This window comes from Magnolia sinica, chromosome 12 (genome assembly GCF_029962835.1).
Source record: "Magnolia sinica isolate HGM2019 chromosome 12, MsV1, whole genome shotgun sequence".
NCBI lineage: Eukaryota > Viridiplantae > Streptophyta > Magnoliopsida > Magnoliales > Magnoliaceae > Magnolia > Magnolia sinica.
Genome location: NC_080584.1, coordinates 76,934,745 through 77,006,833, shown reverse-complemented (window position 1 = coordinate 77,006,833; position 72,089 = coordinate 76,934,745). Strand labels below are relative to the sequence as shown.

General features: G+C 40.2%; 1 protein-coding gene across 2 annotated transcripts; it reads left to right on the top strand.

Moving 5' to 3' along the window:
* Window positions 1–12,989: 12,989 nt before the first annotated feature.
* Window positions 12,990–41,827, top strand: LOC131221793 (cysteine-rich receptor-like protein kinase 10). Of its 2 annotated transcripts, XM_058217094.1 has the most exons (7): window positions 12,990–14,475; window positions 17,784–17,918; window positions 21,871–22,070; window positions 40,220–40,427; window positions 40,578–40,815; window positions 40,931–41,081; window positions 41,307–41,827. In XM_058217094.1, the coding sequence occupies exons 1-7, from the start codon at window positions 13,212–13,214 to the stop codon at window positions 41,604–41,606; spliced, it is 2,496 nt and encodes an 831-aa protein (XP_058073077.1). In that variant the 5' UTR covers window positions 12,990–13,211; the 3' UTR covers window positions 41,607–41,827. The 2 variants fall into 2 exon arrangements, with proteins under 2 accessions (XP_058073077.1, XP_058073078.1); XM_058217095.1 differs by lacking the exons at window positions 12,990–14,475; window positions 21,871–22,070 and having other exon boundaries at window positions 17,803–17,918.
* The last annotated feature ends 30,262 nt before the right edge of the window (window positions 41,828–72,089 follow it).

Here is a 72,089-nt window from a genome sequence, read left to right as displayed (position 1 = left end):
GATATTTTCATGCCGATACATGATTATTACAAACAACATACCAAATTAGAACATATATCATATAATTAAATAACAAAATAACCATGATCCAATTCATACAGTTACCAGAAAAAATGTAGGATAGAACTTGCAATCATTTATATATAAAGTAGGAAATGATCGATGCCTTCTCTCTAAGAAATCGACGTACTTGTTGATAGCCTAATCAATAAAGATAGAAAATTAAGTTCTACTCTAATATAAGTGTTCTGAATAAAATCATGTATGTATGTGTGTGATTTACTTACCACATAATCAACCCATGCATTTTTCTCCCAAATGGTCTTGAACCAGAGAAATTTTGGTGATTCTTTGTTTGGGTTGGCCCAACTTTTCAATTCATGAAGTTCGTCCTCCGATATTACCCTAAATGGATTGATCTTGGCCTCAAAGGGTATCGGAGAATTAGGAAATTCTCTTTGTTTCTCATTGTTGGCGGTGTTCCTTGGAGTGGTTTGCACAACAGAGATGGAAGTAAATGGAGAACACTTGTAGACAGACGGCTTCAACACCCTCTTAGGTCTCCTCTTATATACTGGAATGGAATGCAGTGATTTCTCGCATATATCAACGCTTAACGCATCCTTATCCTCCTTCTAAAACTCTTCCTTCTAATTCTCTAACTCCTCCTTCCAAAACTGAATCTTCTCTATACGAAATGCCTCCATCTGCTTCTTCAACTCCGCTTTACCCTCCTCCAACTCTTTCCCCTCTTTCGTCAGTTCTTCCTTCTCCCTCATCAGCATTTCCCTCTCCTTCTTTAAAAACTCTCTCTCATTCAACTCCTCCTTCTCTAACCTTGAGACTTCTTTCAGTTTTAGCATTAATTCAACCTCCTTGAGTACTACTTCTCTCTCCCTCTCAATAGATTCTTCTCTCACTTTTAGCATGCATTTGAGAAGCTTCAACTCTTCCCTGTCTCTCTCCAACTGAAGCCTCTACACCTCCACTCCTTCCTACCCTCCCTCGACTCCCCAGTCAATTACAATCCCGCTCCCTCTCCCTCTCCTTCATTAGTACTCTCTTCCTCTCCCCCTTCTTCTCCCTCTCCACCCTCTTCTCCCTCTCCTTGTCCCTATCTCTCTTTCATATCTTCATCATCTTCATCTTTAGTGCCTTACAAAATGAAGCAATGTATGTATCAATTATATTAGATATCAAATTAATTATAAAATATCAACATAAAAGAAGACGTTTCTGACATCTTACGACAAATCTATCACAGAGCAAACAAACGGTCTCCGTCTCCAGCTCCTCGGTGGTAGGCTCTAAGATAAGAGCGATCTCAGTCTGCAAGAGAACATCTTCGTTTTCATGCTAAAGAAACACATACACACACATATAGTTGAATGAGTGACCATTTAGCTTCATAGAAATTGACTTACATCTTTACTCTCTATAATTTAATGAATCTTCTTATACCTCCAACCATTCCATCCCCGATATTGTATGAATCGTGGAATTTGAAAGGGAACGTATGAAATTATACATTATCGGAGAGCCGGTACTCTCTCAAGGGCCCATATCTATTATAATGAAATGACAAGATGATGTTAAATAAATATAGTTTGTAATAAACTATGAATTAAAATAGACAAAGAAAGAATCCTTACTTGTAGGGGAAATATGCAACTAGTGACATTGTAATGAGGCCCCTAGGATGCCATGAAGGCACTCTCGATCCCTTCCGTCATCTTTTAGAAGGCCAAACTACCCTAAGGGTAGATATTAAAGTCTTCCAACAAGTCGACAAGGTCAATAAAGTCTGTACAGCATGTAATATTCGTGTCGGTACTCCTAATAAGCCAGTCTACACATAATATTAGGGCTACCTTCACGACATCTTCGTGCTTAGTGCTATCAACTATCCTATTGAACATGTCCTGTACATGTTTCGTTAGGATAGGATATTCATTGAAGTATTTTTCTCTTATTGACTTCTTTGAACGATGAATATTGGGTATAGAGAGGTCACCAGTCTTCAGCTCTGTTATTAGGATGAAGTCCATCTCGGTAAATTTTACATGGTTCTCCTGTATCTTGATTACAAGATTGCCTAGATATCTCTTAATAAGTGAGTGAAAAATGACTCCTATAAACCTAAATGATGGAATATGTAATAAAAATGATAATGGGGTCTGCCTAAATATAATATTTAATCTAGTGTTATTCTTCTCCAACCCACTCTTCACACTATCAAACCACCATGTCAAAGATCATCTGCATGAGATGGTGGGGGCCGACTCGCCAAATCCCTTATGCAAGGGTTTATCATCTACAAGGATGAATTGAAAATTAAATCAACGATAACATTCAGTATTTAACAAGACATAATGTGAAAGTTGACTTGTTGTGGTGAAAATTCATAAAGTATGGTATGAGTCTGCCGAGTCGGCGGTCAGTTTTTGGCAAATTCCAAATGAAAGTACAAGACTTATTAGTTAATTTTCACAAGTTTTGGGCTTGTATCACTCACTTTGGGCCTGTTTCGCTCATTTATCAGTCAATTTCATGTACTTGTTGGTAAATTTATATCAAGGTTGTCAGTAAAAAAATGTCAATATCAAGTAGTCATCGGCCATTTTAAAGAATTCTATGTCAAATGGTCGACTCATAGGTCACATTCAACAAGTTCACGGCTAGTTATTGTTCACTCCTCAAGTATAGGGTTGTGATGTAGTAATAAACTCGGTGTGACAGAGGTCGAATCCCAAGGGACTGATACCTGTACGTATCTGAAACTAAGTAGAACTAGAACTAGACTAAGATGAAATCTAAATTAAATGAAATTTAGGGAATAATGGTGAAATAATTATCTAAAATTTATAGAAATCAGAGGTACGAAACTAGGGATTCAGAGGATCCACTTATAGAGATCATGGAGATCTTATGCCTGCTTCAAGAACTCAGCTGGACTTAGAGTCCCATCTTCATCCAGTTGAAAAGTGTAACCATGGAAATCAAGACTGAACTTCTTTTGATATAGCTTTTAAGGGATGAAAGGTATATGAATTAGAATGGATTCCATCACCAAACCATTCCCATGAGACAAAGTAAACAAAAGAATTAAACTAATTACCAACCAATCAACAATGTATGAAGGTTAGGAAGGGTACCGTCATCCGACCATGCCTAGGAGACGATGGTGAACAATAGGGCTTCCTGACATCATAAACATAAAAAGGAAAGGAACATGCTCAAAACTATCGCAGACCTATTGTAATTTTAGTCACAACAGACCATTAAAAACTAAAAATATTCCCTTAATTAAACTAAAATCAACATCAGTTCAGTCTAAACAAAAGGCACAAGCAAAAAGTTTTCCATCACACTACAAGCTTTACCTCTTAGCCCTAGCTAAGAGGTTTAGCCTAGAATAGACATGATTAGGCTAAACATAAAAAGAAACAGTAGAAATAAACAAATAAAATAAATATTACTCTCTCTATCTCTCTGCTCCACGTCCCGGCTGCAAATTGAATGCTTTTGTCTTTCTTCTCCTCTCTCTTTTATAGCTGATGGAAGTCGGCTGGGAGTGCGTAAGGTCGGTGGGTTTCTTACACAGCAGCGTGCGTAAGCAGGGCCTGTGGACTGAGCTACGATGTTGGTGGGGCCCATGATCAGTGTTGTGTGAAGAATTAACACCATCCATCAGCTTCATGGTGAGATTTCAGTCTGAGATCGACCGTTTTGGCTGGCAGCTGATGTAGCCCACCAAGTGGATTGTGCGGAGATTGTCCCAACGTCCAGTAAGGTGGAGTGCGATCCTTGTTGTGTCACGAACTGATCTCACCTATATCTTGGTCTTGATCATCGTCCAGATATGTTGAACGGTTTGGATCATGATTCTAGATCGAAGTGATGGCCCACCGACGTTGGTTCGCAGCTCCCAGTTCAAGATTTCATAGCAAAAACCGAAACGAAAGGCTCTGTTTTTGAATGGGAGTCGGTGGGGTCCTCATACTTAGTATCTTAAAAATCCACTACATCCATTAGTTTCTTCTCAGAAAAACCGTTTTGAGATGGTCGGTTTTGGATTGGGTTGAGTGTGGCCCATTGAATTTTAAACCGGCCGTCCGTTAGATGTAGTGGCGTTGTTTCCATGCGTACACGTGCTTGGGTCTAAAAAACCACCATGTGTACGGTCGGTTTGACCTCTTGGGATGAATGGACGGTCCAGATGAACCACATGATCAACGATGGTAGCCCACTCATCACTTTAGCGCAACACCTGCGAACGGAGGAGAGATTCCCTCTCGCTTTGGACAATCAGGTCAAACCAACTTTGACTGGGCTTCCAGTCTAGTGGACGTCCAGTCATATGTACTTCATATACATGTAGTGTAGTTTGGGGTCCATAATGATGATCTTGCGAAATCTGTTCTGTCCATCTCTTTCCTTATATCTTTTTAACAGTTGGGACCAAATTTGAGGCATATCCAGTTTGCATGTGGGCCCAGAATTCAGATTTTAGGGGCTGATCTGTTCGTTGGGCCACTTCTTTAGAGATCCAATTGCTGAAATTTGATATGTACGGTTAATTTATGGTCCTCAGGCCATGTATGTAGTTTTGAGACAAAAAGGTGGTAGGAACCTTGTGATCTAGCATTCTGGATGATTTTCAGGCCACTTAAGCTTCAGTTTATCGATTTTCTCGGATCTTTGGCGTGTAAATCCATCGATCTTGGTCCCCTGGGGACTGTCCCTTGCCTTAGTGTGTCTTGAGCATTAAATCCACGCTTTTAGTACCTTTTTTCAGTCCACGCTCGTAAATTCACCTTGCAACAAAAACACGATTAAAATAGGACATTAAACGGTACCATGTTTGTAAAATCAGGTAATTACTGGGGTCTAATATGCAATATTTGACCCTCAATAGTTATGGGTCAATTTTCAGAGTTATATGTTGCATTTGGCAAAGAACGTTGTGAAATTGACCATGAGTGGATTTGTCTAAGGACTGTAAATAATTGTTAAGTGAAGGGGATTAACCGTGAAATGCATGGAATTGTCTGTGAAGTGAAGGAAATTGTCCGTGAAGTGAGTGGAATTGAACGTGATGTGAAGGGGATTGTGCATGAAATGCATGGAATTGACCGTGAAGTGAAGGGGAATCGCTAGAATTGACCATGAAATACATGGAATTGACCGTGAAGTGAAGGGGAATGACCGGAAATGACCGTGAAATGATTGGAAATGACTGTGAAGTGAAGGAAAATGACCGCGAAATGCATGGAAATGACCGTGAAGTGAAGGGAATTGACCGTGAAATGAAACAGAATCGCCAAAAATGACTGAGAAATGCATTGAAATGACCGTGAAGTGAAGGGAATTGACCATGAAATGCATGAAAATGACCATGAAGTGAAGAGAATTGACTGTGAAATGCATGGAAATGACCATGAAATGAAAGGGAATCGCCGGGATTGACCGTGAAATTCATGGAAATGACCGTGAAATGAAACGGAATTGCCGAAAATGACTGTGAAATGCATGGAAATGACCGTGAAGTAAAGTGAATTGATCGTGAAATGCATGGAATTGACAGTGAGGTGATGCAAATTGACCGTGAATTGCATGGAATTAACTGTGAAGTGAAGGGGATGACTGGCAATGACCGTGAAATGATTGGAAATGACCATGAAATGCATGGAAATGACCGTGAAGTGAAGGGAAATGACCATGAAATGCATGGAAATGACTGTGAAGTGAAGGGAATTGACCGTGAAATGCATGGAAATGACCGTGAAGTGAAGTGAATTGATCATGAAGTGAAGGGGAATGATTGACAATGACCGTGAAATGATTGGAAATGGCCGTGAAGTGAAGGGAATTGACCATGAAATGCATGGAAATAACCGTGAAGTGAAGCAAATTGACCGTGAAATGCATGGAATTGACAGCGAAGTGAAGGGGGATGACTGGAAATGAACATGAAATGATTGGAAACGATCATGAGGTGAAGGGAATTAACCGTGAAATCACAGAGAATGGTCAGAATTAAGTCAGTTCACGGTCAATTTAACTCAGTTCACGGTGATTTTAGCTTAGTTCACAGTCAATTTAACTTAGTTCATGGTGAATTTAGCTCACTTTACGGTCATTTTAGCTTAGTTCACGATCATTTTAGCTCAGTTCATGATTGTTTTAGCTCAGTTTATGGTCATTTAACCTCAGTTTATAGTCATTTTAGCTCAATTCATGGTCCTCATCATTAACTCAGTGGGTCCTCAGTTTGTTAACTTAGTCGGTGCTCAGTATCTTTCATGGTCTTCATTTAGTTTCACATCTTATTTCATTCTTTGTTTAAAAAACCCTCAATGTGGGCCATTTGAGTCCTAATTTTGCTCATTTATCAGGACATGCCATACCATTAAGTATTTTTTTAAAAATGAAAATGGATTGTGGACCGTGCACATATATAGTATAAAAAGAAAGCAGGGATTTGAATATACTTGCCATTCAAAGCTTCTTAGATGGGGGGATCATTTTTCATCTTATCTTGGGCTCAAAAAAGTCGAAAAGGACATGTGTGGGGTGTGTATTCTCTACCATATAAAAGGGAAAGAAGAAAGCGGTAAAAGGAGGGTTTCACTGCTAGGGTGAACAGTCACAGAGGGAGAGAAGTAATCAGAAAATGATAATCTACGGGTAGGATTAAGGATCAGGAAGAGGAAAGAAGAAAAAACCAAGTTTTTTGGTGGAGACACGGTTGACAGCGTGAATAGGGTTGGTCGGCTATAGCAGGGGCATTTTCAACCTTTGGGACGGCATCCGTATGCAAAGGGAGTATTTTGGCGAGGTAAAATGAGGTGGGCTTCAACAGCTAAATGGGCCATAAACGGGTCGTACAGTGGGAAATTTCTCAAAAAATCTGAGCATGGAGCCCACTTGAGGCGGATTAGGTGAGACCTTGGTTCCAACGAGGTGGGTGGGACCGCTGACTGTGGGGCTCACAGTGCTGTATGTGCCTTAAATCTATACCATCAAACTATATTGATAGCTCATTTTAGGGCATGATCCCAAAAACAAAGCTGACTCAAATCTTCGGGGGACCACACTAAGGAAACAGTTGTGATTAAATCCTCCCAATTAAAAACTTCATAGATTCTACTGAAATGTTTATTTTCCATCTAACATATTGCTAAGGTCACGAACACCTAAATCAAGAGACCACATAGATATCATCTTTATCCAGAGCTTTTGGGACCCACAAAAAGTTTTCAATGGTCAATCACCACTGTTTCCTGTACTATGGTTCATGTTGGATTTGGAAATGCTTCATTTTTTTATTTTTTATTTTACAATCATGCCCTAAGGTAAGCTTTCAATACCGACGGATGGCATGGATTTAGTCACATACATCACAGTCGGCCCCAAGTGATCTCACCCACCTTAGTGGATCCTAGGTCTCACTTGATCCACATCGTCCATCCATTTTTTTCAGCTCATTTTAGTCATGAACCCAAAATTGAAGTACATTGATAGTGAATATCACCACACTATTGAAAGAGTGGAAATTGAACACCTACTACTGAAAACTTCCGATAGGACACAAAAGTTTTGGATCAAGCTGATATTTGTATTTTCTCTTCCTTACGTGGATGTGTTCTTCAATAACAAATAAAAATTAGTGTGGGCCTTGAGAAGGTTTTAACAGTGGATGTCATTATCCCCATTAATTTCTGTGGTGTCATCCACTTGAGCCTTGAATATACTTCAATTTTAGGTTCGTGTCTTAAAATGAGCTGAAAAAAAAAAAAGAAAAAAAGAAAAAAAAAGAAGATGAACGGCGTGGATAATGTTAGATACATCATGGTGGGCCTACGGAGCTGACTCACGTGGTGAGTTCCTCAGCACTCAATCCGCGTACAGAAGACAAAACAACGAACTCGCCTGCCAAGACAAAAAGAACAACGCATACGAATGAGAAGATGCTGAGTAGATTCGCTAGAGAGCACTTTGTAAATGCACTCGCCTCATATGTGGAAACGCAGGACGTGTGCGTGCTGTGGGAGCTGCTCATCATGCAATCCCATCTGTGTGTATGCATTTCCCCGTATATTAGGCTGATCTGATCGTAATATGGACCACATATGCACGTCGAATTTTTACGCCTGCCATCAATAAAATGGGGATCTCCTGACCGACGGCTGTGATATTACCTCAACGAGCATTGTTTGCATGTGTGAGAAACGGATTGGCTACTCCCCTTCCACCAGCCGGTGCTCTGTGGGCCCACCATGATGTATGTGTTTCATCCATGCCATCCATCTTTTTTGTCAGATCATTTTATAGATGAGCGTTCACCATTAAAAACCTTTTAGGGGCCATAAAAGTTTTGGATCAAGCTGATCTTTATTTTTTCCCTTCATCTGGGCCTGTATGACTTAATCAACAGATTGGATGTCAAATAAACAATACAGTGGGCCTTAGGAGAATTTTAATGGTGGATATCCAATCACTATTGTTTTCCTGGGATGCGGTCCACATTGATTCAAGCCCTAAAATGATCTGTAAAAATGGATGAACGGAATGGATGAAACGCACACATCATGGTGGGACCCACATAGCACCGACAACCACCAGCCGGGCAGGGCGCAGGGTGAGTATCCAATCCGTTTCCCATGAGTGCTCGTAGAATTTCTCCATTCAAACACCTCAACGCAGCCACCTTTGACTAGTCGTATCCGTAGCTGCAATTTGCTTTCGAGAAGGGCTTTTTAAGGGACGCGGATTGCGTCCTACCCCCGCCAGTCCGGGCGGGCAGGGCTCTGTGGGGCCCCGTGATGTAAGTTTTTTATCCACGCCGTTCATTGTTTTTCTCGTATCATTTTAAGGTTTGATCCTAAAAATTAGACAGTTTCAAAGATCCAGTGGACCATACCAAAGAAAGCTACAGTTATAATGACACTCATTGTTGAAACCTTTCTAAGGGCCACGTGATGTTTATTTACCATCCAACCTATTCATAAGGTCATGTAGACGTTGATTAAGTGAAAACACAAATATTAGCTTGATCGAAACTTCTCCAGCTCCCAAGAAATTTTTAATGGTGGACGTTCAATCCCCACCTTGTGGTTCACTCCAGCACTGGACCTGCCTCTTTTTTTGTATGATGTCTTTGAATGATATGAGGAAAATGATGAACGGCATGGATAGAAAACTTACATCACCTTGGGCCCCACAGAGCCCTGCCCGGACGGATGCGCAATCCGCGTCCTTTTTAAGTGATACAACACGCGATACGTTTTTCAACTGATTGAGGAGAAAACTACGGATGCAGACTGCAGGATGCCACAGGCGACCCGACTTTGTCAGTTATCCACGCCGTCCATCCGTTTTGCCAGGAAATTTCAGTGCATGACCTACGAATGAGGCAGATCCATGGTACATGTATCTATGTGTTTTATCTGCATAATCTGATTATTTTATTCATCTATACAATTTTCCACCTTGTCTTAGCCATATGTATACATTAGAGCTGAAAGTCGGGCAGTTTCAACCCGACGGACTGGTGAGACTTTAACATGTTGGATTACAATGGAATAGTGATGTAATTTATTATATCACCATGCATTATCCAAAAAAAAAAAAAGAATTATTTCCAAAGATCATCTGGACCACACCACAAATAGCAGCATAAAACGATTTTCAACGCAAATCCACTCCTGGCTCTCTTTTATGATACTAAGTAAACTCTATTGGGGCCCACTTTAAAAATGCATATGGTTTATCCACTTCGGATCGAATCAGATCGAATTTCAGATCGGATCGGTCTGAATAAGTATGGAACCGAACCCGACCTGAAAGGTTTTCGGATCTGGGCTGCCCTACTTGATTCGTACCGAATCAGGCCGTCAGATCGGTTCAGATAGGGTTGGATCTGGTCAGATCGGGTCGGATCCACCGAATCGAATCAAGATTGTAGCTCTACTTGTTAGTACACACCTATGCATGTGAGTACACACACTCCATGTCACTAGGGATCGATATGAAGACCTCAAGTGTTGAAAAGAGTTATCTCCACTCAGTCTACCAGTTGAGCTATGGATCTGGGTGTTAGGTTGGGTTAAGATTGAGGTATACGAACCTTGAGTTGGGCTAGGGTTGTGCACCCACCCGACCCAACCCAATGGACTTTCAGCCCTATCATCCATCCATCCATTTTGGGAAGAGGATTGGCTGTTATTCATGCACCAGCCATATAGCTAGTGTAGATATGTGTTGCGCGAAGACGAGCTCCGAGCTCCTGGTCGTACTTCAAAGGATATCAAAGTTACATGGGTCTCACAATGATGTATTTATTATATCCACACCGTTCATCCATTTTTTGAGATCATTTTAGAGCATTATATAGAAAAATGAATCATATCCAAATCTCAAGTAGACCACACCAGAAATTGCAGCAAGGATAATGATTTTCACAGTTAAAAATTCATAGGGCCCACCATAACGTTTATTTTCCGTCCAATCTGTTAATAAGGTCACAAATACATGGTTGAAGAGGATGAACAAATTTCATATTGATCCGAAACTTCTGTGACCCCCCAAAAGGGTTTCAATGGTAGACGTTCAATCTCCCACTGCTTTTTGCATTGTGGTCCATTTGATCTTCATATCTGCCTTATTTTTCGGTTCAAGTTGTAAGAAGATATCGTCAAATGGATGGACGGTTTGGATATGACACATACCTCATGATGGGACCCACGGGACTTGCTGACGTCAATATTCTAGCATTATAGCTTGTGTGTGGTACACCAGCCAATCCGCTTCCTCCATTTTGCCACCTCGATTTAGAATAAAGCAAAAGTATAAGGTAGATCCAAAGTTCAAGTTAACCGAAACAGTGGGGATTGGACACCCCATTAAAAACTTACTGGGGTAATGGAAGTTTTCGTTCAAGCTGATATTCATGTTTTGAGTTGCTCTGCTATCATGTCAAATAACCACTTTCTCTACAAGCTTGAGCTGTCAAATAATGATGTATTAATGTATATTAAAGACTTTAACATGTTGAAATAATGGTGTATTAATGTATATTAGGAGACTTTAACATGTTGGATTACAATGGAATAAGTCTGGACTTTCACTTGGATTCAGATCCTTTTCAATGACTCGAACCATCTAAGCTATGGTGTCCATTTGAATGAGGCCAGGCAGCTGGGTGAACAGAAATATCTGATAATTTTATATTACATTCTTGATGCTTGGGGAGATGATCCACTGTCACCATCTTTGTGTCGAGTGGCCTGCTGCATGACGCAGCAGCAGCAGCAGCAGACCACCCAGCAGTAAGGTATCTCATCTGGGGTTGCCTAAAAACAAAAATCTCTAATTGTATTTCTTAAAATTTTTTTTAATTATAAAAGTGTTATATTAGCCGCCCTTAAATAAACCTAAAGAGCCAAATTATCAATGGGTTGAAATGATCCAATTTGGAACATTTATTTATTAGTATCCACTATACAAAATAAGACCCATCATATAAATGGTCCAGATGATTGGCAGCGACCCATATTGAAAGGTTGAAGTAATAAACCGGACTTTATTTTAGTAAACCTGTTGATTAAATGTAAAAGCCTAGGCAGGGACATGAATAACTCCATGGAATAGACTCCATCGTAAATTACCATGGGGTTGGCTGTCCACCATGTTGTATGTTATCCATTCTGCCCATGAGCCATTCCACTCATCAGGTGCATCCATTTGTTTTGCTCATGGAGCCCAAATTACCGCTCCCAAACTTAGATGGACAGCGCCATGTGAAACAGCATAAAATCACACCTAAAACCTCCAATTTCGATCCTGCAGAAAATCTGATAGCTTTCAATGGTAGGTCCCTCTTTGCATCATTCCAAGGAGTGTGGCCTATCTAACTTTGAGATGGCATGAATTTTGTGCAAAAGGCCAAACATGAGGGCCTGCACTTGATAGACAGGGTAAATATCATATGGTGTGTCCCAGACAGCTCCACGATATGGTAACCTACAGTGGAGTCGATTCTATATCGTCATTTCCTCTAAAGGAAGCAATACTTGAGAGGAAGTCTGTCTTAAATAGGTAAAATAAGAATCAGATCCGTCCCTTATCAGACTAACTGCACTTTCATTGGACCCAAACCTGGAATTGGTAGGGTCTATAATCACTTAGGGTCTATTTCTTAACTCTGAAAATTATTACTTAATGCAGTATAGAGAAAATGTTCCGTGTTAAGTGTTCTTTGTTAACGCTGAATTTGAAAAGCACTATGTGATTTTTCATTGATTTTTTTTTTTTTTTTTTTCCAGCGACATGGTCTGATTTAATGGTTCATATGGAATACACTTCGTAAATTCTTTTATAAAAAAATTGCTTTCAAAATTACCCCTTCTCAAGTTGCTAGGGTTCTAGTCATAGTTCTAAAACTCACTAACTCTACTTGAAACTCGGCCAGGTTGACTCACTGAGGCTTTGAGCTGTCTTTAGGAATCTCTGTTCTTGCACCGACTTGGGGAGAGTTGTTGAGTCGACTCGAAATGACTTGTGGAGACCTTGCCGAGTCAGTCGTGGTATGAAGCTGGAATGAAATTCATGACCTCTATTTATCACACACACACACACACACACACACTCTCTCTCTCTCTCTCTCTCTCTCTCTCTCTCTCTCTCTCTCTCTCTCTCTCTCTCTCTCTCTCTCTCTCTCTCTCTCTCTCTCTCTCTCTCTCTCTCTCCACCAATAAGCTAAGCATAACTAATCTCTATTATTTTGATTTTTTTATTTTATTTTAAATTCTCATATAATATGCCATAATTTTAGATATTTCTTACTATCACTAGAAGTTTTAATTATATTTATTAACTATCAGGTCGAGTCTTTGGGTAGATTTGGCCCGCATGAATATTGAGTTAAGTTTTTGGTTTTTAAACAACGAGTCTAGAGCTGAAATCTAGACCTGATATTTAAATGGTCGGGTCTTGAACTCCTCTACACCCAACCCGAGTAGACCAGTTTATACCCGTGCCCGGATCCTATACTTTTCCTGAATTTAGTTTCAGTGGTTGGTGATGTTCAAAGAAAGGGGTATTAATTCCAATAGCGAATATCATTTTGTCCAAAAGTCTTCATACCATTTCATTCAAAGGGAAGAGAGCTTAGCAAAGAATCTGTACCAGGCACAAGAAGTTCTTCCATGGAGTGGTCTTTTTTCTCAATTTTAGGTCTCATCTTATCATCTCTTCATCTGCTAACTTGCACCGGGGAGGACAGGATCACCATGGGCCAATCTGTCGGTGCAAACCAGACGATAACCTCTTCCAACGATGTCTTCGCATTAGGCTTCTTCAGTCCCAGTAATTCTACCAAACGCTATGTTGGGATTTGGTACAACAAGATTCCTGATCAGACAGTTATATGGGTGGCCAACAAAGATTACCCACTTACCAATTCCACTGCTGGAGTTCTTACAATTGCCAATGATGGAAATCTCATCGTCTTGGATGGAGATAGAAACATTCTCTGGTCATCCAATGTTTCAGTCAGCCTCAAAAACAATACCGTTGCGGTACTCAGGGATAATGGAAATCTTGTTTTGAGTCAAACTAATCAGATGATCGTGTGGCAAAGCTTCAACAACCCATCCAGCTCGTTTATCCCTGGCATGAGATTGTCATTGAATATACAAACTGGAAAAAGCATACATCTCAGGTCGTGGAAAGATGTAAATGACCCAGCCAACGGCTCTTATTCTATAGGTATTGATCCTCACACACCTCGGCAGCTTATCATAAGGAATGGGCTAGGTGTGTACGTGAGGGGCAACGTATGGCAACAGGTAGCAGGTGCTGATATGCCTGAGGTGGACCGAAACTATGTAGGTTACAGTACCATTGCGGAAACCCACGATGAAATTTCTATCATGGTCGCTCTCTCAGATAATTCTTTCATGGTAAGGTATGTGTTAACTCCAACAGGGCAGCTACAGCTGCAGTCGTGGCGGGCGGATTCGAAAGCGTGGGCTGTTTTGTATTCCTCACCGACAGATGAATGTGATTTGTATAGTCGATGCGGTCCATATGCTAGCTGTGACAACAGTACCTCACCGTTTACCTGCAAGTGTTTGCAAGGATTCGAGCCCAGGATATGGAAAGACTGGGATTCAGGGAATTGGTCTGGCGGTTGTGTGAGGCGAAAGCCATTTGAATGTGGGAATGAAGATGGGTTCCTGAAGTTGGCAGGGATGAAATTGCCTGATTTTTCTATATCATTGGGAAATGTTAGTTTAAGAGATTGTGAAATGGGATGCTTTAGAAATTGTTCTTGTACAGCTTATGCTTATAGGAATGTCGGCCGGTTATCCTGGAAATGTTTGATTTGGGTTCGGGATTTGATTGATCTTGTGGAGAATACAAAAAATACCGTCGATCTCTACCTGCGTCTTGCCAGTTCTGAGCTAGGTATGTTTGTTTCTCTCTAATTTTATTTTCTTGGTTGGATAATCGGATATGATTTGGCTTAGAAGCATAAACAGTAGACCATAGAATGGAACAGTGCATCTGGTGCGTGCTATTTTGGATGGGCCATGATGCCAAAATCATTCTTTGATCCTGACCCTTGTGTGCAAATTTATTATTATTAAGTTTTATTTTTATTTATTATTATTATTATTATTATTATTTTTGGCACCATGTCAGCGTTGGATTTGAAATATAGGCCTGTTACCTCATCTTGATCAGGCAAGTCAAATTTGTACAATAATAATAGGTAGTAAAGAAAAGTTTTAAGGGTCCAAATTCAAAGTATGCATGTCTCACTTGACGATGATACATGTTATTCTGTATGGCATGATAATGATGTCCGCTGCCTAGTGAATGGTCCGCTCTTTGACACGTTTGCCATCGTGTGTGAGAACTAGGTCCTAATATGGAAGCTGTAAAATGAAACCACCTATGACGTTGATTTGAGGTATGAGGTTATGCGCAGTGCATTATTAAACAACGGGGCTTTACCTTTGGCATTGAAATATTTTAATTTACAAGTTCGTTTTTACGTTTTTTTTTTTTTCTCTTTCTAATCTTCATTCATGATGAAGTCATCATGTACAGTCCGCTTCATTGAAAAGGACTTCAATCAATTGCCAAAGGTCCCATTGTATCGAATTCTGGGGACGTGGACTCGGTGGTCCGTGACTGGGGGGCCCACTGTGATCGTGTTCCAATGTGTTTTATATCCACGCTGTCCATCTGTTTTACCACCTCATTTTAGGGCATGAGCCAAAAATGAAGAAGATCCAAATCTCACGTGGATTAGTACATTGAACACCCACCATTAAAATTTTAGCGGTCCCCAAGAAGTTTAACAATTTGATCCTAAACTTTTGTGGCCACTAGAAGTTTTTAATGATGGGTATTTAGTCACTAGTGTTTCTTGTGTTGTGGTCCACCTTAGATTTGGATTTGCTTCATGATGCAAGGATGAACATGCTGGGTCGAGCTACTCCGAATCCACCGAGCTCCTCACAAAGATAATCAAATCCACGAGGAAAAGAAGAAAATAGAAATAATTTTTAGAAATTCATAAATAAATTGGTAATCGAAATAAATGAATTTATAACCCTTTAAATAGGGATAATAAACCTTGAAAGAAGTTTTGGAATTAAACTACTAAAACTCCTAGAAATCGCGACTTACTATAAATAGAAAACTTACTATTTATAAATAGTTGTAATTCCTACTAGTCATCAGGGTGTTTGGCCAAAAATAGTATGTGCCCTCTCTGCCTCAACCATGTGATTCCTCTAATTATTCTGAGCACTTTTCATGTGGAAAGCAACTTCTAAAGCCCAACGGATGAAGAGTTATAATTAAACTAAAACTTACTAAAGATAGAAGGAAAATGAAATAGAAATTCAATCATCAATATGATGGAATCTCAAATCTACGAGGAAAAAATGAAAATAGAATTAATTTTTAGAAATTCATAAATTGATTGGTAATCGAAATAAATGAATTTACAACCCTTTAAATAGGGATACTAAACCTTAAAAGAAGTTTTGGAATTAAATTACAACTAAAACTCCTAGAAATCGTGACTTACTATTAATAGTAAACTTACTATTTATAAATGGTTGTGATTCCTACTGGTCATCATTGTTTTCAGCCAAAAATAGTATCATACCTATCTGGCTCAACCATGTGATTCCCCTAATTATTCTAAGCACATTTCATGTGGAACGCAACTTCTAAAGCCCAAGGGATGAAGAGTTATAATTAAACTAAAACTTACTATAAATAGCAAAAACGAAAATGAAATGGAAATTCGACCATCGATATGATGGAATCTCGTAAATTCGGCTTGCGCAATATGGTATAGTGGGGCTGGGTCGCTAAAGTAGCTTGTCCTATCCAAAGTCATATATGGCACGTCGGATAATTCATTTTGGTTTGCGAGATATATTCGTTTTAAAGTTCTAACGGTCTAGATCACTTTTGCCTCTGATAGGGCCTTTTTTGGTCCATCTTGGCCATGAAATCATTTGCGACCCACTCTACATCACTTCATTTTAAAAACCCATATACCATGGAGAGCCCTATAGTGACAGATCTATGGACGTTGGTGGTTCCATTATTTGCAAAATCGGAATCCGCATCCGTTGGGTACCATACCTTTATCAGGTGTTGCATGCTCTATTGTAGCATTCCCTTCTCTTAGCCAGGTATGCAAACCTCATGCTTACATGTGAGAAAAGATTGGGCCCACAACTGCATTATTGCATCTCGCGAGGGATTAAATTATATATCATTTTTTGTTTGGAAGGATTACGCCACACTTGCCCATGGCATACACGTGTTTTCAATTCTGACAATTTGGGTCCATGGTTAGTCAATCCAGGCCATTAGTTAGATCCTTTGTAGCGTGGATGGAGTACGTTTTGAGGATCTCTTTAACCTACGTTTCATGCCCTGATAAGAAGCAAACTCTAATAAAACACCAAATACTAAAATTCTAGGAATAAAAAGTTAAGTCCGACCTAAACTTGCTAAAAATGGTAAGTTTTTCCAAAACGAAAAACTTGAGTAGGAATGAATCATTTTCTTGTAAAGCAGAACAATGACACTTAGCCCCAAAATAAAATTTCAATTAAGTTCATAGGTCGTGCATCCCGTAACTCATTACAATAAAAAAGTTATGATTAATTTAATTTACGATTTACGCTTTGAAGGACAATTTTCTGATTCCAGAATGATTTTATTATTATTATTATTATTATTATTATTATTTTTATTTTTTAGTAATCTTATAATGCCTAGGCCCAGTTACATCATGGCCCACGTAAGACTGGAAGCAGATATGATGAATTATATCTGCTTTTGTTAAAGCTTTTTCGTTCCATCTGGGCGAAGAATAAGTTTGCAGCCTGCTCTACATTGGCTGCCAATAAATTTATACCTAAAAACTTCTAAATTTATGTATTACTGCCCATCTAAGTTCTTAAATACTGTGATTTTCTACATAATTCTTTAGTATTGGTGAAGCACATCACATGAATGGATTTGATGTCATATAAACATCCTAGTGGGCTCTACACAGAAGTATTGGTGAGTATCAAATCATAACTTCTTCCTAGGGTGTGCTCTATTTGAATTCTAGATTGTCATGATTTTTGAGCTCCAAAAGTGAACATGAGGCAGCGTACCTGAACAAGATAACCCAGCGTGGCTCATTTATAAAGGGAGTAGATTTATTTTTACTCTTTTATATGCAGGTGTGAATGGCCAGGGAACCGGCTCATCTAACAGGAGGGGACGTGTTCTTGCAATTCTACTATCATGTGCTGCTGGGGGGATGCTTCTTATAGGCACTTGTGGCTATTTTTGGTGGAGTAGACTCAAGAAACATGGTAGCTTTAGCATGCCTTTTAACTTATATCTGTTGTTAAATGATCATATTGGTGTTAGAAGTTATGGCATAAGTTTGATGTTGGCTGAGTTCCTGATGCACAATGTGCACATCTGATCTAAATTGATTACCATCATGCACAAATTATAGTTCAAAAACCTAAAATCTTGACTGGATGTCCAATTAGGTTGGCTAGCTTGAAGGTTGATTACTCTCAATGCACCATGTGCACATCTGATCTAATGTTTTCCTACATTGTTAGATTGGAAATGTTTTTTCTTGTGCGTGCCTTCTGACCGAACCTATTTCTATCATGATGGATTTTATGACTAGTTTTGTAGTTTGGGTCTTTCCTGCCAGACCCTTCATCGGTCGTCTTGAGCCTTTCTTTTTGGACCGCTGATGTAGAGTGGGTCGCGGACAGTTACATGGCCAAGATGGATCAGAAAAGGCCCAGTCGACGACGAAGTGATCCAGACCATCAGACCTTAGATCGGGCATATCTCGCAATCCGGAATGAGTTATTTGACGTAAAATATATGAATTTGGGGTAGAACGAGCTACTTTAGGCAACCAACCAACCCGGAATTGCAAAACACCCCTAGATCGACGGTCGTTTCCCTGTTTTAATTTTGTTTTTACTATAAATAGTAAGTTTTAGTTTGATTATAACTCTTCATCCGTCGGGCTTTAGGAGTTGCGCCCAATGCGAAAAGAGCTTAGAATAATTAGGAGAATGGTTTGGTGAAGCCAAATAGGACCCTTACTATTTTTGGCCGAAAACCTAGCACACTAGTAGACATCACGACCGACTATAAATAGTAAGTTTACTATTTATAGTAAGTCATGAATTCTAGGAGTTTTAGTTGTAGTTTGATTCTGATTTTTTTTCTATTGCTTGGTATCCCTATTTAAAGGGTTGTGAACTTGTTTTTATTGATTCATTAATCAATTTCGAATTTCTTAGAAATTATTTATATTTCCTGCTTTCTTTCCTTGGGGATTCGAGAAGTCTCTGTGAGGAGTCCAGAGAAGTTCCGTGGATTCGGAATAGTCATCCTCTTGAGGAAGATAGTGCTCGACCTCACATCCTCCCCTGCGTCAACCGCTCTCCATTGTGTTGGGCCTTTCCGAGTATACTTATTTTCTGATGTCCTGTCTTTCAAACTGCACATGGCTTTTGTTGCTGGGACTCATCATTTACCTGGACCTGTTGCTGAGCTGTTTTTTGTCCAGACCTGTTTCTTTTTTGTTATACAATTCTAATTAGGTCTGATATCTGGTTGTCATTAGAGCAACGGATCTAAGATTCAAACCATTGTCCTTTCATACCTGAATCCTGTGCACTCATACCTTATGCACATGAAGTAGTTGGTAATTACTATTTTTAATGCTGTTTCTGTTTTGGCATGTTGTCAATTCAATTGCTAGTTATTGCATCTGAATTCAGATCTCATCGCATGCCCCTCCACATTGGATAAGATAAACCTTCGCCCAGGTTTAACATCCATTGCCGGTGCTCGCCACTCATGTTACCTGTTGTTACTTCTCATTGCTCAAATCTTGTTGCCGATGATATTTTTATTAATAATTATTGTATTTCTTTTCAAACTCAAATCTTGGATACAACTATAGAAAGATATAAATAGGGATACAATTGTGCATATATAAAATAGATACATCCAAGTTTCTATAGTTTAGCCCTGAATAGATACAACTATGTTGTGGATTTTGGATCCGACGGTGGCGACGAAAAATCCTTGTGGGCCATGGTTTTTGGTTCTTTTGGATGATGTTTTGAAAATCACTTGAATGGATGAATGAAATCTGCTTTTTGATGGAAAAAAAGAAAGATAGAACTATGTTGTTCCTAAGCAGATGGTGACCACTCAACTCGACTATGTTATGGTCTACAAATTGGTTTGGTCTCGGCATTCTCATGAACAGAACTCTCACCACTGTGCCGTCCTCCCTTTCAAATCTCAGGGTGAGGGATTTTCTGGGATTGATGGGCCCGTTGCCTCCTTCTGCGGTTTTCAATTACCTCTCCCAGCAGGACGTTAATGCCATTTTCCATGCGGGTCATTGCCTCACTGGGCAGTAAGATTCTCCTTTCTGGCCTCTCACTTGAAATGGAGCTTTCTTTGTCTCCACGGCCTGGGAAATTAGCAGAGCTCGTTTCCCTCGCCCCACCTGGGGTGGGAAAATCTGGAATATAAATCTCCCTCCCAAGATATTGCTCCTCATGTGGTGTATCCTCAGGGGCACGGTGCCACCGGACGAGGCCATTTCCACTCGTGGAATCCAATTAGCTTCAAGGTGTTGCTGCTGTTACGAGGAGTTTCACTGTAGGCCTTCAGTTGAAACAACGGACCACACCTTGCATAATGCCTGTGCGGCTGCAGTCTGGAGCCATTTCGCCGGAATCTATGATATTCTTTTGTCCAGTAAAGACTCTTTGTTGGAGCACATCAATAGATGGAGGGAATCCTCACCTCAGATGCCATCAGCGGCATCAGCTCCCTTCCGCACGCTTGTACCCTATTTTATTATTTGGGAACTATGGCGAGCGAGAAACGCCTTCAAGTTCGAAAACTCCAAGCTCAGGTCAGTCACTATTATTGCTCTCACCACTGCTTGGATTAGCTGGTTTGTTAGGACGTCGAATGCCACTTCTATCGATGGTAGCCATAGCCGAGCTTTGTCTTCTATGGGAATCAGGCCCCATCCTCGCGTCCTTGCTGCTTCTCAGGTGGTGTATTGGTCCAAACCACTACCCGGCTGGGTGAAGTTAAACGTAGATGGTTGGTCCTGGGGAAATCCGGGGTTGGCGGGAAGCGGAGAGGTTTGCAGAGGGGACAATGGAGATTTCCGTTTTGGTTTTTACGCAGGATACGGTGTTGCCTCCAACACCAAGGCTGAATTGCGGGTAGTCCATGATGGTTTGTCATTTTGTCTTTAGCTTGGGATGTCGAATATCCTGGTTGAAACGGATTCTTTGATGGTGGTCAACTTTTTGATGGGTCAATCCCAACCGGGTTGGAAGTGGAAATACTGGATTACCCGAATTCGGAACCTTTCTATGAGCGGACAGATTATTTTCCGTCACGTCTTCAGGGAAGGCAACGGGCCAGCTGATGGTATGGCAAAGTTGGGCTCGACCAAGCAAGATTCTGCCTTCTTGTCCTCCAAGTCTGACCTCCCTCAGGTGGTTAGGGGCCTCATTTGTGTCGATAGAGCAGGGCTTGGGGCGATTCAGAATCGGGGGTCTAGGTAGCTTTCGGGCCTCTGGGCTAGTCTTTTGGGTTTTTTTTTTTTTGTTTTTTTTTTTTTGGAGTTTTCTCCTTGTATATCTTGTTTACGATAGGTGGCCGAGCCTTTGTTTTTTGTGGCTTGCTGGTCACCTGAAGTTCAGTGCTTGTAATTTCTCCGGCTTCTAGTTAATGAAAAATAGTGATCTTTCTTGAAAAAAAAAAAAAAAACTCGATAATCCCGCGTAATGTACCTTTTGTATGTAATCATTGATTGTTTTGCATCTTTGCATGCATTTCTTGCATACATGTGATTCATTATAGACACGATTATAGGAGGGTTTGCTGCAATGCGGCCCAATTTGTTAGTGACTACTTGGATCCATGGTCATGTTTCAACAATCCAAACTGCTTATATGATAGATCTCACTTCAAATAGACGAAGCCAAAAGAATCTACCAATGGCCTGCAAAACAACAGCTAAAGAAGATGATACATATTCAAAGGAAAAGAGTTGAATGATCAAGAGGTTGACATACTTATATAAAAGAAAATTTTGGGTATTCACTATCCATGGTGAGGCCCATCACATAAACAGTTTGGATCACCGTATCATGACCCTAAAATCCAAGGTCAAACTCAGCAAATCTCCATGACTATCTCCAATATAAAATAATAACATTTCACACTGTTTAAAACAAGGGAGGAGAGAAGCAGAGAGGGTGCTTCATGCAGACAAGCCCATCGATGTTAAAACACATTACAGAGATTTTAATATGCTTGAAAGCAAGGTGAATACTTCAGAGCTACCACTTCTCGATTTTGATTGTGTCGCTGCAGCCACTGATAACTTCTCAATAGCAAATAAGCTTGGAGCGGGTGGGTTTGGCCCTGTTTACAAGGTAATTTTCCATTTGCATTATGTGATCATGCTACCATAGATTTGTACTTTTGATAGTAAAACAAAATATATATATATTGCGGCAGAAATATTTAGGCTTGTTTAATGAGCAGGAAAAAGAGTAAAAAAAGAAAGATTCTTTGATTGATAACTCGATTTCACCTGTTTGATATGTCAATAAGCCATGGATTCCACAAAGTAATCATTACCTTTTCTATACATGCAATTCATTGCCATAAGAAACAAGGTGACTTTTGTCTACTTAATATGATGTTTATAGTTGGAAAAAGATTACTTGCCTTGTTTATTAAATTGATTTGTTTTTGAAAGGTGTGAAGACACCGCTTGTAACTGATAGTGAATTAATATTTTCATTCCATATATTTTAGTTCCTTTTTATAAATATAAAAGCAACTTTCTTTCATGCATAGTGTAATTCATTTCCATTTATGGGATACATCTCTATAAAAAATTCCATTGGGGCTAAATTAATATACTAGAAATTCCAGAAAATCCTTCACATCTTTTTGAGTTATCATGGTATCAGAGAGGTTGTTTTGGGGCATTCTTCTTTGATTTTTTTTTTTTTTTTTCTTTTCTTTTCCTTGTTATCCTGATCATCATTGTTCATAGATTACTTGTGCTCACAGTCCACACCATCCTTTCCCAAATCTGACAGGACGCACTATCCATTTACGTTGTTGCCCTTTCATGGAAATCCCCAGTCTTGACACCAACAACTCCAGCAACGATCCCATATCAGATCTATCTTTGCCTTAGCCCACCATCAACAGGCATGAATAGCACAGAGGATGTTAGGAATAATGGCGATGAGGAATAACTTGATCTTGACATCTCAGTTACCCAATCATCTTTTTTATTTTCTCATTCTTCTATTGATATTAATAATGCAAATACAATGTGGAAACTCTGGCAATGTCGTCTTACCCATACACATTCAGATAAATTATCACACGTATTTACTTATGGTATTAAAAAAATAAATTCAATAAAACTTCTCTTAATCTCTCTTACTCTTCATGTTGTTCATCTAAGAGTAAATATTTGCCGTCTTCTCTTTGTACTTGTTGATCCACCGCTCATTTTAAGCTTGTGCATTCTGATGTTTGGGGACCATCTTCAAATTTATATATGTGATATTTATAGATGATTTCTCATGATATACCTGGATATATTTCTTACACTGCAAGTCATTAGTATTCACAATCTTTAGAATGTCCTCCATTATGGTGGTTACACAATATTTCAAGAAGATTAAAGTTCTACGTTCAAATTCATTGGGGGGGGGGGGGGGGATTGTATGTATGGCATATTTACGTGATTATAATATAATTCATTAGAAGGCATATCTAAAAACACCTAAGCGAAATGGTGTTACTAAACGAAAATATTGAAATATTATTGAGACAACCAATACTTTGACTGTAGAAACCTTCGTTCCACATACATTCTAAGGTGAGGACATGTTACACTCTATTTATCTCATAAACCATATGTCGATGAAAATTCTTATTAATATTTGTATGTACTTTGTTCTCTTCGGTTCACCTCCTACTCACTCTCTGTTCCATATATTTGATTGTGTTTGTTATGCTTATTTTCCTCCAGAAGAACATAATACTTTCTCTAAAATTTGTTCGCTACATTTTTCCTTGGATTCAGAGAGACTCAAAAGGTTACCATTGTTATGATCCTTATGCTTGTCAAGTTCATGTGTCAAGAAATGTTATCTTCGTAGAAAATATTCCATTTCATACCTCAATCTTGCCCACTTGGACTATTTTTAATGACTTTAAATGATAAACCCAGTTTCCCAATATCTCACCTGTTTGAAATTTCTCCTACTACTTTGTAGGACGGTCAATGAGAAGAAGCCATGCTTCTTCCATCCCCTCTTGTTACTCTACTTGTGGTCGATTAATCCCTTTTAGAGGTATGTCGATCAACCCATATGTCAAATCCACCTGATCGATTCATTTGAATTATGTTTTTTGGTCTCAAGTCTATATCTTTTCCTATTGCTTATTCTCAACCTTTTGCACATCAATGTTGGAAGGATGCCATGACCACATAATTATAATTTATTACAAATAATCACACATGGGATCTTATTCCTTGCCCCTCTGGTAAGCAGGAAGTAAATGGGTATATTTTTTCAATGTAAAATCATATGGATCACTTGATCAATACAAAGCTTGTAGTGCACGTAGGGCTGAAAGTCGGGTGGGTTGGGTCGGGTTGATGCTCAACCTTAGCCCAACCCAAGGTTCCTATACCTTAACCCTAACCCAACCCAACCCAACCTCGGGTTGGGAATTCTCAACCCAAGCCCAACCCAAGCGAGCTCGGTCGGGTCGATCGGGTTGGTCGGGTGGATATATGCTAATATTTTCGTTATTACATTAGTCTATTATATTTCAATACATGTTTTATTTTTTGTACCTATAATTTTATTTTTATATATATATATATATATATATATATATAATTATTTATAGGAAAGAACTTTATTTTTTTCCCAAACAAACAAGCTAAAATATGGGACTAGTCATTTAAAAGTCATGTTGTGTAGTACACAATCTATTTGAGAGAGAAATCTGGCATATCTTGTTAGCTTGAGTCATCGAAAATGGGACGGACCAATAAGACCTGACGACATTGGAATTTCCTATTGCCTTCAACATAGATGATCCATGCTCAATTATCATTTATAACTTATACAACGATCTGGCGAAAGAAGGGAGCCTCTCTCAGCAGTCCTCGATTTTCCTTCACTTGACATCCCTCCCTCCTATCGTCCGAGGGATGATCTTCTTGGAAAGGACCGGCCTTGGCTCGCTAAGATTTGTTACCTAGCTTGGCCTCCGCTTTCCTTTTGCCTTTTTTGGTGTTTGGTGGTCGCCTGTGCCCTCTCTTTTCGGTTCGGCCCTGTCTATTTTTTTGATGCGAGGGGCCTCATTGCTTTCCTTTTGTGCAGTGCTCTGTATAGCCTATACCGGTTCAAATGAATAGAAAGTCTTAAAAAAAAAAAAAAAAAACTCATACAAGGATCGGGATCGGGTTGGGTCGGGCAACCCGAGACCTCAAACCAAGCCCAACCCAATCTTTATCTGGTTGGTGTTTAGATAGCCCAAGCTCGAGACCAAACCCAACACATCCTACTCGAGCCCAACCTAATGTTGGGTCAGTCACGGGTCGGTCAGGTTGAACCCGCTCGACTTTCAGCCCTAAGTGCACAGCTACAAACAAGAGTATGGCATTAACAATGAGTAGACATTTTCCCCGGTGAAAAAAAAGAAAGAAAGAAAGATTGTTTGAACAGTACTTGTCGTTGCTCTACTCATGATTGGCCTAGTTGCCAAATGAATGTTAAAAATGTATTTCTTCATGGGAACATGCAGAAGATTGTATACATGGCCCAACCTCTTTGTTCTACGGGTAAGAAAATATCAGTTTGAAGGCTTCACAAAGCATTATATGGATTGAAGCATTCTTCTCGTACTTGATTTTTGTGGTTCCGTGAAGTTTTGATTGGGGCAAGGTTTCAACAAAACAACCATGGTCCCTCCTTATTTATAAGATCTTCCTCCCTATAGCATGTTATCCTATTTGTTTATGTTGATGATTTACCTATCACCTGTAACGATACAGTTGGAATCGAGGAAATATAGCATGTTCTTTTATCATCATTTTATATAAAAAAATTGTGCCATCTTACATAATTCCTTGGATTTGAAGTTTCTTATACCAATTGGGGTATCGTCATCAGTCAGTGAAAATACACTAAGGCTCTCATCAACCTCATCAATCTTTCTGATCAAGGGATAGATGAGATACCAATGGAATTGAATGTTCAATATGACAAACAAGTTGGTGAGCTATTAGAGTCGCCTACTCTATTCCATCACCTAGTTGCCAGTCTTGTTTACTTAATGATGACCATACAAAACATTGCCTAATATGTGGGCCGAGGTTTGACTAATATAGCCATGAAGAGTGATTCTAGAGTAACTGTGGATATGATTAACAAGGAACGTCAATTGGAGTGGATCATATGGTACTGAAGGGCCCGAGTTGAGGCCCTTAAGTGGGGTATTCAAATCACTATAACTCATTTCAAGGGAAGTGAACTGTGCGGTGGATGGTTTAGTGAGATTGGGTAGTGATTCGCAAGCCAAGAGGTCGATCAAGCGTTGATGGACCTCCCTCTCTCCATCAAGTGAGTTCTCTTGGACCAAGCGGGCTTGGGTTACATTAGAGATGGTAGGGGTCTAAATTAGTGTTTATAGTGGGGCAGACTTGGGGCATGTGATATGTAGGTCTGGACAATTGTTTAGAGTAGTGAGCCTACCCGAATGTAATTTCTAATGAATAACCCTTGGATGTGTTAATAAAGCCTTTCTTTCATGAGAAAAGTTAGAATATGGAGGAATATCAAACAAAATTTCTTGATTAAAAAAAGGCCCTTAAGGCTAGGTGTGATCATTTTCCCCTACATTTGATCGTAAGAATAAAATTTATTTAAGGATTTTAGTACGAAGATTTGATTGCTAATTACGTGTTTGCATTAAATATTATATCCATAGTATATTTGGTGAGACTAGTTCCTGAAGGAAGTGCAAACCAAAGCCTTGCATTTACTGTGGCTGTTCATCTTCCAATGCACAACAAGAGTTCCCATCTAGCTGATTTGGAAGATGAAATTCTCTGTTTATTTTATAGGAACATTAAGTGTCAGAAGCTCCTAGTAGGGGCAGTTTTGTCTTTTCACATTACATTCAAATGCCTATATATTGGCATCCTGTGTATCCGGTTAAAGCAAGCAAAGCAAGCACAAGCAAGTCAGTAAGCTTGTAAGCCATCAAACAGAAAATAGCATAGTTTCTCTTCTCATTTCTTACGTGTCTAGTGAGTTCAAATCTAAGGCTTTGCAAAGTGAAGAAATGCTCTGGCTTATATAGCCATCAAACTGGTATCAGAGCCAAGATCTTCTTCTACAAAAGTTTCCAGCATTTTTTTCAGTCAAGTACAGTTTTTTTTTTTTTTTTTTTTAAGAAAGAAAAATCTGTTTGAACAAAATTCAAATTGCAGAGCCAAGTTTTTTTTTCAGTTCACTGGTTGAAGTTGCCAACAATTTTTTTTTCTAGCTAAGAAAAGAAAATTTCTGTTAAAAAAAAATCAGATTTCAGCACTTTTTCCAGCCAAGAAAAATCAGATTTCAAGAAAAAAAAATTTTCCAAAAAAAAAAAAATCAGATTTCAAAAGTTTTTTTTAGCTAAGAAAAAAATATGTTTTTCATTTCATCTCTCTTTCCCTTTATTTAAAAAAAAAAAAATCAGTCATTCCTTCTTTAAAAAGTAAAAAGGATGGCCAGCTCTATCCAACCACAAGTTCCTAAGTTGTCTAAGGACAACTATGAAAAGTGGTGCATCCAAATGAAGGCATTGTTCAGGTTGGAAGAACTATGGGAGATCGTCACCGATGGGTATGTAGAACCCACTATGGAGGAAGAAGCCACCTTCACCAATGAAGAAAAGACTGCTCTCAAAAATCAAAGGAAGAAAGATAACAAGGCTTTGTTCCTCCTCTATCAAGGGTTGGATAAATCAACCTTTGAAAAGATTGCCGAAGCGACATCAAGCAAGCAAGCTTGGGATACCCTTGACACCATCTTCAAGGATGTTGATCGAGTGAAGAAAGCGGCGTACATAAAGGAAGGTGAAAGTATCTTTGACTACTTCTCACTTCTAATTGTTATTATTAACAATTTAAAAAGAAATGGTGAAAAAGTTGAAGACATACCTGTCAGTGAAAAGGCACTGCGATCTCTCACAACCAAGTTTGAGCATGTGGTTGTGGCGATCGAAGAATCAAAGGACTTGGAAAAACTGTCCATTGAAGAACTGATGGGATCGTTGCACGTGCATGAGCAACAAATGCAAAAGAATGCTGGTTCAACACTTGAACATACCTTAGAGTCTAAGTTGACTCTAAATGAACAAAAGAATGACCATACACATCGAGGGAGTCGTGGCACTAGCAATCGTGCAAGAGGCAGAGGGCGTGGATATCATCCAAGCCATCAACAAAATCAGTAAAAGTTTACCAGTTTTCGTGGAAGAGGAAATGGTAGAGGCCAGTTCATACGTGGTCGTGGAAACACAAAGAACGTTCAATGCCACAATTGCAGAAAATTCAGCCATTATGCCTCTGAGTGTTGGAGCAAAGTGGATCAAGATAAATGATCCAACTATGCTGAAGTATCACACCATGAACAAGAAGACTCCATACTCCTCCTCACATAAGAAAAGGCATGTGAACGACTAGATGTGTGGTCTCTTGACACTGGTGCAAGCAACCACATGAGTGGTAAGAAAGAACTGTTCGTGGAACTCACAGAAGGATTTCGTGGCGACGTGAGTTTTGGCGACTCATCAAAGGCACCTATGATAGGTAAAGGAAAAATTAAAATCTATCAGAAGAATGGTGGGCCAAATTACATCTCTAATGTATATTACGTACCAAACATGAAAAATAACATCTTCAGTATCGGCTAACTCCTTGAGAAGGGGTATGTTATACACATGGAGAAATATTCTCTCTCTATAAGAGATGCTCACAGATGACTTGTGCCTCAAGTCCAAATGGCGAAGAATCGCATGTTTCCGCTCCATATTAACACAAAGGCTGAGAAGTGTTTCTATGGATTCGTGAAGAATGATTCATGAAAATGACATCTTCGCTTTGGACATCTCCATTTCAGTGGCCTCAAACTCTTATCCTCATCAAGCATGGTGCATGACTTGCAGGCTATTAAAGCTCCAAAACATATGTGTGAGGCGTGCACACTCACCAAGCAATAAAGGAACTCTTTCCCAAGTGGAGCGTCCAGAAGAGCAAAGGAACCACTTCAGTTGGTTCACACTGATATTTGCGGACCACTTGAAACACCCCCTCTTGGAGGTAATAAATACTTTGTTACCTTCATTGATGATTTCAGTAGAAGACTTTGGGTGTATTGCATCAAAGAAAAATCTTCCGCTCTCACTATCATTAAAAGTTTCAAAGCTCGCGACAGCCTTACGTTCAGTGAGGTAGATATGTTAGGTGGAATGCTGCCTTACGTTCAACCACAACAGAGTATGATGCAGACAGACAACCATTCGGGAATGATACATCCTGAATTCTTCAAGGATAGAATGTTGATCCTGAAGTTGCGAGGGACTCGTCTTTGATCACCAGTAACCACCTCCTATCTCAGGGGTTGAATCATGAAAAGGTGCATGTTTGTGGCAAGGAGAATGCCCCTCCTGAGTTATGGACCAATTCTGTGTGCAAGCAGATTAAGATGGCTGAGAGTGGTGTTAATAGAGTTAGGACTACAAGTGCTAGAGATTCATGTGCTTCATGCGTCAATCCCTCCATCCTTCAGTAGCAGTTCTATGATGTTCATTCGCCACCTACTGTTTCAGATCTACAACCCTTCTCCACAATACCCCCTTTACCTGATTATCAGCCGACCCTGCTTCTGGAATTCCCCTGCCCAGCCCCCCTACCTGCTGTAACCACCCTTCTATTACCTTCCCATACCCCTACTCCATCCCTTAAGTCTTGCAAACACACCTACCCTATTTCTAGCCCTGCCTTTGTCAATTGTAAGCAGCCCCAGCTAGCCCTGCCAAGCCCTCCTACTTCAGCATCTCTATTGCCTCCCTCAACAGCAGGCACTTGCTCCACTCCTCATCCCACTGAAGTGATTCCAGAAGTCTCTCCCTGCTTTTCCAAATGTTTCCTGAGACGAAACAAAGCTTGATCGGAGGGTAGTTAGCCCCTTCAAGTTACTCACAATCTCTGCAGTCGGTTCAATAGCAGGCCTTTCCAAGATTGTTGGAATGACATAGAGGAGCTCGATACTAAAAACCTCATCCCAAAAGATAAACTAGGTGACATTATGGTGGACCTCTCCTCCTTCTTCGCTAAGGAGCAAACCAATTCTTCACCTCATGTCGACGCTGCATCCACAGTTATCTAATTGTCATATGGGTAGAATGACTCTCTATCCCTTACTCATTTCCAGCTCCTTCCACCGTGAACAGAAATTCGAGAAAGCAGTCTAGAAGACCTTAGCCTACATTAGAACCTTCGAGTGAATGGTACAACCATTTGTGAAAACTGAAACGCTGGGCAGTGAATTCTGGATGTGTTATGGATGGATAACGCAATTATATGGAATGCACGAGGAGTCGACAATGCGCCTACGATCAAATCCCTCAAACATATGGTAAAGAAATTCAATCCCTTTCTATTGGCGATCCTGGAACTTATGATTTCTGATGGTAAAAGAGTTGCACTGGGCCAAAAGCTAGGCTTTCATTGCTCGGTTTCAAACAGTGAGCAAGGGGGAAAATTTTGGATTTTCCTCAAAAATCAGTTGAATTCGTCGACAACCATGGTTTTAAATCAGATGATGACTCTATCCTTCGCCTCTCCTATCAGCTGCGAGCCGATCTCCTTCTCGGTAGTTTATGCTAGATGTTGCAAAATCCAAAGGCGATCGCTTTGGAACGAGATTGAAGCTCTAGGAAGATCGATCCAGGGGGCTTGGGCCATTGCAGGAGACTACAATGTGGTGGCAAATTTAGCAGAAAGGAGAGGGAGCCGTGCTACCGATTCTTCTAGCATGGCGGACTTTGCTGAGATGATCCACAACGCCGGCCTGATTGACGCAGGGTTCGTGGGAAACTAATTTACTTGGTGCAACAATCGAGAGGGCATTGCCCATATTTGGGCAAGGCTGGACAAAGTGCTCCTCAACTCCAGCTGGTATCTTCATTTCTGCTGTTTCACGTTGAACATCTCCCCAGAATCAACTCCGACCATGCGCCACTGCGTCTCGCTTTCCCCTCCCAAGCTCCCCCAAAGGTCAAGCCTTTCAAATTCCTCAAAATGTGGACGCTGCATGATTTCTTCCATCAGCTAATCCAAAAGGCTTGGATGGGAGAATGCTCTCCTCAGCCGTTGATCAATATTCAATTGAAGTTGAAAAAAATAAAACAACTGTTAAAAGTGTGGAACAAGGAAACTTTTGGAAATATCTTTTCTCAAATCCAGAAAACGGAAGAGGAGCTCAAAGGAATTGACTACAACATGTAATTTGGCCCCTCCATAGATCTCTCCCATCAATATATGGAAGCTAATTAAAAGCTCAGCCAGCTTCAACTCATGAAGGAGGTTTTTTGGAAACAAAAATCTAGAAATTCTTGGCTTGTTGAGGGAGATAAAAATACAAAATTCTTTCATTCGTCTGTCAATGAAAGGCTTAGAAGGGCGTCCATTACCTCCATCAGAAATGCGGCTAGGGTTTTGGTCTCTTCTATTCAAGACATCAAGTTTGAAGCAGTCAGATTTTTTGAGGACCTTTTTCAAGCCGAACCCATCTCTTTGAATCCTGACTTCCTCCAGGCTATCTCCCAGGTGATTAACCAGATGGATAATGACTCCTTATTGGCCCCTCCGTCCATGGAAGAGGTCAAAGCAGCGGCATTTACTATTCCTAGCGACGGGGCTGCGGGTCCTGATGGTTTCTCGGTGGCCTTCTACTCTTCCTATTAGGACGTTGTTGGAAACGACATCCTTCAAGCGGCAAGAGCCTTCTTGGTTGGGAACACTCTCCCTAGAGCTTTTACTTCTAACCTCATTTGCCTTATCTCAAAGGCTCCGTCAACGGCTTCTTTTGCGAATTTTCGGCCTATTAGCTTGTATAATGTAATCTATAAAATTTTTGCTAAGCTATTAGCTAACAGATTAAGCTCACTTTTACCTAAGATGATTTCACAAGAACAAGGAGCTTTCATTCAGGGGAGATCGATAGTCAAGAACATTGCACTAGCCCAAGAGATGATCCGGGACATTAATAGAAAAGCTCGGGGGGGGGGGGGGGGGTTTGCAATCTCATTCTCAAGCTAGACCTTGAGAAAGCTTATGATAGGGTGAATTGAGATTATTTGAAACAAGTGCTCCTTAAATTCAGTTTCAACCAGAGATGGGTCCAAATCATAGAGAGCTGCTGGGGGAACAACTGGTTCTCCATCCTTATCAATGGAGAGCCGACGGGCTTCTTCAATTCTCACAGGGGTTTAAGACAAGGGGACCCTCTCTCCCCTGCGCTATTTATCATTGCTATGGAGACTTTTTCGGTGAATCTCAATCTTATGATTGCAAGTGGCGGTTGCCATCAGTTTGCCATGCGTCGGGGCTGCTCCATCACCTCCCATTTACTCTTTACTGACGATATCCTCCTCTTCACCAACGGTAAAAGGGAATCCCTCCTGCATCTCAATCATTTCCTGGATTTATTTTAGGCAGTTATTGGCTAGAAAATCAGTTGAAGAAAGAATAGATTCATTTGTTCCAACACCCAAACTCCAGCCAGGATCAGATCAATCGAGCGCATTCTTGAGTTTCAGAAAGCTAGGGACGAGATCATCTATTTGGGTGCCCCTCTTTGCCTGGGCAGAATCAAATCTTCTGCATTTCAGTTTTTGGTGGATATTTTGGATAGGAAGACGTCAGGTTGGGCAGGTAGACTAATTTCACAAGCTAGTAGAGTCATGCCTCTTTGTCATGTGCTGAGTAGTATTCCCATCCACATCATATCAGCGATGCATACCCCAGCTAGGTAATCGAAAAGATTGAAAGAAGCTTTTCAAATTTCTTCTGGGGTTGGTCCGATGGGAGCAGGAAACACACCACTGGCTGAATTGGAAAAAGATTGCAAAGCCCTAAGGAAGGTGGGGTTGGGTATTAGAAGGTTGAATGAAGTCATGAAAGCGCATCGTCTTAAGTTAGCTTGGGTAGTCAATCATGAAAAACTTGTTGGTCATTGGGCAAAGTTGATGCCAAGCAAATATGTCCAGGACGTTCATTCCAATGCACAGCTGACCTCCCTGCCAAATCCGTCGCCTTTATGGAAGTGTGTAAGGTCCCTATTTCTTATTCTATTAGACTCTGTTCAGTGGATGGTGGGCAATGGAGATCTCAATTTTTGGTTAGATAACTGGCTGGGTAGGGGCCCCCTCCAACGTCTGGTTGAAAGCCCTATTCCTTTAGAACTTTAGGAATTGCAATTGAAAGATGTTTTTAGCCATTCTGGCCCCCTCCCTCTAGCCCATGTATTCTCCCTCCTGCCCCAGCAGCTAATTGATGAAATTTTTAATGGTGGTTTTTCAATTTCTGATGATCCCCTTGAGTGCTTCTGGCCGCTTGAATCTTCAGGGCGATTCTCTATTTGGTCAGCCTGGAAGCTGTTGCGGTCTCCGTGTCCACCCATCCATTGGGCAAAGTGGATCTGGCTCAGCCCTCTTCCCCCAAAGTTCTCCATCTTCATGTGGAGAATTCTGCAAAATGCACTCCCAGTCGATAGCAACATTCAAGCAAAAGGCGTGGCCATAACCTCGAGGTGTGGATGTTGTCCGGATGACATGAACACCAACCCCCAATCGGAATCTATACCTCATCTGTTTCTATTTCGTCGACATGTTAAAGCACTTTGGAATTATTTCGGTTCAATATGTGGTGTTTCCCCTCTGCTCCACAACTCAATTGCAGGTAAGTTGAACCATTGGAGGAATGCATCGGTGCCAGGGGCTGCTCTGAACTCTGTCAGAGATCCACTGCCTATCCTTATTTTTTGGGAAATCTGGCGCTCCAGAAACAGCGCAGTCTATGACAACTCTCCTATGTCCTTCAGGAAATCCGTGACTCGTATCAGATGGTGGGCAAACCTAGTAATTGGAGTGGAAATAATGGACAACGTTGGGTGGTCTCACAGGCTCAGGCCAATGAAACAGGTGGTACATCAGCCTTGCTCTTCCTCTATTCTGGTGAAATGGAGGCAGCCGTCCCCAGGTTGGGTCAAATTAAACGTCGATGGCGCTAGTTAATCCCGGGCCCTCAGGTGGGGTTGGCATCTGCAGGAACGACAAGGGTACTTTTCTATTCGGCTTCAATGCGACATACGGGGTCGGTTCAAATAATATGACGGAACTTCGTGCTATTCACGACGGGATGACGCTCTGTTTGGATAAAGGTTTGGAAAGGGTAATAATCGAAACTGATTCAAGATTGGTGTTTCACAGCCTCACAAATTAATCTAAGCCTCATTGGAAGTGGAATCCTTGGTTGTCTAGAATCAACCGTCTTCATCGGCTGGGTGATTTTTCTTTTGCTCACATTCTTAGAGAAGGTAACGGTCCAGTTGATGGTATGGCAAAGGAAGGGAGTCGCCTTCAACAGTCTTCGATTTACCTTCATTTGACTTCCTTTCTTCTTCTCGTTCGAGGAATAATATTCTTGGATAGGGCCGGCCTTGGTTTGATCAGATCAATTACCTAACTTGGTCTCTGTTTTCCCTTTTTTCTTTTCCTTTGCCTTTTCTGGTAGTTTGGTGGACGCCTGTCCCCCCTTTTTTCGGTCCGCCCCTCTTTATTTTGTTGTGAGGGGTCCGATAGCTTTCTTTTGTGCAAAGCCTTGTAAAGTCTATCCCTTTTAGAATTAAAAAAAAAAGTGGTCACAAAACTAAAGTACTCAGATCTGACAGAGGTGGAGAGTAAACCTCAAATGCATTTCGAGATTTTTGCAGGGAACATCGAATTAAGCAATAACACACTGCAACTTACATGCCACAGCAGAATGACATTACAGAACGAAAGAACTGCACCATCCTTGTCATGACGAGGACCATGCTAAAGGAGAAAGGCCTACCAAAGAGCTTTTGGGCAGAGGCAATTACATGTACTGCCTACCTGCTCAATTGGTGTCCAACCAAGAGCGTCAGAAACATGACACCATAGGACGCATGGAGTGGCTACAAACCGAGTGTGGCGCACCTAAGGATCTTTGGGTGTGTCACCTACGCTCAAGTTCTAGAAGCAAGAAGAAGGAAGCTTGATGATCGGGGTGAAAAATGCATCTTCATTGGCTACAGTGAAGGATCTAAAGCCTACAAGTTCTACAATTCAGTAACCAATAAAGTAGTGACGAGTAGAGATGTAGTCTTTAGTGAGGAAGAAGCTTGGAAATGGAACGATGAAGAATCGACCAAAGATATTCTAGTCGAAACAGAAGAACATGAAGAAAGGCATGACCATCAAGAGTAAACGCCCGCAACACCTTCTACGGCCGCATTATATTGACGGTCAAATATTGCATATTAGACCCCAGTTATAACCTGGATTTACGAACATGACACTGCTTAATGGGTTATTTTAATCATGTTTGTGATGCAAGGTGAATCTAAGAGCGTGGACTGGAAAGGATGCTAAAAGCATGGATTTAATGCTCTGGCATCACCAAGGCATTGGACGGGACTCCAAGGGACCAAGATCGATGGATTTACATGTCAGGGATCCGAGAAAATCAAGCTGTTCATGTTAAAAAGGCCTGGAAGTCATCCAGAACCCAAGATCACAGGGTTTCCACCATCCGTTCGGCTCGATACTGCATATATGGCCTGAGGACCATAAATTAACCGTACATGTCAAATTTCAGCCAGTGGATCCTCATGAAAGTGGCCTAACGGACAGATCAGCCCATGAACTATCGATCTGGGGTCCACCGGATATCTGGATGTGTTTCAATTGTGGCCCCACCTTGTTAAATGAGCTAGAAATTGATAGAAGGAGCAGATTTCTCGAGACCATCACTGTGGACCCCACCCGAGTTGGGTGTGCATGTTGCACACGTACACCAGACGTGTACGGCAACTCCAAGACGGTCAAACCGTCTTGGACTCATATCCCATTCAAAAATGGCAACTACCATTTCCCTGTTGCCAAGTTGGTTCATGTGGGACTTTTTGTGGAAGCCGGTGGGCCATCATCATGGCCCACATGATCAAGCTGATCCGTCCATCATGATCAAGGGTTGGATTCGACCGTACCCTAGGTCTCTTCAGGAGCTTCCAAGCCATCACGTGCGCCCAGTTTTGAACCCAATCAAATGGGTTGCGGTGGGACGACTTACAGCCAGCATAGATGGGTCGCATTAACGGCAATTCAAAACCATTCATATCCGACCAGTTTTTCGAGGAAAGAGCAATGGACGGTCTGGATTTCCAAACCGATAATGATTATGGGCCCCACCAGCGTCACTTCGTAATAAATACGCAGGCCCTGTTTTACGTTCGGATATTGTCCGTTTTGTGGACGTTTGCATGAACATGGTGATGATCGGATGGGTAATCCAGACCGTCCATCGTGTAGGCCACTCAAAAACGTCCCAAGGGATAGTATTCTTTTAGAAAGAATCATAGGAATAGGGGAGTTTGGAGGATCCGATTTTGGCTGCGAAAGGAGGGTGCTACGCAAGCCTTCTCCACCGCCTTTGCTTTCGCACTCCACTAAACAGGGTCGGTTCTTCCACCTCTAGCCGACCTCAAGGCTCTATAAAAGAGAAGTTTAGAGAGAGAGGGGGCCATCCGATTGTGGACGTGAATGCAAGAGAGAGTTTTATTTTTAGTGTTTCTGTTTTTCTTTTCTTTTCTTTATAGAATTAGTTGATCATGTCTATGGTTAGCTAACCTTTTAGTTAGGGCTAAGAGGTGAAGCTTGTAGTGTGATTGGGTTGTTAGCTTTGCTTTGATTCATGGTTATTGAACTCTTATGAATTTTAGTTTGATTATTAAGGAATACTTTTAGTTTTTAATGGTTTATTGTGACTCAAATTACAGTAAATCTGCAATAGCTTTGAGTATGTTCTTTTCATTATGAGATTGTGAACTTAGGAGGCCCTGTTGTTCACCATTGTTTTCTTGGCATGGTTGGGTGACGGAACCCCTTCCTAACTTTCACAGTTCTCTTGTGATTGGCTGTGGGTTTGGTAAATTGCTGTTATTTGCCATAGTCTTCTGGGCATGGTTAGGTGATGGGATCACTTCCAAATCTACACCTATCATATCTGTTGATGATTAGATCCATGAGACATTCAGAGATTTAACAAATCTCTTCTTACCAACTAGATAGGATGGGACTCTGATTCCAGTTGTGTCCTTGAATCAAAACAAGGTAACTTCCCAATTGCTACAAGTGGATCCTTGGCACCCTAGTTCCCACCTTTATTTTTAATAGTTTTTAATTAATCTATTCACAATTATTCCCTCATATTCACTTGATTTAGATTGCATCTTAATCTAGTTCTAGTTTTATTTAGTTTCAGATTACGTACAGGTTTCAGTCCCTTGGGATTTGACCTCGGTCTCACCGAGTTTATTACTACATCACAACCCTATACTTGGGGAGTGAACACATTATCAATACACAGAAGTCTAGGAGTACATTCCATCACTCCTGAAAGCACTCCATCAAGTCAAAATTCGGTCAGCTCATCCTCACCCATGGCACCTATAAAAATGAAAAGCTTAAGCGACATCTATGAGTAAACTGAAGAGGTCAATCTTTTTTGCTTGTATGCAGATCATGAGCCTCTGACGTTTCAGGAGGCCATAAAAGAAGAATGTTGGAGAATCGCTATGAAAGAAGAAATTCATGTTATTGAGAAAAATGACACATGGGAGTTGACTATGCTTCCTAATGGCCAGAAAACTATTGGCGTCAAATGGGTGTACAAGATCAAGCAAAATGCTGATGGTGAGATTAATTGCTACAAGGCAAGGCTTGTAATAAAGGGCTATAAACAGAAGTATGGGGTGAACTATGAAAATGTGTTTGCTCCTGTTGCTCGCCTTGACACTGTGAGGATGATTATCTCCCTTGCAGCCCATCACAGTTGGATGATCTACCAACTGGATGTGAAATCTGCATTCCCAAATGGAATTTTGGAAGAAGAGGTCTATATTGACTAACCTGAAGGCTTTGTTATGCAAGGGGAGGAACACAAGGTGTATCAACTAAAGAAAGCTCTCTATGGGTTGAAACAAGCTCCACGTGCTTGGAATGCACGCATTGATAACTATCTTCAAGAAAACGGCTTCACCCAATGTCCAGATGAGCATGTAGTTTACATCAAGAAGAATACTCATGGCGATATGCTTATAGCATGCCTGTATGTTGATGATTTGCTGTTTACAGGAAACAACCGACCGATGTTTGATGAATTCAAGAAGGCCATGTTTAAGGAGTTCGAGATGACCGACGGAAGTCTGATGTCCTTTTTTCTGGGCATTAAAGTGAAGTAACAACATGGTGGCATTTATATATCTCAGAAGAAGTATGCTAAGGAATTGCTTGAAAAGTTCAAGATGGTCGATTGCAATGCCGTTAACACACTTATAGCAACAGGCTTAAAACTGATAAAGGACGGAGAAGGAAGAAGCGTTGACTCGACTATGTTCAAGAGTCTGATTGGAAGTCTAAGGTACCTCACAATTACAAGGTCGGATATCATCTACAGTGTTGGGCTTCTAAGTACATATATGGAAGCACCAAAAGAATCACACTGGCTAGCCGCAAAAAGAATCCTTTAGTATGTCAAAGGAACATTGAAATTCGGTCTTTTCTATCCATACGATGATGAAGCAACACTGCATGTATACTCAGACAGTGATTGAGAAGGTGACCAAGATGAAAGAAAGAGCACCACTGGTTATGTATTCTATCTCGGAACAACTGCTTTCACATGGAATTCGAAGAAGCAGAGTGTGGTCGCCTTGTTCACATGTGAAGCAGAGTACATGGCAGCATCGTCCACTGTCTGTGAGGAAATTTGGTTGAGAAACCTACTAAAGGAGCTGAAGCATCCACAGGAAGGATCCACAGTCATATATGTGGATAATAAGTCGGCAATCGAGCTAGCCAAAAATCCAGTGCAGCATGGAAGAAGAAAACACATTGATACCCGATACCATTTTTTGAGAGATCATGTGAAGTAGAAAACGATGAAATTGGAGTATTGTTATACTACGGAACAGGTGGCAGATATTTTCACAAAGGTATTGCCGACAGATGTATTCAAACGACTAAGAACGATGCTCGGAATGAAGCTGGTTTTGGTTTGAAGGAGAGTATTAGAAATGCAAACCAAAGCCCTGCATTTACTGTGGTTGTTCATCTTCCAATGCACAGCAAGAGTTCTCATGTAGTTGTTTTGGAAGATGAAATTCTCTGTTTATTTTCTAGGAACATTAAGTGTTAGAAGCTCCCAGTAGGAGCAGTTTTGTCTTTTCATATTACATTCAAATGCCTATATATTGGCATCCTGTGTATCCGGTTGAAGCAAGCAAAGCAAGCAAAAGCAAGTCAGAAAGCTTGTAAGCCATCAAGCAGAAAATAGCATACTTTCTCTTCTCATTTCTTACGTGTCCAGTGAGTTCAAATCCAAGGCTTTGTAAAGCCAAGAAATGCTCTGGCTTATACAGCCATCAGTTCCTCTACAATATGGATAAACTTAGTCTACAAACTTATTCAATTAGGGTCTCGCTAAGGAGTGTTGTTCATGCAACCTATTCAGTACCTCCACGAATATATACGCTTTTCCTGTTTTCAATAAAATCTCTCCTCTATTTTAGGAAAAAAAAAAAAAAAAGAAGAGGAAAAAAAAAAAAATAGAGCTTATTCTCCCTGGCTAGCATGAAAGTTGGTTGCCACGGCAAGAATTTGAAGGTTTTTGGGTTGTTTGTCCATAGATTTCTATGACTTGCTCTTGAAAAAAGAAGAACCTATTCAGCAAAGTTACAGAACCATGATAGTGTGGGATGCCGCAGATACTTTTTGTTCCTTTCCCCCCAGCCCAACCATCATGTGGGCAACCCTATTAGAGTTTTTATGTGGTTGTCTACGGTTTTCTAACCTAACCTATGATTGGATAGCTTTATTTTTGTGCATTCCATAATCTTGGTGAGGTTCCCTTGATTCATGGATTGAATGACATATACATAACGTGTGGCCCACAGACAGTTCAATTGCTTTCACATGTTGGATACGTGTTAAATGTCGTAGAACAAAAGCTTTTACGATGTTGTAGAGGAATCAACCTTCATATTTGTATGCTACTAACAAACATGCAAGTACTTTGTGTAGTATTTTATTTTGGTATAATTAAGCTCATCACATGGAAGGGAGAAAACTGAGGCTGCCATTGTTGAAGGACTAATAGACGCTTTTAATTGTTCCATAGGGAAAATTACCAGGCCAAGAAATAGCAGTAAAAAGACTTTCTAAAAGCTCAGGACAAGGTCTAGAGGAGTTCAAGAATGAAGTAGAACTTATTGCCAAGCTTCAACACAGGAATCTTGTTAAGCTTTTGGGTTGGTGTATCCACGGTGAAGAAAAGATATTGATCTATGAGTACATGCCGAACAATAGCCTAGATAAATCTCTATTTGGTTTGCTCCTATCCCTCTTATATCAAAAAATTCTGAATTTTTCTATGTTCTTTTAAATAAAAAAATAAAAAATCTTCTTTAGGATCATGGAATTAGTATCTTTTAAATTGTTCTTCTTCATTCAATTTTTCTAATGAAATTGCACATCAGATCCAAATAAACAAACCCAACTAGATTGGGGTAAGCGCTTCCGCATTATTGAAGGGATCGCTCAAGGACTTCTTTATCTTCACCGGTACTCGAGGTTAAGGGTTATTCACCGAGATCTAAAGGCTAGCAACATCCTTTTAGATGGTGAAATGAACCCGAAAATATCAGACTTTGGTTTGGCAAGGATCTTTGGAGGAAATCAGACTGAAGCAAATACCGAAAGAGTAGTTGGGACATAGTAAGTGCGGTTTATGGATCCACATGGTGATGAAAATTTTCATACACACGAACCCATTTGTGGATGCAAATTTCTAACACTGTTAGCTAATTTTTCATTTAATGATTGATTGTAGCGGCTATATGTCACCTGAATACGCCCTTGAGGGTCATTTCTCAGAGAAATCTGATGTATTTAGCTTCGGAGTGCTATTGTTAGAAATTGTGAGCAGCAAACGGAACACCGGATTTTATCCTTACAAACAGTGGTTGAATCTTTTAGGATTTGTAAGTATACCAAACGAGATTTATCTTTTCTTAGTTGAGCCCAACTTCTATGTTCCATTTGTCATACATGGCACATGTGTACAAACAGCTCCAAACCTTCTCATCATGTTTGGCACAGACGGGCTATAGGCATTGTGCCATCTTTTTGCTTCTTTTATTCGGAATTTCCCTTAGTGTGAAATTGAATTTTCCATGACAAAGGCAACTGGTTTTCGATTCTTGTAGGCATGGCAACTATGGAATGAAGGTAGGGCATTGGAGCTGATTGATCCATTGATAAGTGATTCGCACGTGGCCCATGAAGTGGATAGGTGCATCCATGTGGGGCTCTTGTGTGTCCAAGAAGACCCAAATGATCGGCCCACCATGTCTTCTATTGTTTTCATGTTGGGAAACGGAAGTGCAAGACCACCCTCACCAAAGCAACCTGGCTTTTCAACATGGAAGAGACCGATTGCTGCTAATCCATATTCGAGTAGCTCTGTAGACGAGGCAACAATTAGCATGTTAGAACCTAGGACATAGTTGTAGCTATCAACCTATTCAGTAACGGTAGTTACCATTATGTTATGGTCATAACTGCCATTTCTTTTCTTTTTGAAGGGACTATTATAAGCCCATAGTGACCATTACGGGCAGTTTAAGAATTCTTCTCATAATTTCTATTATGTAATGGCCAAAACGTAACTGTTTTTTGGCACATCGGTAGCTACTATGCAAGATATAACATACATATTTTTTTTAAAGTTACCACCCTCGAATATTTTTTAATGGGGAATTCGATGGTATTGTTGTTGAATTTTTATACGAGAAATGCAAAGTTTTTTCAACATTAGAGAAACTGAAAGAAGTTAGTTGTGACATGTGTGCAATCTGGGTCATGTACCACGTGGGGTTCAATGGGAACCAGATATTTCTGCGTCTTATTTGATCTCGATTCCACGCATTCACGGTTGGGGATGTCTCTATTCACATTTAAAATGGGAATTACGATCCATCGTGGACGGATTGGTGGGGTCCATTGGTACGCAATGTCCAGTTTACGAAAGGGCAAACGTGGTCTTTTCCATATTCTTGTGGAATTCGAATTTTCTACAACAAAGAGACGGATTTTACTACCTTGGCAACTATGAAATGAAGATAAATGCATAGAAAATGTAGGTTGCCGCGGTCTGCACGAAAAGTGTTTTTGATGTGGAGCATGTGTTATTGATGTCTTAAATCTATCAGTAACAACAGTCTGTCGATGCCATTGATCGACCACTCGATGCCATCAACAGATGCTCAATACCATCGAGAAAATCTAAAAAATCGATGTTGGTTGCTGAAACATTTTGGTGTTACAACTCGATGGCATTAAAGGAGTTTGATGCCATTGATAGATTCTCAATGGGGTATCGATGCCATCGAAGGTCTGATCGAAGATGCAGGCATAATTGCGTAAGTGCACGATCTGGTTGTGATAGTTTATATATCAGGTGTAATTAGGATTTGGGAGAGAGAGAGGGTGTATTAGGGCTATCTAATTCGTTACTAAGGGTTTCAAAGGCATAGCTAGGGTTTGAGGAATGAGATTTGAAGCTTGTTCGAATCCGTAAGACTCCATCACTTGTAATTTTTTTCTTTCATAGTGCATTATTCGTCGCTTTTGTCATGGTTTTTTCCCGCAAGTATTTTTCCAAGTAAAATTTGGATTGTTCTTGCTTGGACTTGCTTGTGCAATTGTGTGTACTTTTCTTGATTTATCTTTGTGTGCTTCCGCGATTCCCCAATAAGTGGTATTAGAGCTAACGTTGGGAAGTAGGTTGGATCTAAAAGCATCTAACATGAAGTTTGATGTAGAAAAATATGTTGTATTTGATGTCTTAAATCAAGTCAGATACAGGGTCTGTCGATGCCATCGAGAGTGTTCGATGTCACATTTGATGACATCAAATAGTTCTCGATCCCATCGATATTTTTTGGATTTTCTTTAGTTGGTTGTTAGATTAACTGGGCACTTTTTTGATGTCATTAACAGGACTTTGATACCATCGACAAGATTAATTCAATACCATTTACAGGGTTTCGATGCCATCGACATGATTAGTTCGATGGCATCGATAGGGCTTCAATGGCATCGATAGATTCTGTGCAGATTTTTCGCAAAGCTGCAAATTTGTGGGATTTGTTACCAATTTTGTTTGGGATTCTTTCTAATGCTATATATATATATATGGGTGTAAATGGGATTGAGAGGTATTCTAACATATTCTAAATTGTCCTAGGGTTTCAAATGGTGTAGAAAGGGGGAGATTTGAGGTGGTTCAAATCAGGTAAGCTCTTTCTCTATGTAATTATGCTTTTATAGTGATCATCTGTTACTTTGTGCCGTGATTTTTTCCTGAAAGGGTTTTTTCACGTTCAATCGCTACGTTCTCTATGTTTTCTTGGTGCTATTGGATTGCTATCCTAGATTCATTTCTACGTGCTTACACAGTCCCCCAACAAGTGGTATTAGAGATAACGTTGGGGCGCAGGCTTGAATCTGAAGGATTAGTATCAATGGGAAACACTAACCATGATATTGAGAAGTACTTAGGTAAAAATAATTGTGAGTTATGGAAGGTTAAGATGATTAGTCTATTAATTAACTAAGCAAGGCGAAGATGGAGCTCTTGAGGAGTGACGACCGTTTATGAGTGACAATGATTGGAATACTCTTGATAAGAAGGTCATATCCTCTATCCAATTATGTCTCATGAATAAGGTTCTCTATGATTTCTAAGGGAGAAAACCACAACAAGTTTATGGGTGAAGTTGGAGGACGTTTATGCGAAAAAGTCCCCTGATAATCGCCTACACTTGAAGCTGCACTTGTTCAACTTCGAGATGGTAGAAGGTGGAGATGTGGAGGCCCCCATCAGTAGTTTTAATAAGTTGAATTGTTAGTTGCTAGACATGGAGGAAGTGGTCAAAGATAAAGATCAGGCATGTTTTTTGTTGAATTCTCTCCCGACATCATATGAGTCATTGAGGGACTCATTGTGCACCGATAATAAGTCCCTGAGTATGGACACCGTTATCTCATCCTTTCAGATTAAGGCTATGAGAAAGATAAATGGTAGCGTAGGGACCTCTTTTGATGCACTGCTTGTGAGAGACATGAATACTGAGCGAGATATAAGATCTTCAGGGACAAGATCCAAATCCAAGGGCAAGGGCAAAGACAAGTTAAAGTATTGGAATTGCGGGATGACTAGACACATGAAGAAAGAGTGTACAAATCTTAAGTCATCGAAAGAAAACTCTTCTTTCAGGGAGGTCAAAAATGTCACATCTGATGAAGAGATAAACACACGTGAGGTGTTGTCTGTGTCTATGATCGGACACTTATATGATGATCGTAGGGACGAGTGGATTCTAAACATAGGGGCATCTTATCACATAACTCGTCATCGAATTTGGTTCACCAGCTACAGAGAGTATGATGATGGACATGTGTTTATGGGCAATGACATTGCCTGTACGTTGTGACTATTGGTATGGTGCGCATCAAGATGTTTGATGGACAAAGCGTACCCTAACTGAGGTGAGGCATGTTCCCAACATAAAAAAGAGTTTGATTTCTCTCAGTGCACTTGAGGAAGCAGGATGCAAGTTCACTGAATTTGATGGTGCCCTTAAAGTATCTAAGGGGGCACTTGTAATCATGAAAGCATAGAGGCTTAAAAACCTTTACACATTGATCGAGAGAACTTCGATAGTCAAAGCTGCAGTGGCTGTAGCGGATCCCACTTCTGCTCATATGTGGCATGCTTATATGGGCTACAAGAGTGAGCGGACCTGAAGGCTCAGACAGATGCACTGATAGAGGTACAGGAACTGGTGGAGCAGTCACCTGTGAAAAGAACCCCACCATGAGATCGCAGGTTACCAACAAGATACATGGACGACTCTAATATTGCATATGCCCTCATTATAGATGAGGGGGACCCGTCTATTATTCAGGAGGGTCTTGATGAGCCTGATGTAGAAAAGTGAAAGGCAGCTATGGATAATCAGATGAACTCTTTGTATAAGAACCATAGATGGAAGCTGGTGGAGCAGTGGGATGAAAAATGATCGGATGTAAGTGTTATTCAAAAGGAAACAAGATAAATACAAAGTGAGGCTGGTAGCGAAGGGGTATGCTCAGAGAAAAGGAATCGACTTTACAAAGATATTCGCACCGGTGGTTAATAAAGTGTCTATCAAATTCGTGGTGGTGCTATTTGCCCAATACGATTTCGAGCTAAAACAGATGGATGTCAAGACTGCATCCTTACTTGGGGAGTTGGAAGAGCAGATATACATGAAGCAACCATTGGGTTATGAAGTTAAAGGGGCAGAGAACAATGTTTACATTAATAAGGTCATTATACGGCCTGAAATAGTCGCCTAGGCAATAGTATAAAAAATTTAATTATTTTATGTTTAGTCTGAAATTTACTTGAAGTGAATAGATCACTGTGTCTATTATGAGATATTGAGTGATGGCAAATTCATCATCCTAGTATTGTCTGTTGATGATATGTTGATCGCCAATCATGATATGTATAAAATCAATGTACTGAAGACTCGGTTATCAGAGACATTCGAGATGAAAGATCTGGGGGCTGTAAAGAGGGTTCTCAGCATAGATATTCATAAAGACGAGAAGAGGAACAAACTTTGGTTATCATAAAAAGAATACATTGAAAAGGTTTTGATCAAATATGAAATGGACCGGATAAAGCCGGTGAGCGTTACCCACGCGGCTCACTTCAAGCTTTAAGAATAGTGTCGTAAATCAAATGAGGAAAAGAAGGTTATGTCTTCTGTGCTTTATTCGAATGCAGTTGGTAGTTTAATGTATGCCATGATCTGTACAAGACCGGATATTTCACAAGCAGTCAGTGTTATGAGCAGATACATGTCAAACCCCGACAAGCAACATTGGGAAGCAATGAAATGACTACTTTAATACATTCGAGGTACAAAAGACTACGTATTAACTTTTGAGAAGACATGAGGAAAGTTGATAGGGTATATGAATTCAGACTACACAGGTAGTATAGATTTCAGGAAGTCGACTTCATGTTACTCATTTGTACTAGCGGGTGGAGTAATAAGTTGGATGTCGAAGCTTCAGTCTATGATGACTCTTTCTACAACAAAAGTAGAATATTTGACAGTTATGGAAGCATTTAAGAAAGGCGTTTAGTTGAGAGACATGATAAATCAGTTAGAGCTTTAACGCAGGAGGCCATGTCGGTTAATTATGACAGCAAAAGTGCTATCAATTTAATTAAAAATTTTATTTATCACTCTTGTACTTTACACATTGATGTTCGTCACCACTTTATCTGACAGGTGCCTGAAGAAGGTGGCGTGACTCTGAAGAAGATTCATACTAGCATGAATCCAACGGACATGCTCACCAAGGTGGTTCCTACAGAGAAGTTTAAGTTCTGTGTGACTTCTATAGGCTTGGTGATGGTGTAAAGGGAAGATACAGTGTGAACGACAAGTATTGGTGGAGCTATGATGTAAGACAAAGATAAGAAAAGAGGACAAGAAGCTACATGTTTGATGATTAAAGACATGGTAGAGATTGTAGTATTTGATGTCTTAAATCTATCAGATACAGGGTCTGTCAAAGTCTAACACATTGGACCATTAAGCATTTAGTTCGAAGGCACCACTGATGTCTTGTTAGAGGGGATGGGACAACATTAGAAGGCGTAGCAAAGCAAGCACCCCGCATCTGCCCACCAAAGGGCGGTCTATTAGGCGGATGCGGAACCAACACTTCCCCGATTTTAGCTTGTATGTCACATATATTCCTTATGACTGCTCTCACCAAGATCTCTACCAGATCTTTGGGAAATATGGTAGAATCTAGGATGTGTTCATCCCAGTCCACCCATCTATCAGGTTTCCGAGGGGCTTCGTGTTCGTACGCTTTCTCTATGAGCAAGATGTGAAAAATGCAATGGATGTGTTGAATGGGAAGAGGATCGACGGTAAATGGGTTTTGGTGACATCTGCAAACCTAGATCCACTCTGCCTCCCAAACCTTTGGCAGAGTAGCATTTCCCGATTCCTGCTCTAAATGGAATATCCTTTGCTACTGTCTTATCATGGCAAGTCAAAGGAAACGTTATTCCAGAGAACCCCTGGACTACTAGCAAACAGTCCCATTATCGCAGTCACCCGGGTGACGAGTATACTACCACTATGGACCCTTGAGTAGTTGAAAGAAGGAAACTAGAACTAAAACTCGGCCTGGTAGGGCAGACTTCCTCCCACGTATCCATTCTTCATTTAATCTAGATCATCAGAGCCTCTAACTTCGGCTCTTGTAGTATTGATGTTGTTCGATTGTCCAACCTCTCTTTCCTAATCAAGCTTAAATCAAGCACAGACCTGCTCCTTTTCTCTGCTGACACTGATTTACAAAAAAAGGATGGAGTTGATAGCAATGGAAGCCTGGAATTCGAATACAGTGATGGGACATGGGGGAGCTTGGATACGGTTATTTGGCATTCCGACCCATGCCTGGTTCGAATCAGTCCTTCTGGATCTAGGCAACTATTTCGGCAAAGTGTTGGTGGTTGACTCAAACAACAGGTTAGGTCTATTCCAAAACTTCGCCAGATTGAAAATCCACCTATGGAGTGGACCTGCAGAGAGTTCTGTGATTAATCGTGGATGGAAGAGATTTCCTTGCACATGATGTGGTTGAAGAAGCAAGCAGAGCAAGTATGGATAAAGTTTCAGCTCCAACCACTAAGCAGCCAAGGCAGAGTATAAAGGATTGGGTGGAAGACTGCTTCCGGAGCTCCCCTACCCAAGCATTTTCAACCCTCTCAGTGCCTTAGAGGTGTTTGGGAAAATGTGCCAAAGGAATCCACTGCTCCAAATTCTCCCGGTACAAGATGAGGAGGGCTTTTACCCCATTTCCAGGTACGAGAGAGTTAGATCTAGCGAGTCATATCCCTCCATCTCAAGCTCTAACAGTCTTCGAGGGCCATGTTATGGAAGCGGAGGTCCAATCGTATGCCCCCCTAGCCAGCTTCACCAACTCTGTTTCTCCCCTCCGAGAGGCTAAGTGAGTCCCCTAACTATGGTCCTCTATTGATTGGATACAAAAGCATCCAAGATAACCAGCCCTTAGGGGATCAATTTCAATTCTAGGGGACTCTCAAAGAGAATGCTAAAAACTAGGCTGACGTGATATCGTTAAGACGCAACAAATCGCTGGTTTCTTGCCCTCGGAAGTTCGGGTTTGGTATAAGACGCTCCAAATCCACAGAGACTCTTCCAGTCAAGATAAGGGAAGCTGTGCCTACTTGTCCTTCCCCGTATTCCTCCAATTGCTCAGATGATTACCCCTCCCCTGCCAACCCAAGGATTACCTTCCCTACTGCAGGTAATCCCTCCCCATCCAACAGAGGCTTAGTCGTGGACCTCTCCCCTTATTTCTCCCAATTAGGGGAGGTTTTCGAATGCACTAGAGAAGCCAAAGGATCCTTAGCTGAGGAGGATAATTCTTTACAACCGTCCCCAAAGATTCAGCATTCGGGTTATGCTGATACCAAGGCCTCCACCCGGGTAGATATGCAACTTCAGCCCACCCTGACATTGAATGCTACAGCTAGCCAAAAGAAGATGCAACTGAAAAAAGGAACCAGGAGGGCTCATAAAAATCCCTTAAATGCTATTTCTAGGGATGTCTGGCTATCCAGACCGAGAAGCTTACAACGAAGGAATGAGGGAAGCACGGTTGCTCATTTCGGATAACATTCTAACATGGAACGCTCGAGGAGTTGGCAATTCGCCAACTATCAAATCCTTCAAGAGACTCATCAAGTCCCATAACCTGTGGATAGTCACGATCCTTAAACCTATGATCAGGGAGTCTAAGCGTATCCAAACGGGGCTTCGCTTAAGTTTCCATTATTCCTACTCTAATGAGGATATGGGTGGCAAGATTTAGATTTTTTCTAAGTATCAGTCTGCAGTCTTTGTGATCTCTTCTATGAGCCAGATGATTACTTTGTCAGTCAGCCTACAGCACCTCACTAGTCCGATTACCCTGATAGTAGTATATGCGAGCTACTCTAGAATCAACTACAAGATGCTTTAGGGTGACATGGTGTCGTTGTCCACCGTAGTCCAAGGTCCCTGGGCCATGGGGGCGATTTTAATGTAGTCATGGATGCCTCTGAACATTGTAGCAGAAGGTGCTTTAATAGTGGCAGCTCTCTGGATTTCGTTGAAGCCGTCAATGGTGCGGGCCTCCTCGATGCTGGTTTCTTAGGGATAAAATTCACTTGGTCTAATAATCAGGCCGGCCTGTTCCGAGTCTGGGCTAGGCTGGACTGGGTCCTGATTAACATGGCCTGGAGCAACATCTTCCCATCCCTCCAGGTACGCCACCTCCCTCGTCATAACTCTGACCATGCTCCTCTTTTAATGGTATTCCCCAGGTAGCAATTTTCAGGCCCTAAGCCCTTCCACTTCCAGCGGATGTGGCTTCTCCATGATGCCTTTCTTCCTCTAGAGATGGAAGCATGGTTTTCGGCTGGAAACCCGCAACCCATGCTCAATGTCCTTGTCAAATTAAAGGCTGTTAAGTTGAAGCTAAAGATCTGGAATAGGGAGACGTTTGGTAATATTTTTGAGGAAATTAAAAAAGCGGAGCAGAGACTTTCTGATTTGGAAGGAACTCTTCAGTGTGACAGGCAGAACTTAGCTGACAATCCTATTCAGAGTAATATCACAGAAGAAAGAGCCACTCTCTCCAAATTAGAACTTATGGAGGAAAATTTTTCGAAGCAAAAGGCCAGGAATAACAGGCTAGATGAAGGGGATAGAAATACTGCTTTCTTTCATGTCGGCCTCCGAGAGAGCCAGGAGAGCAACGATCATTTCCATCAAGCTGGGTTCGGGTAAGGTAGTGGGGTCATAGGTGGAAATCAAGGCTGAGGTGTCTAGGTTTTTCTACAGACTTTTTTCAGCAGGCACGGTTGATCAGGGGGAAGCCCTCCTCTCGTCCATTCCCTCCTTAGTCACGGCTGAGGACAATGAGTTGCTGATGGCCAAGCTTACGATCCAGGAAATGCTTAGGCGGTTTTCTCTATCCCATTAGATGGTACAACGGGTCCGGACGGCTTCTCAGGTGCCTTATTTGCGGGCTACTGGGAGATAGTGGGGCAGGACTTGTTAGACGCTGCCATCTATCTCTTCGAGGGTGGCCTTTTTCCTAGGGCCTTCACGACATCTTTGATTGCTCTTATCCCGAAGAAGGCGGTGCCCATTCGCTTCACGGACTACATGCCTATTAGTCTATGTAACGTGATCTATAAAATTTTTGCCAAAATTATAGCCACCAGACTGAGCAAGTTACTGCCTTCCCTTATCTCTCCAGAGTAAGGAGCTTTTGTCCAGGGCCACTCCATTTCAGAAAACATTGCTCTATCCCAAGAGTTGCTCAGAGATTTAAATAGAAAGATTAGAGGTGGGAATATCGTTGTGAAAATAAACATGGAGAAGGCTTATGATAGAGTAGACTGGTTCTTCCTCAAGAGGGTACTCCAGCGCTTTGGTTTCTCCATCCTTGGATTAATTTGGTTGAGTGATGCTGGAGTAATTATTGGTTCTTAGTCTTGATTAAATGCGAGGCAGGTGGCTTCTTCAAGTCCACACGTGACCTCCGGTAGGGTGACCCTCTCTCTCCTAACCTTTTCATTTTATTTTTTGAAGTTCTTAGCTGTGGCTTCAAAAATCTGGTGATTTTGAGCTCCTGCCTCCCCTTTAAAGGTCATCAAAATAGCGAAGTGGTGTCACACATCTTGTTTGCCGACGATACTCCTCTTCCTTAATGGAGGCCTTCGATCCATCCCGGCAATGAAGGGCTTTCTTGAGGAGAACCAGCAGGTGTTGGGCCAAAAGATTAATCTCTAGAAGAGCATTTTCCTATGTACTGAAAGCATGGCTGCATCCAGGGCTGCCGCTATCCACAACGAGCTAGAGATGGGGAGATTAGCTGGTAGTATTACCTACCTGGGGTTCCCGATTTCAGCAGGTAGGTGGAAAAATTCTAAGTTTCAAAGCTTGATTGATAAGATGAATGGTCATATTAGGGGCTGGAAAGCTCATTACCTCTCCATAGCAGGGAGAGTAGTTCTGGTGAAACATGTTTTGGCGAGTGTTCCTGTGCATACCTTGATAGTGATGTACATCCCTACTGGGATTTTAAAAAGACTTAAGAGTAGGTTTGCTGATTTTATTTGGGGCTGGGCTGAAGGTATAAAGAAGCTCCACTAGAAGAGCTGGAAGAGTATTGTTGTCCCCAGAAGTGAAGGGGGCCTAGGGGATTAAATCCTTATTCGACGTTATGACAGCGTTTCGCCTCAAAATGGCTTGGGCTGTAAAATTCAACCATCAGAAGGGGCTGTGGGCCTCTTTTATGCTTTCCAAATATGGCCAGGATCTTCTGTTTGGGGGCCTAAACCAAGCATCTTCATCCTTCTCTCCTTTATGGAAAAGGATCAGAAATCTTTTCCCGATTTTAGAGAACCACACGCAGTGGCAGATTGGAGATGGCGAGCTGAATCTTTGGCTGCTAACTGGTCCAGATTGGGCCCTTTGGAGCTAAGAGTGTCTTCCTTTATCAGCCCGTCCTTAAAAAATCTCCAGATTAAGGATTTCATTGAAAAATCAGGACCACTGCCTCCTTCAGCCGTGCTCACAACCCTGTCCCAACAAGATATCGATGTCATATTTTAAGGGGGCTACTATTTAGAGAGTTGTCCTGACATGCCCTTCTAGCCCGCGAGCCCCTCGGGCTGCTTTTCAGTTGCTTCGGCCTGAGAGATCAACAGGAGGCACCACCCCTGCATAGTCTGGGGAGCTAAAAGATGGAACGTTAAGGTTCCTCCCAAGATCTCCTTATTGGTATGGAGGATCATTTCTAGGGCCCTGTCGGTGGACTAGAGTATTCGATCTTGGGGAGTCCTGATAGCGTCTCGTTGCTGCTGCTGTCTCGATGACCACAATCTAACACAGAGACCTGCTTTTGAGTCTTATGCCCACTTATTCTTGCTGAACTTGCTGGCGAGTGAAGTGTGGACCCATTTTGCTCTAATCTTTGATGTTCAAATGGGTTCCTTTAGCTTAGTGGAGAGCTGGTTGTATCATTGGCGGTGGGACCATTCCTCCAACGGGTCATCTCCCCCATTCAAGAAGCTTTTGCCTTCTTTTATCCTTTGGGAGATTTGGATTAGTAGGAATGCAGCGAGGTTCGATGGAGTTCGGATAAATAAGGGGGTCCTCATCTCTCGCGTTACGGGTGGGTTCGACTCTTAGTTATCAGATGGGGCGTGCCATGCTCCTAAGTAGAAACAGCAAGTACAACTGGGGCCCATGGGCATCTTTGTTCAGCCTTACCCGAGAGGTTTGACTTAGGTGGTGACTTGGGGGAAGCCCCTGAGGGGTTGGTTTAAACTTAGCACTGATGGGTCGTCCAGGGGCAACCCAGGGAAGGCTGGGGGAGGAGGAGTTTGTAGAGGTGATAGAAGGGAATTCTGCTTTGGATTCTATGCAGGTTATAGGGTTGCTTCCAACTTTAGAGTGAAGCTTCGGGTTATCCATGATGAGCTTATGCACTGCATCCACTTAGGGTACTCTAACATCATTGTGGAATCTGACTCCCAGCTAGTGGTGGATTTCCACTTGGGGCACTCTCATCCGGGTTGGAAATGGAAGTGCTGGATTGATAGGATCCAAAATCTCAGCACTTTTGGTAATGTAAGTTTGTTCATATCTTTAGAGAGGTGAATGGGCCGGCGGATGCCTTATTTAGGATAGGCAGTGAGAGCAAGAGATTGACCTTATTTTTAAGCCATGCCGATCTGCCGCTGACCACCAGGGGCTTCCTTTTCCTGGATAGGTTGAATCTGGGCACAGTGAGAAGGGGGTCCTAGCTTTTTTTCTTTCCCCATTCTCTTAGGTTAGAGGTTCTGAGTTTCTTTTCCTTTCGCCCCTTACGATAGGCTTTTATTTCCTTTTACTAAGGAGAGCCCGAATTGCGGGTGCTGTGTTTTCTTCTCTCTACATCTTTTATTAGTTGAAATGAAAGTATCCTTCCCAAAAAAAAGGGAAAGTTGGCACATGCAATACATAAAAAAGAAAAAAAGATAGAGGGGCTGTTAATGTCGTCGCAGTCTGTTCGATGTCACCTTCGATGACATCAAATAGTTATTGATCCCATCAATATTTTCTGGATTTTCTTCAGTTGGTTGCTAGACTAACTGGGCACTTTTTTGATGCCATCAACAGGCCTTCGATGTCATCGATAGGATTAGTTCGATGCCATCGACAGGTTCTGCGTAGATTTTTCGCAAAGCTGTGAATTTTCAGGATTTGTTTCCGATTTCGTTTGTGATTCTTTATAAGGCTATATATATGGGTGTAAATGGGATTGGGAAGTATTCTAAGGTATTTTAAATTGTCATAAGGTTTTAAAGGGTGTAGCAAGGGGGAGATTTGAGGTTGTTCGAATCAAGTAAGCTCTTTCTCTTTATAATTTCTGCTTTTATAGTGATCATCTGTCGCTTTGTGCTATGGTTTTTCCCCAAAAGGGTTTTTCCATGTTAAATCACTGTGTTTTCTTTGTGTTTGCTTGGTGCTATTTGGATTGCTATCCTAGATTCATCTCTGTGTACTTTCATAGTCCCCTAATAAAATATTCTAGTGGGACCCAACCCAATCGTGTGCCCTAGTCCAAAAGATCATATCGGTCAGTTGCCCACATCAATGCACACATGTGGGTCACTTAATGAAAGTACCAACTTTGTTTTGGGTCATTGATCTAATGATCAACGAGTCATATGTGGATAGGCATGTAGTCCCTATTAGTGTGTGTTTATTTATCTTAGTTCATGACTGTTAATTTATTTTTATTTTTTTGCTTAAACTTTGTCAATTGTCCAATTACATTCCCCACTAGTAAGACAACCATCATAGTTTGATTGCCTTTATTTTGGACTTGTAGCATATCCACATGATGGCCCTCTTTTTTTCTTTTTTTTTTTTTATAGAAAAAGGTGGCTAACAAGGCAGGCCCACCAACTTCATATATGGAGAAAAAATTTACACCCTAGGCTGTTTCTGGCAGAGCAGTAACACCTAAGCTACTCGCCTATCATATCCTATACAAGAGGAGATTTTTTGAGATTTCTAACAGAGCCAAGTGTTTACAACCCCAAGTGTAGGGTCACAATATAATAATAATCTCGGTGAGACAGAGGTCGAATCCACAAAGACTAATTTTGTGCGTTTCTGAAAGTAACTGGAACTATAAATAGAAGAATATCTAAATCTATAACTGAAATATTTGAGAGAGAAATTGTGAATAATGTAATTGAAACTTGTGAGTTTAAAGGTGGGAACTAGGGTTTTCAGGGATCCACTTGTAGTTATCAGGATGTTTCCTTATTTAATGCAAGGCACTTAATTAGAATTCGTCCTATCCTATCCAATTAGAAGATATTCAATAAACTCAGATTTGAACTTCCATTGACCTAATTCTCAACAGATGAAAGTTGTGAAGATTGGAAGTGATCCCATCACGTAACCATGCCCAGGAGACAATGGTAGACAACAAGATATACTGATCCAACAACCAACATGGGAGAATTGTGAAGAACATAAGGGATTCCATCACTCAGCCATGCCCAAGGGACGATGGAGAACAATAGGATTTCCTATTTTCACAAACTCAAAACAGAAAAAGAAGATACTTCAAGCTATTGCAGATCCATTGTAATTTAAGTCACATTAAACCATTAAAAACTAAAAGTATTCCTTAAATATCAACTAGAATCAAATAAGAAAAACATTTCAACCACGCTATAAGCTTCACCCCTTAGCCCTAGCTACGGGATCTAACCAACCATAAACGTGATCAGATTAAAACCCCTATAAGAAAGCATCAAAAACTAAGGAGAAGGGAAGAAGAACTCTTGGGAAGTGGCTCCCCCGGCCCTTTTAATCGGCTCCTCCAAACGCTAGATATCCTATAAAGTGCTTAGGAACCATTATTTATAAGCAAAGTTCTGCAAAATAGCAAAACCAGATCAAATTTACGCAGACTGCGTAACGCCTTCGATGTCATCGAAGGGGTTTGAATTCAGAAGTCGTACCTTTTCTTCTTTCACACTACGTAAGTCTCTGTGTCATCAATTCATCCTTTGATGTCATCGAGCAAAGCTTTGATTCATCAAACAGGTCTTCGAGTCATCGAAAATGTGTCCAAAATAGTCCAGCAAGTTGCTTCAATTTCTTTACTAAATTTGATGTCATCAAATAGTCTTCGATGTCATCGAGCACATTCGTTCAAGTCATCGAACATGTCTTTAATTAATCGAGAGAAGCACCTAATATGTCCAGCAACCAACTCGATTTTTCCTCATAAATTCGATGTCATTGACTAGTGTTCGATGTCATCGAACGGTTGTCGATGACACATCCTTTGTGATTTATGTGCTTGTTCTTTTGACTTCCTTCCTTCTCCACTTGATTTTCTTAGATCTTAGAGTCTTGAAATCTTCAATCTTGGTCTTCACAGTTCCATTCTTTGCTTTAACAATTCTTGAGTACTAAATCTATGCTTTTAGTATTCTTTTCAATCCAAGCTCTTAAATTCACCTGCAACACAAACACATGTAAAGTATACCATTAAGCCGTATTATGTTTGTAAAACCAAGAAATAAATGGAGGATAATATGCAATATTTGACCCCTAACACAACCCCCAACCATCATTTTTCTAGTCCCAAGCAAAATATGTGAAACATAATCTTCAATCTCAAGTTCAAAAACCTTTTTCTGGAACCAATCTTTTGTGAAATCAAGTATGATGAGTACAGACAAGACAAGAAGGTGAGATTTTGAAAATTCTAGAGCTGAATCAGATAGGTAACCAATCAAGTAAGTTCTTTGTCAATCAAATCAGAGTAGAAGTCTATATACCATGTTTTTCAATGTGCTCAGTGGAAATCAACTTACTTTCCGTATGACTACTATCATTTCATAATGTCAGCCATGCTCATCACTTCAAGGTTGGTTTAAACTCAAGTACTGATTCCAAACTCATTCCATTCTCCATCTTTTTCCAGTTTTTGATTTTATATCGACAGTCAATTTTTTTATTTGTTCTTTATTTTTTCAATCTTTTCAATCTTTTCATTCTTTTTCATGACCTCTTTGTCGATCTCTTGTTTTTTTTTTTTCTAACTGGTTCTTTTCTTCTTTTAGGGTAGATAAAATTCTCCAGACTCGATTCTCACCATCTATCAATGATTCTCATACTAAGAATCAGAACTTCTAGCATGTCTTATAGACGACAAATTGAATATGTTCTGTGATCTAGATTAACATGATATTCAAACTACTTCTAAAATAATTTTGTACAAGAACTTAGATGGAAGATTAGACTCCAACAATTCAAGATTCAATCTCTATCTCATCATACTTAAGGCATTCTTAAGTACACAAGTTATCGCTTCCCAAACAGATTTCAACTTGAAAATCTTGAGAAATTTTGCCCAAAACTGAGAAAAGCACTAATTAAAGGCAACAAAAAGAAAGGGAATGGTGATGAAAAGATAGTACCTGGAGGAAGGAAATTTGATGCTTTTTTCCACAGATCTCAACATAAAATGGGTTAGCACAAAACAAAAATTAATAGAGTAGAAGCAAACTATCCTAGCACTATGAAAGCGATAAACCTACTTATACCTCCATTAGACTAAGAGATAAATCCTGATGCACAGGATCAGTCTGAGGTATGGACATATCCTCTGAATCGAATTTCTCAACAAATGACTTTAAATAATGTCCATTTACTTTAAAAGCATTGCCATTGTTTGAATTTTCAATCTCAACTGCCCCATGAAGATAGACATTTATAATAGTGAAATGGCCGGTCCAACGAGATCAGAGCTTTCCCGAAAAAAGATGTAACCAAGAGTCGTACAAGAGGACTTTTTGGTCTTGCAAGAATGATTTACGAAGGATATTCTTATCATGGAACACCTTCATCATGTCCTTGTAAATTCTCGAGTTCCAGATCTCCTCGAGTTCATTCAATTGTAGCTTACGCAGTGAGCCCGTGTTGCCCAACACTATAAGAAATTCCACTTTTACCTACGAAAAAATTCGTAAGTAAATGATATGATTTCGTAGGTAAAAAGTTTTACCTATGAAAAATTTCGTTGGTAAATTCGTTGGTAAAAAGTCGTGGTTAAAGACTTTTACCGACGAAAAATGTCATCGTCAGCAATGGTAAGACTTTTACCTACGAAATTAAAAACTTTGTTAAGACTTGTACCTACGATATTTTTCATAGGTAAACACTGTTTAAAGACTTTTACCTATGAACATTTTCATAGCTAAAAACTTTGTTAAAACTTTTACCTATAAAATTTTTCGTAGGTACAAACGGTGTTAAGACTTTTACTAACGAATGTTTTCGTAGCTACAAACTTTGTAAAAACGTTTCCCTACGAAAATTTTCATAGGTACAAACTGTGCTAAGACTTTTACCTACGAATGTTGTTATAGCTAATAAATGTGTTAATACTTTTACCTACGAAATTGTGCGCAGGTACAAACGGTGTTAAGACTTATACTTACGAAAGTTTTCATAGGCACAAACTTTGGTAAGACTTTTTACCTATGAAATCTGACGTAGGTAAACCTACGAAATGATTCGTAGGTAAAAAATGTGAATTAACCTTTTACCTACGAAAAATTTTGTAGGTAAAAATGTCAATGAAACTTTTACCTACGAAAATAGTCGTAGGTAAAAGTCTCTGTTGAGGGTCAAATACTTCATATTAGACCCCGGTTATTGCTTGGATTTACAAACATTGTACTGTCTAACGGTCTGATTTAATCGTGTTTGTGCTGCAAGGTGACTTTAGGAGCCTGCACTGGAAAATGGTACTACAAGCATGGAATTAACGCTCCGATGATGCCAAGGTAAGAGACAGACCCCAGGGGAGTAAGATCAATGGATATACATCCCGAAAATATGAGAAAGTCGAGAAGTTGAAGCTCAAGTAGCCCGAAATTAGTCCAGAATGCAAGATCACAGGGTTTCCACCATCCGTTCAGCTCAAAACTTTATACATATCCTCAGGACCATAAATTAACTGTACACATCAAATTTGAACAATCGAATCCCTGTAGAAGTGGCCCAATGGGCAGATCAGCCCCTTAATTCCTTAAGTGGGGCCCACTTGATCTCTGGATATGCTTTAATTTTGGGATCATCGACTTAAATGAAGCTACAAAACAGATGGACGGCGCAGATCTTTCAGATACATCACTATGGATCCCACACGTACATTGAATGTACGTAAGGTGCAAGTGCACCCACTGCACACCGGACGAAGCTCCTTAGTCAAGTTGGTTGACCCGACCTTCTTCATAAAGGAAACAGCATGCGGACGTTGTTTCACCAGCTTGGAGTAGTGGGGCCCATTCTTCGCCCCATTGCATAATCAGAGCTGTCCATTCACTCCATAGATGGGGTAAAACCCTGTCTTAGCTTTCCTTTTCAGCCCATACACGTGTACGCACGTGGATCATCAAAAATGCAAGATTAACGACTAGTTGATTTTATACAGTGGACAGCACTAAAACTCCACAAAAACTAGTCATTTCTGACCGAAATTTCGAGAGGAATCCGGTGGATGGAATGGATTTCTCAAAACAAAATCGAAGTGGGCCCCACCAACTTCAACACCAAACCCATCCTTGCGCAGGCCTTATTTTCCGCGTCCGGGAAAACCGAAAATTGCGGGCAGTTGCGGGCGACCGTCCGTAATCGGATCGATGATCCATACCATTCAACCTCTTGAAAGGGTGGTCCTAACCCTACCCATGATGTCAGTTTCGAAAGAATTGGACAGTTAGTCGAGCAAATCGAGTTCAAAAGCAGGGCATTTTCACTCTTTTCTGTGCACGCCGTTTCTCTGCTGCGGAAGCTTCTCACCGACTGTTGCTGCGAAGGCTCTCCACGACTTCTAGCAAACTATAAAAAGAGGGAGAGAGGAGGATCTGGGGAGCTTGGGGGGGGGGAGAGAAGAAAGAGGAAGAGGCTGGGAACCAGAGGCAGGGATGTGGCTGGACGTGGAGTTGGACAGGGCTGGACGTGGTTGGACGTGGAGCTGTTTAACAGCTTGTTGTTCTTTTTCTCCTTGTCTTGATTTTATGCATTGAGAGGTGAGTTAAATCATGGTCATGAGTAGTTAAACCTCTTAGCTAGGGCTCAGAGGTGAAGCTTGTAGTGAGATGAGAGACTCTATTTGTTGATTTAACTATTTAATTGTGAATTGAACTTGATTGTGGTTTAATTATTAAGGGAATGTTTGTAGTTTTTAATGGTCTATTGTGACTGAAATTACAATGGGTCTGTGATAGCTTTGAGCATGTTCCTTTCCTTTTATGTTTATGACGTCAGGAAGCCCTGTTGTTCACCATCGTCTCATGGACATGATCGGATGACGGTACCTTTCCTAACATTCATAATCATCTGATTGGTTGGTAATTAGTTTAATTCTTTTATTGACTTTGTCCCCTAGGCATGGTTTGGTGATGGAATCCATTCTAATTCATATACCTTTCATCTCTTTAAAATTATATCTGAGAAAGTTTAGTTTAATTTTCATAATGTTGATGCAGCCATCAGATCTCCCTGATCTCTACAAGTGGATCCTCTGAATCCCTAGTTTCTTATCTCTGATTTCTCTTAAATTTTAGATTAATCTCTCACCATTATTCATCACTTTATATTGGATTTAGATTTCATCTTAGGATAGTTCCAATTTTACCTAACTTCAGATTACGTACAAGTTTCAGTCCCTTGGGATTCGACCTCAGTCTTACCGAATTTATTACTACATCACAACCCTATACTTGGGGAGTGAACAAGTTTTTGGCGCCGTTGCTGGGGATTGACGGTTACGTTTTCTGAAATTAATTAATTTTAGAATTAGGTTAGGATTAGGATTTTACTAACTTTAGGTTAAAGGTTTTTATTTTATTTTATTTTTAGAATCTAACCTGTTTTCCTATTTTGTAGGATCCTGAAATAACTTCTAAACTGGTAATCCCTTTCTAATTCCTCTACTTTTTCTATTTTTAGAATTAGGGTTTGAGTTTTGGAAATTTTCTATTTTCTAGTATTTTTCTATTTTTAGGAACTAGTTTATTTTTAGAAACTTTCATCTTTTGTTTTTAGAAACTAGGTTAATTATTTCCCTTTTTAGAAATTCTTTCTAATTTTAGAAACTAACTCATCTTTCATTTATTTTATTTTTAGGCTTAGATTTTCTATTTTAGAAACTTTCTAATTCTAGGTCTTCTTTTTAGAAACTAACTTAGCTTATAGGTTTAGGGAACTTTTCTTTTTAGAAACTAATTTTCTATTTCAATTGTAGGAACTTTCTAACTTTAGACTTTCTATTTTAGAAACTAATCTCTTTTATTTTCTTTTACAGGATCTTAACATAGGAACTTCTCATTTGGTACCTTCTTTCTAACTTCTCCTCCTCTTACTTTACACATTGCTGTAGGATCTTTTCTTCTGTTTTTCTTAGAATTAAATTCAGATTAAGGGTTTCATCATGTATATGCACGAGTGGGAACGTCAGTATGCTGAGAAGAATAACCTATTTTGGGATGATGAAGATATAAATCAACCTATATCTCAAAACTTTTCTCAAACTATCAGTGAGAACCGGTCAGAATATAAAGATCCACCGGTTAAGAAGTCCTTACGTGATTATATGCAGGAGAACAATTACACCCCATAGATTAAAAAAACAGTACGTGAGTGTTGGGGTTATCATAATTATGGTTGTGAAAGTTATTATCACCCATCTGATAAAAAGAAAACAATGCGTGATTATATCATGAGTGATAATAAGTATTACCAACCAGCAGATTCTCCCACCTATGATCAGTATGATTATGACCGGTGGGAACATCAAAATTGGGTAAATGAACCATCAACATGTTATAATAATTCTCTTGGATCCCATACCTTTGAAATCCAACCAGAAACGACCCAAGAGGATTCACTTCAACATGACATGGCCTGTCTTGCGGAAATTAAAAAAGCAATGGAAACACTCACTTCACGCCTCGAAAGGATAGAGGAAGCTTTCTCATCCCAACCACAACCCAATCCAAAAAAACAATGCGAGGAAAGTTATCCTCACTCACTTTTGAAGGAATCTGGAATTTGGAATGAGGAGTTGGATTCCATTAATGAGCATGCGGTTCAATCTCCTGATGAGAAGATCTCGATGACTGTTCAAAAGAATGGTAAAGATACATGGGTGTCTTTTAAATATAGTGATGATGACACACCTTCCTTACATGATACACAGGATTTCAATGATGAGGTAAATGTTAGTTTATTTGAACCTCAACCAAATTTAGGAATAGAATGTGGGGAAGGCGATCCCATCCCAATTGTGCACTACACTGAACTAGAATATGATGAATATTGGGACGGCGATCCTGAATGTGCAGCCACAGTTCCCCTGGAATCTATCTCAAGTTTGGTCTAGGTCAATGATCAAGATGTACACAAAGTGGTCGGTTATAATGAGTCACTCCCCTCACCTGACATGTCTGATTTAAAGGTGGAGGATGAGCTCCTTACAGCCGACCCTTCTAACTCTTGTGAAACATGTTTGGACCACGCCTCTAAATTGAATGATGATGTGATTCAGGAGAAGGACGAGTTGCTCGCTACGACCTTGAAATTTGAAACCACTCAATTGAGGCCATCATCTGAGCTGTACACGTTTGATAATTCAACGCTTCGATTAAGTAGTCTCAATGAACAAAGTGATCACATCGATGCTTACCCTATTGATTTTCAATCTGTCTGTGCAGGACTGGAGGAAGAAAGCGTACATCTGTCTACTTTCAAGGATGATGGTTTCCTTAGGCAGATCATCACGAGCTACAATGTGAAAAATAAGTCACACTCAGCAAAACTTCCCAACTCTTGGGATTGCTTGGCACACTTTACAAGTTCAAACAATCCCATGTCAAAAGATAAAGTGGATCCCTTGCAAGACAACATATTGGTAGTTATCACTGACCGAGAGAACCTTTATTCTGAAGCCCCTTCTTCCCTTGATCTTAAACGTCTACCATTAAAGGAGGAAGAGCTGACAATGGAACCGAAGTCTGATACTTCGGAATGTGTTGAGATTACATCACTTCTTAAGAAGTTTTCTAAACTTTATTTACGTGTAGTCTTTGATTTACCATGGAGTACTAACGTTGAAACTTTGTCTGTTGCAGGTGAATCGTATATACTTTGGATACCTCAAGCTATTCAATGGAAAATTTCTTATGAGGTACATAAGTCTCTCTGGAAAGTCATGCTCCAGGGCGCCCAAGCCTATTGCAAAAAGGGCTTTTGGATGATCTTGCTGAGGAACTTACTGAGAGACTTATCACGATATTGGCCGGAAGAGGAACCTTGCAGCATGATCAAGTAGTTTTTTCCTCCTTTCATAGGACTAAGGTAGTTTGTTTTATGTTGTTTTAGGATAGACGGTAAACTTAGTGCTCCTGGGAGGCAACCCAGCTTTTCATTCCATTTTATTTTCCTAGTTAATTAGTTCAATGTTTGTGGGTAACATTACTGCAAACCCTCACGAGACTACAACTAGTCCACTAGGGGCAACCTAGGGGTTTAAAGGCTTGTTACATACGCTAAATGCAATCGAGAGTACCTGCGAAAGTGGTGTAGGTAGGATCTTCTTTTTTGTGATTTTATTTTTGTAATTTTTATTTTACTTCTGTTGGTTTCTCTCTTGTGTTGACCCGCTCTTACGGAGATATTTTTGGAAAGCTTCTTGATTCTTTCATCCAGGTATGATCTTTCCATCACTCCTCTTATATTTTCGTTGTCCCATGTGCATTGCATGCATATTTCTTTTACATTGAGGACAATGTAGATTTTAGGTTGGGGGAGGGAGATTAGGTTTCCTAATCAGTGTTTTATTGGTCTTGAGCAAAAATTGTGAAAATTTTTAATTTTTTTTGGAATTCCTTATGAATTTCAAGATAAGTGATGTTGGTAATTTATGACTCTTGGATTCAGTATCTTTTAGATTTCACAATTAAGTTTGAATCGTTAATTCAGAATTAAAAGTTGTAAACATTGATTGAGTCATGATTTCACAAAACACATCTCGCTTGCACATCAAAGGTTTAGTTCGATATTGAAGGATTAACTTGGTAATCACTAAACATGAAAGGAACCAACTTGGGAAATTGAATGGATTGGGCAAACAGTCTTTACCATAGGTTTGCTCCCTATAGGTGAGGATTTGATTCCCCTTCTTGGCGTTACTTTTAATGAAAAAATCAAAAATTAAAAGAAGAAAAAGATAATGTGTGAGACAAGTTTGTTTGTCATGAATCCTCTTATTGGCTACCAATGATATCCTGAAATAGAGAAGTGAATTTTAATGATAATAAGTTGAGATTACACTGCACTCATGGAACTCAATGTTTAGAATTTTTCTAATTGATGGATTAATACTTGGAAATTGATTATGAAGTGTACCGTGTTCTTGATTCCAAGAGAAAGTACTGCCCAACATTCATGAATCTTAGAATTCTAGTCTCTGGGTTGTTTTCCAAAAATTACTCAAGTTTATATAAATTGTCCTATAATTCTCAACTTATTTTTCGCATACCTTGCTTGGGACTAGCAAGATGCTGGTTGGGGGTTGTGTTGAGGGTCAAATACTTCATATTAGACCCCGGTTATTGCCTGGATTTACAAACATTGTACTGTCTAACAGTCTGATTTAATCGTGTTTGTGCTGCAAGGTGACTTTAGGAGCCTACACTGGAAAATGGTACTACAAGCATGGAATTAACGCTCCGATGATGCCAAGGTAAGGGACAGACCCCAGGGGAGTAAGATCAATAGATATACATCCTGAAAATACGAGAAAGTCGAGATGTTGAAGCTCAAGTGGCCCGAAATTAGTCCAGAATGCAAGATCACAGGGTTTCCACCATCCGTTCAGCTCAAAACTTTATACATATCCTCAGGACCATAAATTAACCATACACATCAAATTTGAACCGTCGAATCCCTGTAGAAGTGGCCCAATGGGCAGATTAGCCCCTTAATTCCTTAAGTGGGGCCCACTTGATCTCTGGATACGCTTTAATTTTGGAATCATCGACTTAAATGAGGCTACAAAGCAGATGGACGGCGCTGATCTTTCAGATACATCACTATGGATCCCACATGTACATTGGATGTACGTAAGGTGCAAGTGCACCCACTGCGCACCGGATGAAGCTCCTTGGTCAAGTCGGTTGACCCGACCTTCTTCATAAAGGAAACAGCGTGAGGACGCTGTTTCACCGGCTTGGAGTAGTGGGGCCCATTCTTCGCCCCATTGCATAATCAAAGCTGTCCATTCACTCCATAGATGGGGTAAAACCCTGTCTTAGCTTTCCTTTTCAGCCCATACACGTGTACGCACGTGGATCATCAAAAATGCAAGATTAACGGCTAGTTGATTTTATACAGTGGACAACACTAAAACTCCACAAAAACTAGTCATTTCTGACCAAAATTTCAAGAGGAATTCGGTGGACGGAATGGATTTCTCAAAACAAAATCGAAGTGGGCCCCACCAACTTCAACAGCGAACCCATCCTTGCGCAAGCCCTATTTTCCGCGTCCGGGAAAACCGAAAATTGCGGGCAGTTGCGGGCCACCGTCCGTGATCGAATCGATGATCCATACCATTCAACCTCTTGAAAGGGTGGTCTTAACCCTACCCATGATGTCAGTTTCGGAAGAATTGGACAGTCAGTCGAGCAAACCGAGTTCAAAAGCGATCCGATTGTTGCTGCGAAGAATTGGGCGTTTTCACTCTTTTCTGCGCACGCCGTTTCTCTGCTGCGGAAGCTTCTCACTGACTGTTGCTGCGAAGGCTCTCCACGACTTCTAGCAAACTATAAAAAGAGGGAGAGAGGAGGATCTGGGGAGCTTGGGGGGGGGGACAGAAGAAAGAGGAAGAGGCTGGGAACCAGAGGCAGGGATGTGGCTGGACGTGGAGCTGTTTAACAGCTTGTTGTTCTTTTTCTCCTTGTCTTGATTTTATGCATTGAGAGGTGAGTTAAATCATGGTCATGAGTAGCTAAACCTCTTAGCTAGGGCTCAGAGGTGAAGCTTGTAGTGAGATGGGAGACTCTATTTGTTGATTTAACTATTTAATTGTGAATTGAACTTGATTGTGGTTTAATTATTAAGAGAATGTTTGTAGTTTTTAATGGTCTATTGTGACTGAAATTACAATGGGTCTGTGATAGCTTTGAGCATGTTCCTTTTCTTTTATCTTTATGACGTCAGGAAGCCCTGTTGTTCACCATCGTCTCATGGGCATGTTCGGATAACGGTACCCTTCCTAACATTCATAATCATCTGATTAGTTGGTAATTAGTTTAATTCTTTTATTGACTTTGTCCCCTGGGCATGGTTTGGTGATGGAATCCATTTTAATTCATATATCTTTCATCTCTTTAAAATTATATCTGAGGAAGTTCAGTTTAATTTTCATAATGTTGATGCAGCCATAAGATCTCCCTGATCTCTACAAGTGGATCCTCTGAATCCCTAGTTTCTTATCTCTGATTTCTCTTAAATTTTAGATTAATCTCTCACCATTATTCATCACTTTATATTGGATTTAGATTTCATCTTAGGCTAGTTCTAATTTTACCTAACTTCAGATTACGTACAAGTTTCAGTCCCTTGGGATTCGACCTCGGTCTTACCGAGTTTATTACTACATCACAACCCTATACTTGGGGAGTGAACAGTCTCTCTCTCTCTTTTCATAAAACAGGCAAAAATTCCTGTTATACACCTGTTACAATATATTTCATTATATTCACATTGCCATTTTTCCAAACAAACACAAACTACATCCATCCAAACACAAACCACATCCATACATACACAAATAATCTTATCCACATTACATTCATCTACGCACAAATACATATAAGGTATAAAAGAAGAAATCATAGAATAACTGTAGTAGAAGAAATAAGAAGATCAATGCATAGAACAAAACCTTTATTATCAAAAGTAGAGCATCCAAGCTTGAAATGAATATTTTTATGTAAATGTCTTACAAATGAACCCATTCAGCAAGCATTAATGTACCAGCCTGCAATTGGTTGGAGATGTTTAATAAATTTCCATCAACCAAGGCCTTTGCATCTTTCAGCACTTTTGTATCTTTCTAATGAACAACCTAGATAAATCAACTACCAGCATCACACCATTAAAGACAACCAAATTAAAGGTAATGACAGTCACAATTAGTTTTTCCACAAATAGAAAATCACACTTAAATGCTCTAATGACATCATTGGGCTAATGCTGCCAAAATCAAAAACACATTTGACACTTGTAGAAACAAGTTGCAGCAGGCAGCAATGACAGTCCAGGACTAGACAGAGGGATTGGAACAGAGCACATTGCACAAAAGAGACTTCACCTCAAAATTGCATTTTAAAATTCAGGTGATATATTTACCTATAAACTATTTCTGCAGAGGTAGCTTTCAGGCATAACAACTTTGGTAAGATGTGATGGTTGATATATGTGGCATACAAGTAACTCAAATTAATCTATCAGCACCAAATTAGATGCATCATAATCCAAAATTAACTTGATTTGATTACCAAACTAGGCAATTGGTGGACAAGTATAAGATGGTTAAATTTGATTAAAAAAAGAAAAAAATCCAACTGTTCAACAAATAAGTTTCCGCAAATCAAGGTTAAGATTGTTGAATCAATCTGATTTTCAGATTATAACCTTTATCTTTGAATGGCATAATGAGATAATGCATGTCGCGTTTACAAATCTCTATCTCTAAGTGCTTGTGCATCATGCATCAAACTGTCCTAATTTCACTAGGGCAGAATAGTATAGAAACAACAACAACCAACCATTACCAATGAAAATTTTTGTTGGTAAAAAGGACTTTTACCTACGAAATTACAATTTTTGTCGGTAAAAGTAAACTTTTACCTACGAAATTAAAATTTCGTCGGTCAAATTAAACGTTTACCGACGAAAATAATTTTCATTGGTAAAAGTCCTTTTTACCTACAAAATAAAAAATAAAAAAATTCGTCGGTAAAAGTTTCGTTGGTAAAAATCCTATTTCTTGTAGTGCAAGTCAAAGTTCAAATTCTTTATAGCCTAGTAGGCCCCATGTTCCAATTTCACAGGTAGGTGGCAAGCTTTCCTATAGACAAGTCTAAAGGGAGATATTCCAATGAGAGTTTTAAATGCTGTACAGTAAGCCCATAAGGTATCGGTCCAGCGGATTGACCAATCCTTACGGTCAAAGTTAACTGTCTTTTCCAGGATGTATTTGATCTCCCTATTGGAAATCTTAGCTTGCTCACTTGTTTGTGGGTGATATGGGGGTGCTCACTTTATGAGAGATGCCATATTTCTTCATTAAGTTTGCGAATGACCTATTACAAAAATGTGAGCCTCCATCACTAATGATAGCTCGAGGCGTTCCGAACCAGGAAAGGATGCTCTCTTCTAAGAATTTAATGACCGTCTGATGGTCATTATTCCGGCATGAGATCGCTTCGACCCATTTAGTGATATAGTCTACAACTAATAGAATGTATAAATTTTCATGAGATTGGGAGAATGGCCCCTTCAAATCGATGCCCCAGCAATCAAATGCTTCAATGATTAGAATGAGGTTTGAAGGTGTCATATTTCGACGAGATAATACCCCCAATTTTTGACAATGCTCACAAGCTTTGCAAAACTCATGGGTGTCCTTGAACATAGTGGGCCAATAAAAGTCGCACTATAGAAATTTAGTCGTGGTCTTTTTAACAGAAAAGTGACCACCATAGGCTTGAGAATGACAGAAGGAGATGACACTCTAGTGTTCATTATCTATTACACATCTCCTTAAAATCTGATATGGGCAATATTTAAATAAATAGGGATCATCTAAGAAGAATTTGCATACCTTGGTAAAAAATTCTACTTATCTTGCGCAATCCAATTTGTCGGCGTGAAACCTATGGTAAGATAATTAGCAATATTAGCGAACCAAGGTGAGTGGGAGACTTTAAATAATTGGCCGTCAGAAAACATGTCATTTATGGGTGCCGTCTTAAGGAAATTAAGGAGGTAAAGTATAAAAAGATGGTCAGCAACTACGTTTTCTACTCCCTTCTTATCTTTTATTTTCAAATCAAATTCCCATAGTAGGAGGATCCATCTTATCAGGCAGGGCTTAGCATCATTCTTAGAAAGAAGGTATTTGAGCACCGCATTACTATGCCAAAATTATGGATTTGCGATGGACCAAATCCGTCATAAAACCAAATAAACGACGGATTTCGTCTGTCACTGTTTATTGGGTCTTTTTTTCTCGACGGATAAAATCCGTCATTAAATCTATGACGGATAAGGTCCGTCACATATTATCGACGGATAAAATTCATTCCAAAAAATAAAAAATTCGTCACTGGAATTTGGAAAAAAAACCCCAATTATTCGTTATTTAAAATATTTACGACAGAAGGTCAGCGATGGACCTCAAATCCATCGTTCATTATCTTTTTAGAAATTAGCGACAGATTTGGTCCGTCGCTAAAATATCTGCGGATTTAAAAAAAATTCATATTTGTTTGTATTTGTTTTGAATCTTACACCTGATAGTCATTCAAAAAATAATTCACATGATCATAATCTATCAATGATTAAACTTGTGTGCGCATGTTTCACACATTTAACATTTAACATTCTATTTAATGTTTTCAGACTACAAATGCACATGAATGTCACAGGCAAAACCATATATCAGTTGGGACTGAAAGTAGCTGCAACATCTCCTCAGCAAATCACAGCCATAAAACAGAAGATGAGACTAATCGGCGATAGGGCAGGCATGCTTTGATGCTCTTCGACATCTGAGAACCACAATAGAAGCCTCTGCTAATTCTTTAAACTTGCGCATACCAACTACCAGAGCAAACATCAAACATGCATCAATGTGGATACCATCCAAATACACAAACCATACAGTAAATACATGTGAAAAAAAAACACAACATATAAAAGTGACCATGCCAAATACACATCCAACGTAGTCCCCATCTAAAGCTCACTTTTTAACCATGCTAATGAAATGCCCACATCAACTATATTACGCAATGCCCATGGCCACATATATATAAAACCCACTAACTAATAAGCATTGCCACATTTATGTATAGATGAGTACTCTTATCATAGAAATAAACTCAAGTCTAAGAAAATCCATGCCAAAAAATCATGCTTACCTGAACAAACTTAAATTTCAACCAATAGACATCAATAGCCCCTGTAGCCTATCACTCTAACCAATGGCTAAGAACACACCCTTTAGCTCTCCATCCTTGGTGAGGTCACCACTCGCCTTTAGCTCTACATCTATGATGAGGATACATAAACATTAGATTAAAAGCAGTGGTGATTGAACTCATCATTAAAAGAATTAGGTGTTTGGTCTATTAAAATGTTCTATTTGAAAGCAAGCAAACATTAAAAATGCACCCATTTCCAATCTGCTGCCTTTCATCAAAGCTAGAAACAAAATGGATGGCCTATCCTACACATTTTCATCAGGCCCATCCAAGCAAACAAGTCCTAAATGAATTTGGGGCTAGCCCAACTTCCCCTCACTTTGGAAGACTTAATTCCAAATTACACAACAATCCTAATAAATTGATATGCAATTGAACTGAGCATCCAAACACGTAAAAAACTTAATAGCAAAATCCAAGCCCATATGCTCAAAACACCCAACACCAAAATTCCACCCATCCATTAATAACTAAACAACTCAACCCAAGTGAAAGTGCCAATCCCATTATTACCATTTTGCACATCATAGCATAGGAGGTTATAGCAGCCTGTGGCTTGATAAGCATCACTCTGTCATTTTTCATTAAAAAATGAAAAAAGAAAATGAGACAAACTTCAGCTACTTACTGTATGGTATTCTTTATCCAAGCCATAGTAAAGGCTATTATATCTCTCCCTTTCACCCAGGGTTGAACTGATACGCTTGTTCACTTCATCCTGAAAATGAGAAGAAATTTGGTATTTTATAAGACTAACTACTAAAGGAGACTGAGAACTGAGACAACAGGTTTGTTGAGCCCACACACAAGTGAACTGATGCCCATCCACATAAAAGAACAAGTGCCAATATGGCACACTTGTGCAAGATCCAAGCTATCCATCAAGTGGACTGCACTTATTTAGATCAAAACTAGGTTGTTCCACTCAGGTCAGCCAAAGTGTACAAAACAAATGGATGGCTAGAAAAAAATAATGTTTTAGCAAAGCATTTCTTTTGTTAATTGTTGCTCATCTGAGTGAAATGGCCTAATTTTGGCCAATATATCTAAACTGTGTCGCATACCTAATGGAAATCTCATATCCTGTACATGTGTGCCACATTGGCATGTGTGCCTGCATGTGGATGGGAAAGGCTTCATGCAGGTGTGGTAGTAGCAACTTCTTGAGGCAATATACCAAAACTTGCGAAAGAAACCATGCAACAACTAATAAGATTTTATTTGAATACTGAGGGCCATGTTGCTTATCTTTTGAAAGCAACCAATATAACTTTCAAGAAAAACTAACAACATTTTCAGAACTTAATTCAGGCACATTGGTTTTTATCTTGACTGACCACTCATCAAATCCATGCCATGGGTTGTTCTCAAGATTGTTATCTGCAATGTATTACAAATAGAAAGATTTAAGATTTTGGATTAACAACGTACAACAAGATAGTACAACTGTGTGCATCCAAACAAATCATTCATGACAAGAATAAAAGCAGCTTGATTTTCAAGTATAAACCAAAACAGTTATAATAAAGAGGCAGAGCAACCGTCTAAAAGAAAGGGTTGTTATGTAACAATGTAGCGGCCATTACATAACTACTTTTTAATACCTTGGTCTTTACATGCCATATTCCTCTTTCATAATTTCCTAAACACTACCAAAGAAAGGGACAAAGCATACAGACCACGTTAGTTTTTTGCAACGGATATAAACCGTAGCTACAGTTACTACGAATTTAATCCGTAGCTAAAAAGTTGACACACCATTAACAATTAATGGTGTTGTACGGGGTTCTATGGGACCTAAAAAAATATGCATGTTCTATCCAAGCCATCCATATATTTGGAAATATTACTTTACAGCATGAAATAAAAAAATTAGCTAGATCGAAGGCTCAAGTGGACCACACGGTAGGAAACATGGATATTAAATCACATTTGCTTCCTATGGTGTGGTCCACTTGGGCCTTCAATCTAACTGAAATTTGGGATCATAAACTAAAATAATTTAATAAAAGTAATGGTCAAAATGGATAAACTAAATACATCATGGTGGGCCCCATGGAGCCCCTATCAGGACCGTCCACGGTCTGTCTCACCAAACAATTCCCAAATTTGGGCGCGCGCTCAAAACAGAGCCGTGCCCAAAAAGGGTGTTATTTCTCTCTCTCTCTCTCTCTCTCTCTCTCTCTCTCTCTCTGTTTCCTAATCCTCTCTCTCCCTCTCGATCTCTGCTCCATCTCTCTCATTCTCCTCCCTGTCTCCTATGCATCTCTGCCGTCTCTTCTATCACTCTCCATTCTAGTAGCCGTGAAGCTCCTACCCGAAGAAACACATGCCATGAAGCTCCTCTCCATAGGTTTGATATCTTCTTCTCTTTCTCTATCTTTCAAATTTGATACATGCTAACTATTTGATGAAATAACCTGCTATCTGTTTGTTGAAATGGCTGGATGAAATGGCA

Bases quoted from the DNA above. Each gene is read 5' to 3' on its own strand.
- LOC131221793 (XM_058217094.1), top strand. From the start codon at position 13,212: ATGGAGTGGTCTTTTTTCTCAATTTTAGGTCTCATCTTATCATCTCTT. The intron at 14,476-17,783 runs GTATGTTTGTTT...TTTTATATGCAG, and splicing joins TCTTGCCAGTTCTGAGCTAG to GTGTGAATGGCCAGGGAACC. The intron at 22,071-40,219 runs GTAATTTTCCAT...ATTGTTCCATAG, and splicing joins GGTTTGGCCCTGTTTACAAG to GGAAAATTACCAGGCCAAGA.